Raw genomic sequence first — 57,621 nt, 5'->3', positions numbered from 1 at the left:
TATCCAGAGTCTGGCTTGATTTATACAGTGAAAATGTCACAAACCACAATACCACTACTGATGGCAAGCAAAGTTTTCTCACAAAGTAGTTGCCATTGATGCTCAGTTTTGGCTGGATTTAGGCACCACAATGATTCAGTGGTTTCTCAGTGGAGTTGGTACAGAAAGAAGCTCAGCATGGAAAGAAACTAGTTTTAAAACAAGGGGAATGTGTCTCTAGGCACCTCACTAACTACCCACATCTACTGCATGAAATAAAACTCCACTTTTCCTTTTGTCTTGCAGAATGAAATACGCACAGTATGTTTTCCTGGCTTCGATCTTCTCCACTGTTGAGCATAGCCTAGCTCAGACCTGTGCAGTGGAGTCTTTCTCTGTGAAAGACAATTTTGATCCAAAAAGGGTAATTATGGTTACTTCAATAGTATATGTGAAGAAGCTTCGTACATGATCTGTTTTTCCAGGTTATGGGTTGGGTTAGTCTAAAGGGGGTCCTCAACAAAAGTTAACTTCTTCTGCATGCTGTCTCTTAGACACTGTTCCTGTAGTTTTCTTCTCTCACTGCTGTTTAACCTTCTGAGTGTTATGGTAAAACTGGCCTTGAAAGTCGGGAATGTTATTCTTTTAGACATCATCTTCTGTTAGCTTGAAGCTCGATACAGATCGCGGGTTTGAGCCGTCCCATGAATGAAACAGTTTAGATCCCCATCAGAGAGAAAGTCCAAACATGTGCCTTGGGGGGCTTCCAACCACCACCAGCCATTCTCAGGAGTCACAGCAAACTGAAAATGTATCTAGTTGGGTATCCTGAACACAGACTGAATCTTGTTTAAACACAGCATTTAATCTTCTTGCATCTGAGGAGGAAATCAGGCCTAACTTCGTGTTGGAAAAGTCCAGACACGTGTCCCAGTACCTATTTTGACTGTCCTTCAACCAACATCTCTCCCAGCTGCAGCTGGGGTCAGGACACTACTTCCTCTACGTAAGATTGACTTTGATGGAAACAAACCCATGTCTGGGGAGAGCATCGGGAATATCCCAGTTTTAAAAAGTCAAAGTTTTATCAGGCTCATGTATTTGGGAATTAAGGACTCTGTTTCAGGCTTAAGTGTGTAACTTGTCAAACAGATCTCATTAGCTCCACTGAAAAATCAAATTTAACACAGCTAAATTCTGCTTTCCTCAATATTTCTATTAATAATGTTAACTTCTGAGGGTTTTTCTGTCTGTCAGTCACCTGTTTAGATTTTGTTTTCATTTTATTGCTTGTACGTTTTCAGGGACGCATTTTTTCCAAGCAGTTTTCTTCCCCCTGACCTCATTTCATTTTCCCCTGCTGCTAGTCTTCCCAGCACATCCTTTTGTCCTCATAGCACACAGAGTCATTGCTTTCTGCCCCATTGGGTAGACCCTTTCCACCACCAGAGACCAACTGTGGCCCCTGGCAGCCATGAGAGTGTCTCCAGCCAGATTGCTGAGGTCTTTGTGGCTGCAATTTGGTGTCGTTGACAGCATCTTCCACAGAAAAGCAGGGACCTGAGCAGGAACAGGGAAGAACCAGTCTAACTTGGAGCAGGGATCTTGGGATGGGAGAAGCTTTCAGTGCAGGGTGACTGAGACAGGAACATCTCACATGACAACGAGTACACGCATGCGGAAGTGCAGAGCTGCTACACCCGCTCCTCCTGGCTCAGAGGCAAGGATCCATCCGATGGCATAGCACGACCTGTGTGCTACATACCCACCCAAACTCAGACTTTCCCCATAGGCCAGGCAACAGGTAGTTAGAAGGGTGCTATATTTACAAAAATGCTTTTGTGCTAAGCTAGCCATGGTGATTGATCCAGATATTAACAGTCTTTCATGTTAGTATGCAGGGAAATGGTATGCCCTGGCCAAGAAGGATCCAGAAGGCCTTTTCCTTCAGGACAACATCTCTGCTGAATACACTGTGGAGGAAGATGGCACAATGACAGCATCTTCCAAAGGCCGTGTGAAGCTTTTTGGGTGAGCTATCTTGACTTTTATCTCTAGCTGCTGCCATGAGGTACTTGAGGAGGGGGACATGGATGGTGATCTATCCTGAGCACATAGTACAACCAGGTTTTCTTCATCAAAAAGGGAAGCTCAATCAAGGCAACATATTAGAAGCCAGAGGTTAGACACTTTTAAGTCCTGGGTTACTTCTCAGCCTGGCTCTGGCCTGGGTCCATCACAAAACTACTGATAAAGTCAATTATAAAGTCAAATCTTTAATGATGGAGCAGTTAGGTAAGTGAGTTGCAACCAAGTGAGAGGATCTAGCAAAGGCTGTGTCACCGCAAGGGCAGGACAACTCTTATTTCACTGAGGTGTTCAAGGGAAGGAGAGGAGTGTAAGTGAGCATTACTTTCACAGATCTTTGAACACAGTGTTGGATGGACTTCTGAGGAAAACGTGGTTAACTCTCAGATGCTGTTGCAATGCCTAAATAGACAGATGGAAGGAAGCTTTAAATTTTTGTCTGTTGGTCATGGTTACTACAAGGGATTACAGCATGTGAAGGGATTAAATAGCTTTCTGGGTGTAGAAAAGAAAATCCAGGGCTTCCAGTAGGCTATCACTAATTCTGTTGTGCATTAACTACCAAGAAGTGCCTAACTGCATGAATAATAGAATAGAGCAGGTGGCTATGAACCTTATAAGTCCTGACAGCACAGCACTCCAGGGTATTTGGGGATGGGGCAAATGAAGCTTTGCAGGCATGTCACGCAGTGCAGGTGGGAAAAATCTTGAAAGGACTCTTCAGAGATCAAGTGGGGTCTCAAGGCTGCCAGGAATTTATTTCTGCAATGGCAGAGGAAAGGGGAAATGCCACTTGTGCAAGGAAGGGAATGAACACACTTCCACCCTTTCACACATCCAGGTAACGCTTGACAAACTGCCAAGATGTAGGTGGCATTCAAAGTAAACAGATGCCAACTAGAGAAGGGCATTAGAAGAAATAAATGATGAAGACAGGCTGTTTGGGCAGCTACAGGATTCCCATAGCCTGCATGAAAGCTTTTAATGAGCTTTGACAGCGGAGTGGCTGTAATTATTTCCATGCTTGTAACAGATGTCCCTGTGCCAGTAGAGCCAGGAGGGGTTAGAGAGAGGAGAGCCAGCTCCCCCCCTCCGCTGGTGGACACGGTGAATGAGCCCAAATGCAGGTCAGCTCACCCTGCAAACTGCTAGCAGGGAGCCAAGAAACAGCATCCATCATTTTGCTTGGTGGCTGTCCGTTTGTACGGAAACAGGTGGTAAGAAGCCAGCTGAGCTGAAGGAAGGCCAGGGCACCGCCCCAGCCGCAGTGTAGTCGCGCAGCAGAGGGGGAACCAGATAGCAGCAGGGCACTGTCGGTCACAGGGGTGGTGTCACAGATTTGCATTACTTAATGACAAACACTGACTTTGCACTAAGAAAGGCCATGCCCATGCCTGGGGTAGCTGTGCTGAACTGTAGCCTGGCTCTTGCCCGAGTCCTGAGTGAGGGACACCCATTTGAAGCTCACGTGCCACAGGGTTTTACCTTCAGTCTCATGGATCTCATTGCAGGTTTTGGGTGATCTGTGCTGACATGGCTGCTCAGTATACAGTCCCTGACCCAACCACTCCAGCAAAAATGTACATGACCTACCAGGGCCTGGCCAGCTACCTCTCCAGCGGTGGTGAGTGAACTTCTCCAGCCCCCTGGCGCTGGTCAATAGCTTACAGCTGCTCAGATTTGTGTGTTTCAGTATATGAGCGAGAAAAACAGTTGAGCTCAGATTGCTCCAAGTGGAGACAAAGCATCCTCTTTTGGGGCGACGCTTTATCCAAACAGTGCTTTTTATCTCCATAGAAGGGACAGGATCCAGAGACTCCCCAGAGACCCTACCTATACACCACATATATTAACAACGAGGCTGCAGATTAGAGGCAATGGGCCACACATACCGAGTTTGTACATCCAAGTGGGGTGCTGACCATAGGGAAGCAATACTTCCTGGGTCCCACAGTGGGCATTATAAAGGTGTCAGTCGTCCTTGTACTCCTCATAGCTAATGGGAGGCGACATGTGGACCCACTTCTGCAGCAAGGCGCAGTTCTCCTCAGACAGACACAGCCGGACGTAACAACATGGACCTGCTAGCTGCAGTCCCCCTTGCAGAAGGTGCTTGTGCTGAACACCAGCTATGCGCCCTGCACACCCCATACTTTGTGCCTGAGTCTCCCATAGCTGTGGGACTCCAGCTGGGGAACTTGGGCAGGAGTTGGCCTGCTAATGCGTAAGAAAGAAGTACGTGAACTTAGTACTCGCAGATAAGACATGCTAAAATACACTTATTTGAGCAAGGCTGGAAACAGGAGGCATGTTTTGCTGAGGCTTCTTGTACAGGAAATGTAATCTGTATGGCCAAAATTTAATCTATATGCCTCCTCCCCCCGTGCTTGAGTGAGAAACATAAAATCCTTTTTTGTCATTGAAAACCTGGGAAGTCCTAATCCTCCTAATACTTACAGCACAAGAAACCAAAGGCAAAAATGCACTGAGCATCATGGGGAACAACATGGTCCCAAGATGCCCTGTGCTTGTCCCAGTTCTTCACTTCATGGTGTGGAGATAAGCTGGATGCAGGACGTGACTTTAGATCCTTTGGGAAGTTATCCCTGCCATATGCTGAAGCGAGGCATCTCCCTGCAGGATGACTAGGTCCATCTCTGCTCTGTTTTGCCCACTGTGGCAAACAAACGTGTTCTGATGTTTCAGGGGACAACTACTGGGTGATTGACACCGACTATGATAACTATGCCATTACCTATGCCTGCCGCAGTCTAAAGGAGGACGGCTCCTGTGATGATGGCTACTCCCTGATCTTCTCACGCAACCCCCGTGGCCTCCCTCCAGCTATCCAGCGCATTGTGCGTCAGAAGCAGGAAGAAATCTGCATGTCTGGCCAGTTCCAGCCTGTGCTTCAGTCAGGTACTTTGGGCTAATTAGCAAGCTCACTGAAATGGCTGCACCGGCAGCTTGTAGAGTAGGTGATAGCATTTACTGTAAATGTGCCAAAAGCATAACAAACTAAATTGTACTCTTTTAGCAACTTTTGTTTTCAAATGTTATATCTAATAAGAAAATAGCTGCAAAGGGAAGTCCATGCAAGGGAGAGTGCCTGCAGCTTAAGTCTTGCCCTTATAGGAATCCTGTGTGCTGAAACTGCACACCACCAAAGGAAGATCCGCTTTGTTACTCTAATAGACAGGATAGGGATGGGCCTAACAACCTGGTGTTTCTGCACTTGGAAATGCTTGTCTTGGCCACCTGCATAACAGCACCTTAGGTCTGTGCACTGTCCTCCAGGAAAGGAGGAGAAGCTGCCTACAGGAAGGAGCACCCTCACTCTTCTTAGCTCCACCATGATTTGTGTCCTGGGTGGTCTGAGTAGCAGAGACAAGGGGCTCTGAGCAGCAGCTTTCACTGTGTCTGTTGGCAGTGGGAGTCAGCAGTTCCTCCACATACATGTGAACGCAGCATGCCCAAAGCCCATTTTGAGAGAACTTTTTTTCTGGAGGCATGGGAGCTGAGCTGCTGTCCATGAGATAGGCAGGTAATTTTTTGGGGCTATGCTGGACACAGAAATTCCTCTTTGTTGGCAGAAATTCCTCTTCATTGGCAACTGAGTGCCCACACACTTCACATGCGTGCTGCTTTGCCTGGAGATTGGCCCTTTACTAAGCCAGGCCTGAGGACCTGGACTGGGGGGTTGCCACATATGTTCTGCACTGCTGGTCAAGAAATAGCAGCTAAAACCTTCTGAAGGACACATGGTTGTATGAGCCAGTCCTCCACTACAGAGCAGGTGCTGGCATCATCCAACGCTATGGGACCGGGACGGGCACCCCTGCCCCACGCCCCTCCATACCGCTTGCTGTGGCAGTGGGAGGGTAGTTGGTGTGTGGGCTTATGCCTAGGTTCTCGTGTAAGCCGAAAACTCATGGCTAGCTGGGACTAGCAAAGGCTGCACAAGTGCTATGCCAACAGGCACAGAACCATGCAAACAGCAACTTTTGCATCCTGCCATCCTAATCTTGTACTGTGACTCAGAAGTACCCTGGGAAGGCTGTAGCTTCACTGAAGACTACAAGGCTGTTGAAGCACTTCTTTGCAAATTTACTTACAAGGACTAATGTTTACTTTTCTTTCTTTCCAGGGGCCTGCTAAAAAGTACAAGTACACTTCTGATCCTATCCTTAAGCACAGGAACCAGACCTCTTGGTCTTGAAGTCGCCACTCAGCTAACAAAAAAAAAAAAAAAAAGAAAAACATAGTATGGACTAGTGTGTTTTTCCTGAAAAACACATGAAAATGTTGGGGGTTTTGTAAACTGTGTGCAATACAGTGTTGATGTTTGAATTTTCAAGGGAATACATAATGTGGCATTTGTCAATAAATGTTTTTAGAAAAACTGCTCTGGAACTGCTTTTTGTTACCTGCTGTCCTGTCAGGGAGCAGGAAGGGCAAGGCCGGTCACGGATGGGAGGTGAGATGGCAGCCAAGGTTGGACCCAGGCAGAGGTGGGGCATTGTCCCTCCCCCACACCAGGCCAGGGGAGCAGGACAAGGGTGGTGGCAGGGACAGGTTCCCTGGCAGTGCTGATCATTAGACAAATGCATGGTGACAGTGCGGTTCTGGTGTTCATCTGGCAAGTCCAGAGACTGAGCGAGGGCAGCAGGGCACCCGGCAGGGTACAGGCATGCTTGCGAGGTGGCTGTGGCCAGGAACGGGACTGGAGGGTGGTGCAGTGGCAGAGCTGCCCGCAGCAGGGCTCCCACGGGGGTAGGGGCCTGGGCTGAGCTGAAGAGGGTTTGTGGACCATGGGCAAGGGGTATGCGGGTACAGGTCCCATGTGGGGCTGCACAAAGCAATGAAGGCTTGTGGATGCCCGCAGGGCCTGGGCACACACACCGTACCTCTCCCACCAACATTTCTATTTAAACTCCAAAGCTAAAAAATCCTCTTGAACAGCAACTCTGAGCTGAGGCTGATAGTATGATCCGTGCTGCCTGGTAATACCTTACAGTTATTTCTGGTACCTGTGTACTCAAAAGTCTGCACAGAGTATTTTTAACTAGCCCCTGAATCTCAAATGCAATAAAGCAGATGTTCCTTCCAATAGCACTGGGACACTGCATTAAATGACCTCATTGCACTTCTAATGGCATAAGCAGTAATTTACTCCCCACTGCCTTCATAATCCAGCCCCCAGTATCTGAGAGGTATAGAACTGAAAGACAGAGAACTGACAGGTTTTATGGCCACGAATTTCATAGATAGAGGGAACCAAAAGAATAGTATCTAGACAACTCCATGTAGAAAAAAGGGTAAGTCGAGTCAGCTTTTTTACATATGTTGCTCTTAGTAAAACCACATTCATTTTTAATGTTTCCTATGAATAAAACTACCAATGCAGAACACCCCCAGCACCCTGCCTGAACCCAGCAGTTTGTCAGCAACACAAATTTTAACAGTCGTGATTACCAAGCATACAGGGAAGAGCAAGATGAACAGTCCCCACTCCTGAGGCTTTCAAAAGGTATGTGGCACAAGGTTGGTTGATATTGAGTCAAGACCTTCAGAGCCCTATGCTACAGAACAGCTTCTGGAAGACACTTGTACAACCTCACCTAAGTATCCAATGATCATCTACTGCATCTGTTGGAAAGAGCATAGAAACTACTGACTAACGGCTCTTCTCCAAGGCCAGAGACATCTCAGGGATGGAGGGATGTCTCTCAAGCTTGAATTTCACAGGTTTTCCAGGTGGGACTCCAAAGGCTCTCAGTCAGCATCAAATAAAGATGTTCCTTGCTCTTCTGGTCTAGGAAAGCTACCCTGACGGGGAACAAGATAGTGAACTACCATCTAAAGCTAAGAACTACCATCTAAAGAAACAGGAGAGAAGCAGCACGCAATGCAAACAAAACCCCACATTGATAAGAGACTATTGAGCGTTGAAAATATATCAGCCTTTTGTGCTGGGCTAAGTGCAAGGTCAGTGCATTGATTGTTCACCGCTTGCTTCCTTCTCCCATGAGGAAGCAGTGGGGTGGCGATCTGTGAACTTAGGACTTGTATCACAAGTGATTAGACAATGTTAACCCATAGCTGAAGGAGCCTGGCCTTTGGCCAGGACATACAGACAAATACTACCAGTCCTAGAGAAGTGGGGTTTTTGATGTCTATGGTTATAGTAACTGTATGACCAGACCAACTAGGAGTTCTAGCAAGACGGATCTATATGCAGGACCAAGTGCATCCTTATTGTGTTTGGTATAGCCTGTACAGATGAGTTTGGCACTGAAATCCCTCCTCAGCCACACAAGATGGTGCCTCCAGGTTCATAGGAGCACACCACGGTATTATACATGCCTTGTTCTTAGAGGAACAGGGGAACATGCTCCCATCAGGACCATATGCAGGCCCTCATCATATGATCTGGTGAATTCATACAGATGGGAGTTAGCTCATATCCATTTTTCTCCACTGACTCCAGGAAACGTGGAAGACGACGAGATAGGGTAGGGCTGGTAGCTACGAGTGTATTCTAATCGGATCTCTCTGGTTATTCTGTTGCGTTCAATGTAAAACATCTTGGGTATGTCTAGAGGCAGACACACTTCTGTCTGCTGTTTGAGCTGGCTGATGAGAACCAGTCTATTATTCCTGGTTTTAAGTGCATGCACAGATCCCAAGTCATAATTTCTGTCCCGCACAAACTTTCCACTAACAAGAGAAAAGAAAAAGCTGTTTACAAATGAAAAGGACTGTTGTTTTGTCCTCAGAAGCTCCTTCAGTGCTGGCAGAAAGCCTACGACTGTGCAACAGCAGGAGGAACCCTGCATGGATATTGTCCTTCACATGCCAGTGAACCTCATCCCAGCAAGGACACTGCAAGTCCTGAGATCTGACCCTACGATATCATGTTGAGTTAGGCCAGTTTTCCCTGGGATGTGATAACTGAGGCAATCTATGCATTTAAGTTCCTACTCCATCCTTGAAATTTCTTATGGTCACACTCCCTTCACACTTCATTGTTATGTAATGTTGGACCTTGCACCAAACAAGCTATCTTTTATATCTTCAGAACAGACTTTACTTCCCAAGACTAAGTTGTTTACACAAGAGTTTTGAGCAGTTTCCAGAACGCAGTGATCAGATCCTGCTTTTACAGGGTTCATGTGAAAGATTAAAAACTGGTTTTATTGGGTAGCACAAAAGATGGTAACAAATCCAGTATATACATAATTATATACACAAAACACTCCTTTGAAAGGTTTTCCCCTAGGATTCATTTTAACAAACAGCTGAAAAACTGTTTCATAGCCTCAGAAGCTTTTGTCTGAAGAGCACACAAACAATCGCTCTTCGCAGTTGCAGTTAGATTTTCCTACTTGGATTTATGGCCAGCAAGAGACACACCTGAGCGTTCTGCAGTCTTGCTTTGGTTCTTCTGCTGCAGAACTACTAAGCGCCTTCTACTCCCACTTAGTGCTACGCACACCTGGCACTTCTGAAAACTGAAACTGTGAAGGGGGGCTGATCACTGTCCCATAACAGAGGAGATGGTAGAGTTAAACATGCAATTTTGGAAGCCCTATCAGACAGAGTCAGTGAAAGACGGTTACAGAAAACTCAAGTACTAAACAATTTTTCTCTAGACATTAAATTATAAAAAAGACAATGGCAGCCCAAATCTTCTATACTTTGTTGAAAATATCAAGTTCTCATCTCTGCTGCAATTGCTTAGACTTGCTTATTGCTTAAAGGAATAAGTTAGCACCAAAGCAGCAAAGAAGAAAAAAAATCTTGGTGAATATTCAAAACTTGTTTCTGAACAGAAAGTGCACCATTTTTGGTCAGCTCTGCTTTCCACGCATATTTGCCACTGCCAATACCTGAAAAAGCACTGTGCCTGCCACACTTTGGATAATGTTTAATGTAAAAGCCCTAAGAGAGGAACCTAGTGACAGACTTTCAAAGTGGCTGGACTTCACCCTAAGAAAGTGGATTTTAGTTACATCTACAATATGTTAAGCTCTGCCCTTACAAATAAAATTTCTGGTTTTTTTGTGGCTTCAAAAAGCAATACAGTAACGTATGAATTTTTAGCTTGACACTTTAGAGAAAATAGCACTCTTACTTTGCTTTTTAACAAGACAAAAAAAGTAAGCATGAGAATTACAAACCACTTCAAAGAGGCAGCTGCAAGCCTCATGTCTGTCACTGCGGAGAAGCAAAAACTCCCAACCTAAAATCTTCTGAAAGATGATAACTTGCCCTAAAGGAAATCACTTGCCACAGGGACAGATTTCAATACAGTGAAAGAATACGTGAGTCGCCATTCTCTGTTGTGCCAAACATTCCACCGGGACCCATCAGCTCTGCATCATTTGCCTCATATATGCCGTTACTGACCTCACTTGTGTGAGGTATAATTTAAGTTAAATAAAGCAGGGCAGTGATTTTTGATCTATTTTTCATGAGTTGCACACCTATACACTTTCTACTACACCCCTGAACTGTAAAATCAATACTCTTCACAACAGCTATGCTTCATCTATTTCCAAACACCTGTAACTAGTGCTTGGTCCTTGGTTTGATAAAGATCGCTATTTTCTGACTGCCACTGTGGGAAAATTTTAAAGCAGAAGACTAATCAAATAATAGGACATCCTAACAGGGTAAACTGTCCTCTCAAGCTCCTGTATCTTCCCCAGCTTCAGACGCACTAAAATCTCTCAAGGACCTATACTTGAACATTTCTAAAAGTAATTTTTTCTGTAGTTCCTTTTTATACTGGCAAAACAGAATGTCTTAACTGCTAGATGTATTTAATTGCATATTCTGGTTCTTCACTTAGGAGTAGCTATAACAACTTTGAAATGTATTTTTGCTATCTCCATCCAAGTGGAACTTCTCACTAACTTTTTTGAAACTGAGAAAATTATCAATTAAGTAGGTTCCAATGGTGCTTTTCTGTCCTGCACAAGCCTTTATGGGCGAGGAATTGGCTGGTTAGGATATGACAAGCACTCCTTATTCAAACTTAAGTGATGCAAGAAATACTTTGTCTCAATTCTGTGACAAAATGAATCTTTTAAGGCTAACTTTCAGCATAAGCACATGAACAAGTAACCAGAAGGTAAGGAGACAGAATGCTTAATCTCATACATACTGACTTTTTGTATATGTTTCTTTTCTGTGCTGTAAAAGTGGGGCCATTTGAGGTAGTTCAGCTCTCTCCTACTGTGCAAGCTTGTTTTTTTTTGTCTGAGACCTGAATGTTTCATCAAATATGCAGCCTTTGTTGTTATGTTGGTGAGGTGGCTGATGTCAGCAGAGAGAGCAGCAGGGGATTTGTTTGTGTGATAAAGTTGCTCCTCTTATGGAAAACATTCCAGCTGTTTTCACTGGCATTATCCTTTCCTCTATAAGCATTTTAAAGGCATGGTTCAAACTGTGCCAGTTGTGAAAAGGGGAGAGTAAAAAAACACTCCTGCAATTTCAGGGAACTTTTCTGTTACATAAAGTGTTTGGCAGCTGCAAGGACAGCCAGAGGTGTCCCGTAGCCTATCATCTGGGACTATCACACACTTGTGCACACACTTTGCAAAGCACAGGAACTCAAACCGTTCTTGGTTAACTTTCTGTTTGTCACTAGCAGCCCTGTCACATTCAAGAATGTAATACGAATTCTCCTGTAATATGAAAACACATAAGGCTCTAACTAGCATGTCAGCTTTCTCCTGGCTACCCAAAGCCAAGCCTCAGGTCACTTGCAGTCTGAGAGGGGAGTCATGCTGGGGAGAGACGTTAGCTTTAAGGGCTGCAGAAGGCCAGGCTAGGTGACAGCAATGGAGAGAAAGAGGGGCTTTCAGGGTTAGAGCCTCCACCACAAAGAGGCTGATGGCCACAGTGAAAATAGGTGATTTGGACAAAAGCAGAAAGCAGAAATGGCAGGGAAGTCTGAAGGCTAGACCATCTTGTGCCTTCTTCCCCTTTAAGGATGAGCTCCTACACCTTCCTCTGCCCATGTTAGGGAATAGCTCCGGCGTCCAATATAACAGCCACACATGCAGACACAGCTGGTGGAACCCCTCTGTGAGAGGATGAAGAACCTCATACACCTGAAGACACGTTAAGTGCTCTGAAATAACCCACTGGAGCATGTCTGACTAACCAGCAGGGAAGCAGCGATCCTTCACTTCATGCTCTGGACACGTCTGGTTGCTCTGTGCTTTTCCATCACACCATTATGTCAAGACAGCCTAGCAGCTGAGCAGGCAGTTCACTCTCACAGAGGTCCCCCTTATCCTGCCATCCTCACTCATACAGTGAAGCAATGGTCCTGTTCCTGCTGCAGTTTGTAGCCTCTATAAATCTTTGGTTGTCCTAGCCATTAGCTCAGTGTAAAATAGGGAATAATATTTATTCCCTTAAGTCCTAGTTACCAAGGTGAATCTCAGTCCTGCGGCAGCCTCTTACAATCGTACCAGTTGGATTGTCAGTTGTGTCTGTTTGATAACGTTGTCTTTTGAGCTCTGAAGAGTTAATAGGAGCAGTTGCTTCTAACTTGCATTCCTAACTTGCTTCATCAGGTCCTTTCGATACTCCTTCCTCAGCTTGGGAGGAGTTTATTTTTCTGGGGAGTTGTCATTTGCAGGGAGCATACACCACTCAGTCACCCCGCCAGGCACCATTCTTCGGAGTCACTTGAAAGCTTCAACATACTCCACAGGAAGAGAGGACAGGCCTGCCTTCCCCCAGTAGTCAATGGCACGCACTCTGTAAAAGCCGGAGACTGAGCTTCCTGCAAATTAAAAGGTTAGAAATGGTCACTGTGAAAGGCTGACACCTGATGCTTGGAGGATGTGGAGCAGGCACTACTCCTATAAAATGTAGGTTTGTGGAATGGGCTGGGGAAGTGGTGAAATCAGTTCTGCACCCTATGTAAGTGTGCCTGTGCCTGTCTTAACTAAAAATGATTCCTCATGTCCAATTACTCGTTCTTTTTCTTTGTTGGACCAAGGACCTGCTCTCTCCTCATTAGGATTTGCAAGTTCAACTATAGGACTGCTGTCACAGCAGTCCCTTTGGAAGAAGGCTATGACATATTCTGCAACCCACAACTAGAAATTTCCTTTTTTCTGACTTACTTTTCTGCCTCAATTGTGCCTTTGGAACAGGTTATGTGGGGACAGGATCAACAAAGAAGAGAAGAAGCGTGCAGGCTGACTGAAAACCCCCTGCTCAACTCAGGAAGGAGCACCACTTGCTCCAAAGGTATGTGAGCTGATGTTCTGGCTCTGCTGCTTTTCATCCTTTATCCAGTTTGAAGAACACAAGCTTCACTAGTAGACTCTTAAACCTCACAAGCAATATAAATGTTTTTTCTCATCTATTTACTTGATTTTTATGTGTGCTTTAGTATTTTTTTTTCTAATCAAAAAAGAATGTTAGAAATAATGAGTGAGAAAGAAGTACCTAGCAATAAAAGCTGCTGAGATGTGCGATTTTTTCAAGCAGTTCTTTTTTTGGTTTTGATACAAACAAATATGGTAGGTTCCCCAGATATGCACTACTAGATGATAATGAATCCTAATTTCACAAATTTGCCTTACCTGTGATTTACAGTCTTTGCTTATCTGTGTACCCTTTACATTGCAATAATAGCTCTGAATTTTATTATGCACCCACTACTGAGGCTAAGCCTTTCTCAGGCTAAGATGAGCTTGTGTTTCTGGCAAAACCCTCTCTGAATTGGTTTTTAGTAGTATCACTTTGAGGCAAGGTCTGTCTGTGTTTCACACAGCTCTGATCAGTGCTTATTAGTAATACTTGTTGGACAGTCACATTGCAGATTAGACCACATTTGGTTAAAAAAGCCACAAAACTAACAAAAAAAAATACCCAAAGAAAACATCTCTCACTACTTTCTTCCACTGTTTTTTTATCTGGGTATGTTTCTACTGCATCTAGGCTGTGCTTGAGGAGATATGACCAAAGGCTCTGGGAGAAGCTTTGCCTGTTGACAAAGATGAAACTCTCTGCTCTCTAGTATGAAACATCTAAATCTTAGGCAGCTCGTCAGGGCTAAAGAGAAAGTTCTACAAAAAGGCAGAGAGAGGGGTGTCTCCTTGGCTAGGCATCAGACAGTCAGAACAAACTATCCTGCAGGAGGACCTCTCCTGTGCTTACAAGGAAGCACCTCAATAGCTTAAGACTGCCAAGCCGTAAAGGGTATGGGAACAGGGACAGGTGACCCAAAAAGAGCAGAATTGTGAGTTTCCGCCGGGGCAGCTCAGAACACAATAAATGGAAGACAATGAAAGGTGGATGTGATCTCCCACTTACTTGTGTGTTGATGCCACTATCCTTAAGCAGTCTAAAACCTCAAGACTCAGTGGTACAAAACAAGTGTTACCAAGGCAATTTGCTTCTACTGCCCTACCCCAAGAGCATTGTACAAATTTAGGCAAAGGCATGGCAAATACCTGTGGGACTGAGCCCAAGCCTTAGACTTGCCTTGCTGTGAGTCTACTACCAAGAGCACAACACCAAGCTCTGGTCACATGGAGCAATTTTTTTTTTCCTCATTTTTGCATGCTTCCACATCAGCTACAAATAGAGACAAAAGTACTGCTTTGCCTCTCAGAGAGCTTGACAGGCCAGCGGATGTGTGACTGGTTTCTATGACAAGGAACTTACTTATGGCAATACTCCTAATAATGTCTTCATGACTATTTGTCAGTCAGTGGGAATAAGGCTTTCACTGAGAACGTGGTCCTAAAAGAAGGGACATGCTCTTATTTGCGATGGGAGTGTGTGTCACTAACAAGCTATGTACCTTCAGTAGTTACTAAACGATGTTTCATACACTTGTGAGTGGCAGTCTTAACATGACAGATGACATAATATGCATATTCCTGCCTTACCTGGACTGTAGACCCAAAGAGTGAATATTGTGTCTTTGGCATTAATACGCTGGTATGCTTTTCCATCTAGTGAGAACTCCACTTCAAATGTCTTTATACATCTAGAAAAGAAAACCAGACAGCTCAGTAAATACAACTGATAATGTGGTGAGGAATCAAATCCTAATCCCAGGGCATTTCACCACAGAAGGCCAAAAATAGGAAATATTCAACTGACTCATTCCTACCAAGTGTGGGATGGCATGAATTGTCAGCATTAGGAAGAAACATGGCTTCAACAGCCCACAGAACACCCAGACTGAGTTACTATTTTGGGTACTTGCAGAATCACAAACTGTTGAACAACTTTTACTCCCAGATCAGTGTTATCAGGGCTGAAGAGTCTATGGAGACTGGCTTGAAAAGGAGCTAAATCTGTGCTTCCTCAGGGAGTCTGGATGGACACTGTATTAACTCTGACAGTCCACGTACACAGAGCTTCCATTCTGGTACAGCTTGCTGGAGCAAGGAACTGGAGGTTTTCTTTTTCAGCTCACATCCCTTTCAGGGATGGGCAAGATCCCACCTAACCACCTGCTGCTATTATAACTTTTATCATGGATCTTCCTGTCTGCTATGCTGAAGGCAAGTCCCTCAAAAATGCGACTGGGTACTGGTGAGCAATAGGCAGATTCCCTTGCTTGGACTGCAAATTAGTCAGGGTTGTGCTCCGTAAGTACTGAATGTAGGTCCTACAGTATGTTTTGTCACACAAATGCACTGTAGCATCTCTCAGGGAGGAAGCTGTCATTAATTTGTGAACTTGTTTCACTTTGTAGGACTGGTAGCAACTCAGAGAGTCATGTGCTCATAACTCGGTTATATCCACTTTATTTTAAAAGCTACTTACTTTGAATTTACACAGCCATCGTCCCACAACACAATGACCTGCCCTTTTGTGAGAGGGATCAAACGAACACCAGTCACCTGTCCAAAGACACATGTCCATGTAAGAAAAGTGAACAAACCAATCAGGCAGGTCAAACTTCTGCATTTATCATTCATTACTAATTATTTGCTTTAATTCTTTCAATTGAGATGGGAGTAAAAACCAAAATTCCTGGCTCTGTGGCTTTGTAGCCTATGTTTCCAAGCTGTCAGACTTGCAGAGGACCTTAAGCGGCTGTGGGCACCACCATGAATATAGGCAGGACTGAATGAGCAGATACAGATGTCTAATCTACAACAGCCGTGATTCCATTTTATTTTTAGCTACTAATTATTACCTGGAGAGCTGTTGCCAAGCCTGGTAGCATATGATGTGATTTTTAAAAAGATACTGCACTTTCCAGTACTGCTTTACTATTTTCCCATGGGTAAACTTGCATTTATCTCAGTGATGGCTCCTATCACTTGCTGTGAAATGCTTTATCTTCAATTATGCCTTGAGGAGCCTTCTCATGAAAGAAGAATTGCTTATTTACTAAATCTTACATGGTACTTCTAACAAATAATAGGTCCAAATGCTAGTCCAGCTCCTCTTAGTGAGACTTGAAGCAGGAAGAAGTTTCTAATTTGGTGAGTCTGATAGTGGAATACAACACATACTTGATCAGGAACAGATCTGGGTCTTGCACAGATGTGGATAAGAAAGACTGAGGGAACAGGAAAGTCTTGCTTCAGTGTCAGAATGCCACCTTCAGGAAACGGGAATGGGCCTGTTGTCATGGGGTCCTGTGGAGCCGAAAAAAAGCATTGTGAATAATCTTTCATCACAGCACCTAGGGCCAACTGTTACATCAGTGTAAAGTGACTGTGTATTTACTTTGTGACTGTAAATTTCCAATAGGGTTGTTGCTGATAAGTGGCTTACAGCCATCAAAGTTCTTTAAACTGGGAGACTTTTTTATCTTGCCTGTTTTCCAGCTCTTCAGGAAACAGAGGGTTCTTCTACCTCACAAACTGTGTTGATCAGAAATGCCCTTTACACGCAATCTGTCACTTTTAGTAACCTCCCACAAATGCCTTTCAGGCTAGTGGTCTTTACAAACCACACCTCTGTCACTTACCTATAGATTCCTGGTGTGCAGTGAAAGCTATTGCTAGCTTCAATAGCCACTCAGCTGGTCTCCGAGGATGAGGTTTCACCAGATGGCCAAGAGTATCTAAAACCTTGCTGCTGCCCTTGTTAATTTGATGGCTGCTATAATATCTCACAGGCCTCAGCAACAGTGGGTTATGGTACACCAAAGTCAGAAGGCAATTACTGTCTATGGGCCCCTTTATTTTAACCTGTCTGAATGGGTCTGAATGCATAGGGAAACTATGGGGGAGGGAGATAAAGTGACAGGCTGCTCATATAGTCTCACAGTAAGTAATCTGGGCATGGCTTTTCTCAGTAGAGAGGAGAGAAGCCCTCAGAGAGGACTTATATCTCAGTCCCCTCTGGGGTGCATTCAGAACTGGTGAGGATGAGGGGAAACCCGAGGCCTCCCTGTGAGCCCCTGAGCGATGCCAAGTGACATCTGAACTTGCGCTGGGTAGTTTCTACCTAAGGGAGCTGTTTCTGTTATTGAGGGAGGTTCATTTCAATTCTCTAATACAGCAATTTGTCCCTTCTGTAAAATACACAGGGCCATGTGACTTATTTGGGGAGGTAGAACAGAAAGGGTCTCAAAGCTCATTGAAGTTTCAGAGAGAAGGTGGAACTTGCTCTGGAGCAACTCTGCCTCCTTAGTTAACGGTAGGCCACTAGCAAAGAAGCTGGTCATCTACATTTAGCTTCTTGTATAACACAAATGCAAAGCTATCAGTTGTGTATCAGCTACATTTCTCTTCATGACTGTGAGTGCATTTGCATACATATACAAGATGTGCGTGACTGTGGGCTAAGGAAATTTTGACTACCTGGGCTGATTTCTTGTCTCTTGAGCTGTAGTTAACTAATTCACAAGCACTTTACCCATAAAACACTTAAAGAAAACACATGGTCATACCTCAGCATCCCTTATTTGTTGGAACTGTTGTGGGGAAGGAAAATCAGGGCTTCCTAGCTTTTTCCACTTCAGGTAGGGATTGGTTTTGTTGTTATCCAGGTAGTATGTCACATACACCAGCTCTTTAAGAACACAAATGAAAGAGAGTAAACTCTTTACTTGGATTTAAAGACTAAGAAGAATAAATTTAGCAGAAGGTGTCTCAAAGTCACAGAAGTACCATCTCAAAAGTGATTTCAGCACTTTGGAACCTGGCTTCTGCTGGAAAGTCACGAGCCTAGTACTCTTTCAAGGCTCTACAATTTATATTTGACAAGTTTAAATTTCAAGCTAGTACGTCCGTAATCAGAATTGAAACCCTGTTATTTTTTGCACAGGTGCTGCACACATTTGTTGGACAACTGCATCAAATGTGTAATCACGTGGTCATGTTGGCTTTCTTGGAGTCACCCCAGTAAGGGAATCGTTGCCCGGCAATATCCAGCCAAGGACACTGAGATTAATAGCTTTCCAAAAAGGTACCACTTGCAGCTGCCATTAAAGGCAGGGTCAAAGTGCAGGCATTAGGAAAGAACCTTTCCTAGAAGAGCACCATCATATCTCAGAAAATCTGTGAGTGCCCAAAAGATAAGAGAGAAAGTTAGCAAATGAAACTCATTCTTGCAACGAAAGGCAACTCCAGATAAGTGTTACAGCAGATGTTCTATTCTATATATCAATTGTGTGAGCTGTCTACATTATGTTTGTTTACCTCTGAGTTTGGGGAAGTGGGTGGCATTCACTGTGACAGTGCTGATGTTGGATGAAGTCCTGTTATCCTCACTTGAATACATCAGTACAGTAGCTTGCCAACTGTCTGAGCGCTGCATCTCACTTGGGGTGTGCACAGATGCCAGGACACCAATTGTGCTGTTTTGAACGCTTTCGCCTTCACTGCTCTTCACTTCTGCATAAATCTGCTTTTCTCCTTTAAAAAACATGACAACTGTGTAAGCATCCCTGCTAGTCAGTCCTGTATCAGCCTCTGTAGGGTCAAAATGTAGGGTCAAAACATGGGGATCTATAGATTAAGCTATGCTTTAGCTTATTTTACCAGGTACGGCATCCAGTCAAGCTTCTTTTACAACAGCAGAGCATGCACATACTACAACATTTCTTATGCCTAGCAGTTCAGCTAGCAACATCTAAGTATATAACAGTGAATTAGGATCTTCCTTTAGTATGCTGCATGAGTCTTCCAGCTGTGGGTATTTCTTAAAGACGTTTGCAGCCTGATGTGATGGCACAAAAGGGAAGCACCATTCAACAAAAAAACAAAGTAGTTGGCATACAGAGGGTATAAACAACGCAGTAAATTAAATCAAATGGATAACAGACTGTTGGGAACCTCTCTTGAGCTATTAATTTCTCAGAGGAAATGAAGTTTCATTTTCCTAATACAGCTGTCAAACAGAGCATAGGAGAAATCCTGCTTTTATTAGTGTTGAAATGGCTGGAATAATTTCTCTCAGGCATGAAGCTTCTAGGTAGAAGACGTTACTGATGTGCTTTTTAATCAGTGATTACTATACCTAGCAATGCCAGCAAGCCCATGACAGTCAGCACTGGTTTTCGCACCATCTGGACATGGGGTGGCTTTGTATTGTTCATCTGAAAACGTGCTGTCAGAGTCCGCTGTGTGAAGTAATGGGGGTAGTAGCTCAAGAAGGCATTGTCATTACTCAGCAGTGTGTAGTTGATGGTGTTGTTGGCTTTGGAAATGAGCAGGTTTTGATGCTGGGTGATTACCTGCAAAGTCATAGAGAAGACGGAACTTCACCCTGGAGAAAATCCAATGTCTGTATTTTTTTAAAAGTCTTTACCACATGTTGAAAAGAGCTGTCACTCTGCCATTTAGAAAAGCTTGAAGAACTACACTGTTCCTCACAACTCTTGGAGAAATTATTCTTTAAGTGAATATTAGCCACTGCAAAATTTGAAGTATCCATAGTTTTGCCAGTAAAAAGTCTCTGACGTAACTATTACTAGTACTCTGCATAAATTATTAATATATTTCCTGGGCTACTTCACTACCAATGATGGTCCTCTGTCTTGAATATTAAATAATTTGGATTTACCATCTGAATTAAACCTAAATGGTTCTCCAATTCTGGAGTTACTTTGTACCCATTACATGAGTGTCTGGGAGCTGGTCCTGGGTTCTGTTCCTAAATAAGTCATTTTACCCACTTGGTGCTAACAGGCAATTAGTTCTCCCAGTATTTCACTGGTTGCTGTGCTGCTTCTCTGCAAAACATCAGCGCTTCCAAGCTCTCTGTTTACCAGATTATCCCCAGGTATCAGAATCAAACAGAACTTCAGAAGGCTCACAACTGAAAAGGTCTCATAATCGTGTTCCTGAAGGAATGCAGGGCTTCAGCTCCTATCCGCCCAAGTATTAATTTTCCATTGGATGTGTCTTTTTTTACCTCTCCATATCACCATGTCATTATAGACACTGCTGTTTGTTCTCACAAACTCCCTGCAATGCAGTGACTGGTTGCTTTGGAGAAGACTGCTTCTGTATGTATGTAGCTTCAAGGAGCTGAGAGGCTTTGTCTCCACAGGAGCAGCTGATAAGACCTAATCTCGTTTCCGGGTGACATACATGCTTCCAGGTTTGGGAATTACTACTTTGCACAGGAGCACTTGGACTCTGGATGCTATATAAGGCAGTAGCTCACAAAGCAACAGGCCTGCAGTGGGAACTATTGCTATGCAGGGGCATAGGCTGAGTTTGCTCTGGGGCCAACAATTCATGTAGGGTCAGGAATACTGAGCATTCTCTTCTCCTTATGCTTTTCTGATCAACAGCAGCAATTACTAGAAGTAATTAATAAGAACACGTGTACAGTCATTATCCAAAACCAAAGGACAGGCTTATGATGAGAACTCAAGGGACTTCTTTATTATACTTGGTGTCTCTTGATGAGATAAACTTATGAAGGAGCTGTGAAATAATGTCTTACATAAGTGAGGTGATAGCTAGCAGTAGTGAGACGACAGCAATCTTATTGCATGGAGAGAGGATGTGTGAGTATAGTCTTCTCAGGTGGATCTGACTCAGGGACTGCATAAAATATCTGACACATTCTCCAACACATGGAAGGGTAGTTCTCAGTTGTTGATTTTTTTTTTCAGGGAAGATGAAGAAGACTAATACAAACTAAATAAAGCTACTGAAAACAGACTATTCAGGGAAACTCCAGCTGTATCAATACGGAGCTCTCCTTTTTTTATATCTATTATTCTAAGTAGCTGCTTAAAAACTGAGTGTAAGTCTACTTTTGCAACTACATTAATGCATCAGGAGACCCTACTGTCACAAGATCGTCAATGAAATGAGTTACCTTTACAACCATAGCTGCATAGGTCACATCAGCTCGCCACAGCTGTGGAACAGACCATCCAACCATTGGATCTGCTTCATCGTTGTATATGGGAACAGAAGCAAAATTTGGAAACAGCTTCTGAATTTGTCCAACTGCTTCTACTTCTTGTTGCAAGATGTAGAGAGAACTGCCACCTCCCTGCAACAGTATTTCATATCTGCTTACTGAAAGTGAGCAAACAGTTGTAAACACACAGATGTAACATACAGACATAAACACATTCTGAAAACTTGTTTCTGGAGTCCCTGAGAAGCTGTGGGCCAGGTAGTATTAGTAGTTTTCCCTAATCCATTACAGCATATGCTGTTTCCATGAACTCCTCCTAGAATATAAATGGAAAAGAGGTAGAGGAGTTGTTTCCCCCTGGGAATTAGGGAAAGAAAAATTTGCTTTGAGTTGAAGTCTTGCAACTGAACTTCTTCAAAGTTTTGTTAGAACAGGTTGCCATGCTTCCTGCTATAGGTTGGACACTCATCTGGAAATTAACTTCATAAATCAGAATAAAATGTAACTCAGATAGGACTGATTAAAAAAATAGCCTGAAACGGAAATCTTGGACTGACCTTCTTATGGAGGGAGATGTAATCCAGCCTTACACCAGTCTCTCCTGTGAAGAAGTTGGTTCCATTGTAGCAATGACTCAGCAGACTCCAGCATATGGGTGACTTGGGTAAAGGGTGGAAGGAATCCCCAGGCCCTCCAAATTTTAGTAGAGGACTGGCTGCTCTTAATCCTTCTGAGCAAGCATCATAATAGTTGAGAAACCCTGAAGTCCAAGCAGATGCATATATCAAAGATGATAAAACAGAATCTTCATCTCAAACCGCAGGGAGATGTTCCAATTCTATTATTGCATTCACTGGCAGGACCTCACAAACTGGGGCTACTCTTTCCTATGCACTAACAACAGGAGAAGACATCAAAACCTCAGCTGCATTGACAAGGTTCTTCCAAAGGTCTTGTGAGGACAGGTTCCTGAAGCATGCATCTGTCAATGAACAGTTTTCTTCTTACTCCACCCTTCAGCCCCTTACCCTCAGTAACCCATCCTTACTTTATATCCAAATAACAAACTGTGTCTTCCTAGCATAACTCCTGTTCTGTTTTCCCTGTTCTACTGTCCCTGTATTTATACTGATGTTCAAGGAGGGAACAAGATGTAGCCAGTTACATGACCTTAGAAAAAGAGACTAGGTATACTTTTCAAATTCCTTATCTCTCCTACCTACCTTATTTCTTTGGCAGCATCCTTCTTTATCACTGTCACTCCTCCACCCATCCCACAACCTGTTTCACTTCAGTACGCTGGCAAGTGCTCCAAAACATGCTTACCTTTCACTGTCATAGACACGTTGTCAAAGTTGTGGTGGTCTGGTTCATTCCACGTTTCAAAATTCCATTTAGCAACATGCTGCAATCCGTACCTATCTGTAGGAGAGGCCTCATTTATCAGTGAGCGGCATATTCAGACAACCCTATCAATTAGTCACTGATCCAGACAATCCTATCAATTAGGGCTGCAGGTGAGGTTCAGCATCCAGAGGTACAACAGAGTACAAATATTGCCTATTTTCAATAATGAGGGAAATGTGATTCTGGTAGTTTCAAAATGATCTCCCATTTTCAATGAAATGCAGCAATATTTGAAAAAGATGAAAGGTGAAAGGGACGTAATGTAAATTACAGCCTTAATTCAGGTTGGACTTCTGTCTCAGCACAGGTATTTGAAGCTGGCATGCGGGAATTATTCAGGTTATCATGTCCCAGTGCAAGCTGGTGGTTTACAACCACAACAGCACAATGAAGTTGAAAGTCAGTCCTCAGAGGCAGGCCAAATATGCCATCCAGAACACACTACTCATTCAGGATATTGGTCACAGATCAGCAAAAAAAGAGCCTATTATCCCATTGTCTGTTCTGGCAGGGTTTTTTTTCCTATTCTGTGATGAAATTCAGGGTCTTGAAATTGATCACAATACACAGAACTTTTTGAGGTAGTTAGAAGGGATTACAACAGAATAAATAACAGGGTTTTTTTCATCTTTTTTGGGTTTTTTTTGTAACTTACCTATGTATCTGCTGGCCAGAAGTTTAATTAAGTTTCTCCATCTTACTACCTGTTCTTTATTTTCAAAATCTAAAAAATATCCTGATGGATTCCCCATCAATTCAAATCCTAGAAAAAACACAAAAGATTGGTCTCCTTTTTTTGTGAATGCTGTGTCCTTTTGATTAACAAAGGGGTTATTGCATTATCTGAAACTAACTTGTTAATGAAGAAGCATCATTAAATGGGCTTTCCTTCCTGTTCCTACATGTCCCCACCACGAATATTTTAGATTTGGGGTTGTTCACACTCGTTACTTGTCAATGACTATAGTAGTTGATACTAATACTTAGCATCATAAATACAGGGCTCAGAGGGAACTTTAAACAGTGCATGCTTGCAGAAATTCAGGGGAAGCTATACCTTGAGTATCTGCTTCTCTGGCCCTTTTAGGTACATGCTAATGGGTAAAAAGCATTCTCCTGTTCAAGAGATCCGATTTCCGAATTCATACATCTCAAACTGCTGTTGAAAGCAGCGTAAAATCATTTGTGTTGTCTTAATTTCCCTAATAGTGTTTTGCTCACATTGTTTATATTTACATAGACATGGGGTAAAGGCAAGTAGGAAAAGAATGAATTTTCATCAAAATCAGCTTTGGCAAAGCTCTCTAAGAATGATCACACGATATGGGCAAACAGATGTAGGAAGTTGTGGAGGCAGGGAGCTGCCCTTACCTGGGATTAGCTTATTTTCCCACAGGCGATCCATAAGGTTATCCAAGGCAGTAAAATTGTAGCGAAGTTTCCCATTCATCACTCTGAAGAATATATGTAATAAAAAAAGTACAAATGTAAATATTATAGCAAAGCTGGCACTTGGTTGCAGATGAAAGGTCAGATGGCTGCCTTCTTTTGGCTATCAACATTCACATATAACTAGGGTTCTTGGACTGGTACACAAACTCCCTTCCTCTACAGTAACAGCTATTCGCCATAAGCAAGTCATGTTTCTCGTCCAATCCATACCCTTTTCCTATTCCAGCAGCAGTAATAGAAGCAATATAATGAACTTGCCTGCTGGATTTTGAGTTTTTAACAGAATATTAAGATTTCTAAATCTTTGCTGAAGTGAAATTTACCTAGACTTTTTTTTTGCTAAGCTGTTTTTTCATTTCTATTTGATTACCTACTGCTAGGCCAGCTGGCTTACACCTTATCTCATATGCAGTCTTTTTTAATGTTCTCTTAATTTGCTTCCTTAGTAGTGCTTCTTATGGGTTTAGGTCCAGCTGAGAAATAACTTTGTATCTTTCAAAGAATGCTGAACTTATGCACACAATGTCTTTAATTTTTACTGCATTGTTAGCATTTGCTTACTATTTCTCCCGTACTCCCAGGATCTCAGGCGGCAATCCTTTTAACCAGCTTTGAATGCATGTGTTCAAAGACTTAGGATTAGCACCATGATGCACCCCTTGATGCAAGTGAATCTTGCAGGAGCACAGGTAGTAAAATTTGGGCATGCACCTGCACTGGAACATGGGAGTTCTTTTACCCAAGGGAAGAAAACTGGTATTTGCAATCTATCTACGATACATTTGAAGATATGTTTTAAATTCCTGAAAGGCTTTTCTCGCCTGGTATCCAGTGAAAATAAATATAATGTAATATCTGGGTTGGTTATTTCCCGTAACTTCTGAACTTGTGGCCTGATTTAACTGAAATCTGACAGGAGGGAGAATTTTTGCCAGTATTAAATGCCAAATAGGAATTGAACTTCTGTTGACAATATTTCGGTACTGTGACTTACTGTTATTTGTCCCAAGCCACAGCCTTGGCCTGGTGCCCAAATTCTGACCTCAGTACACACTCAGCGAAAGGACTTGTAAGCACCCTTGAGCTAAGTCCACACTTTGTCAAATAGGACAGCTGATGGGGGTTTTGCCAGCGCCTCTCAAAACTGATTTCTCCAGCCTTGCCAGAGCACTACACGTAATTTCTCTAGGACAGTGCAGCCTGAGCACTGCCGTCTTGCCTACTCTTTCCTAGGCACCCTGCCTCTGCTTGGGTAGACAGCTGTACAAGTGAACTGCAGATGTCCCAGGTATGATGGAAGGGGGAGGGACAATGACTTACAGTTCCTGTAACCGATCAGTGCTAGCAAGGTATGCTGGTCACACAGGATAAAAAGCAAGAATGGGGCAGTGAGCAGACCTCTTAAATCAATGCTGGGCTCTGCGCTGAGATTCACAAATTGTTTCAGTGAAGAACCTGCAATAGCAATCCCAAAGTCCTCAGAGAATTAAGAAGGGCTAGTTTTTGACAGAATTGCCTAGTGAATAACGAAAAGAACTGTGCAACCTGAAGAGGACAGAGTGACATCAGCGTCTCTGACTATGACCTAGAACAGGAAAACAGGACAGGCAAAACAAATGTAACATAAGCCATATCCACTGTACCAGCTCCACCTGTGATGTAACCAAACACACAATCTTAGTCCCAGCATGGTCACACTCTTTAACCAAAGACCTGAAGCTGGCTTGTCTCTTTTAAACTATGTCCTACCACTTGACAGAAATTGTCATGTCTGCAGCCACTGATGGGCTCGACGTTCCCGCCAAAGTTAAATGTTGCAACTGTGAAAGAAGCAAATAGCAGAAAGATATTTATTTACTTTAGTATCCATAAGTACATTTTAGAAGTTGAAGTTGAAGAAGAAGCTGAACTCAAGAATGGCCATTTGGATCTAGGGGGTTTCTTTGGCTTACATAGAGATTAAAAAAAAGTCTGACAGTCCTATTCCAAAGTTCAAAGACAAATACTTTGTTGCAAAAGGTAGCTCTGCTCCCTCAGATCCATTAACTATTTCCAGTTGTACCTTGTGTTCTATTGAAATATTTGCTTACATGCACGCTTACAGTCAGTGAGTATAAGAATGATTAACTCTACTGTCTTGTAAAAACTTAGTAATACCATTTAGATAATAGTAAAGGAACTAGTGTCTTCCTGAGTACAGTCCAAGGTCTACACAGTACTATGTGAAAACATAGGGGTAAACGAGGCATTCTATCATCTGGTGCATGTACACTTAAGATCCCAGCACATCTACATTTTTCCTCCCGTATCAATGAAGTAAAACATTTAAAACAGAATACCGTTGCCAGCCATGACTGAAGTGACGGTACTGAGTGTTATCTGTGTAGGTGTAGAGAGGCACTTCTTATGTCCTTTGGCTGATCTGGCACTTTATGAGACTCTTTTCTTGCTCACGAATGAACTGGGCAGTATGCTCCTATTAATAAAACAATTACTTGACTGATAGGGTAGCCGCTTTCTCAGATCTTGATCTTATCCTTACCCATGCTACTTTTCTGATGTAAAATTGATGCTTTTTTTAATAACCTATACAGGATCAATAGAATTTGGTTTGCATGGTTGCATGCCATGTGGTGTCTGGAACCCACGCTCAATGCCACATGTGAGGCACAGCAAGCTAGTATTACTTACAAACATTCTGCATGGGGAAGACTGGCTCAACTGTCAGACTGAGTGCTATAAACATAGGAATTTTAGGAGACTGAAGACCAGATCAACTGTTACAGGCATGTGACAAGGTAAATTCCTGACCCAGGATAAACGCACTTGGCATTGTCAAAGTTGTTCAAAACAGCTTTGTACATCTGACCTAGGACCTGCTGGTGCAGCATTGTGTACCTATGGTTGGGCCCTTTGTAGCAAGCTCACAGACTTTTACAGTCTTCTACCTTTATTTCGCTTGTTCTTCTTCTGATCTCTCTGCCCTTTAGTCATGGTTTCTAGACACCAATGTCTTATTTATGAACATGCAGAAGGCTGTGTCCTTGTCATTTCATTTGAGTGCTTGCCAGACTTGGATTGTTCATTGTTTGCTGTTGGGCATTTCTGATGTGGAGTGGCAATCACTGTCCTGTCTATGCCTGGCTTTCAAATGTTCCTCAACTGGGCTTTTTCTGGGAGACTTGCCATATAAGGCCTTCCTCATAATGAGCAACTACAGCTTCCTTTCTGGGCCCAGCATCTGCTGCTTCCCTTCTGCCCTAGGTTGATTCTGTCCAGGAATATGGTTGCATGCCCTGGAAAGCAAGTGCACACACAGACATTGGACCAAATATCTTATCTACAGAGAAGAGAGAAAAAACACAAACAAAAAACCAAAAAAAAACAGGCAGGGAGTGTTTCCCTTCCAGGCAATCTTCAGTCTAGTATTGAATCTCTGATAACATGTCAAGCTAACTTTATCAAACTGTATTGCAATATACTGAACAAAACTTCCTGGGCTTGGAAGCCTTGTGGCTAAGTAGGTCACAGCTTGTTTAGAGACTCAAAGGTAACATGTAGGGTAACCATCAACAGAGCTATTCTATTGAAGAGAGCTTTGTCTGGCCTAGGATTGATATGACTGGGAAATATCAATGTACTGGAGTAGTACCTTTCTCATCCTGACTTTCTCATTCACCGGGTGTGACCTCCCTTTGCATTTCTGGTGGACACAGTTATCACGCGTACCCAAAGCTACCATAACCTAGCTTGCTTTCACCAATGTCAGAACAGTCTCTCTTCTGGTAGATTGGCCACAGTAGCTGGCTAACACCACTCCTAAGGCAGCAGAGCCTGCTTACATCCTCACTGGGAGTTTCCACTAGGAAAGACTGCTCACCTAGTGGGCAAAATAGGAAATAGGAGCACAAGGTGCTGGCAGAGGAGAGGTGCAAATGACACCTTAAGAGCAAATAAAATTTTTCAGCAGGGTATTGGCTGACCTCAGACTTGAAAGGCGCACTCCACATGCGAGCCACCTAAAAAAGACCCTGCTCCATGGGTGGGTTTCTGTTATGGTTTTAGAAAGAAGTGAAAGTGCAGTCTAAGATACTACCCTACTATGGTGTCTGCTGTGATGATGATATTACATATTACTCTTCATTTGATAGAGATGCTTAGCTCTGTGCTAAACCACCTTTGTCCGGCCTTGTAAGCCAGTTCCTGCAAACACACATTCCCTTGGCCATGGTGCCAGGATGTGGACTGATAGTAACACAGTCACTGTTGTTCTGATGAGTGTAAGTATGCATGATGATTAATTTCCCCCTCTCAAGAGTAAATCAAGAGTAAGCAGTTGTTGCAATAGGTGACTACTATCAGGAGCATCCTTAGATACAATGTCCCAAGGAATTGCTTACTCCCTTTCTAGAGTACATGATGCCATTTTAGGGATCATAAAACTCCAGAAGAGATATAATGCCCATTGAACCTGGAGAGGAGCTTAGTGTTCACTGGAAAGATGCAGGAACAAACATTGATAACCTATGCCAGTTCAAAATCTTGCTGCTAGCAGGTTCTCCAGAAGGAACTGTCTGCAGAAGCAACTATCTTATTTCTTTAGCCAGGAGAGCAGGCTGGTGAAGTGCTAGTGAAGCACGTACGCTGTGAGCACAGCATCAAGATGGAGGTCAAAAGCTCTGAAAAAGAAATGTCAGCAAGTTTATCTTTTCCAAGAGGGCAACTTGTTGCCCTCCAAGTCCCTCTTACAACACAAAAGGATCCTGCCTCCTTGTTTTTTACTTACTCTTGCAGCTACGAGGAAAGAAATTAAGCCAGTTTAAAGTTCAGGCTGTTACAAAGACCTTGTTTGCTCCAAACCCACGAATTTTCTCCATAAGTTTCTTGTTCTGCTGAGTACTTCAGAAATCTCCAGACCTTGAAAGCAGGTCCTAAGGGACTGTAAGCACTATGGAAATGATACCTCAGAACATATGAAGGGCAGAATAGCCCTCATTAGCATTCACTTTTACAGGGTCTGCCTTCTCAGCAGTTATTGCTCCAGGTTTCCTCAATGTCAACCAAAAAAAACCTACTAGATTGATACTGCAGGTTTAAGCACAAGATCATTAATGAATAACTATGAAATCAGCAGGCTCCTGGGTTATTAACGAATAACACTTCCCCCTTCTGAAACCAATGGAAGCTGACAATACAGTCCTCACACCAGAGCTGCTTCTACCATGTTCTTGCTCCGCTCGCTCTAGCTTCCTGTGACCATTACAGGTATGGTAAATCAGCTCCCTTTCATGAAATCCCTGTATCCCAAAATAACCACTATCACTTGACCTTTTGCAGGTTCAGGAACATTGATTCGTCCTCCTCAGCAGCCCCCAGGCCAAACACCAGCCTGTGCTTTTCACACACGCTCTGCAGATCAAAAACCTCATTCAGAGGCCTTTTCAAAGTTGCAAGGCCAAAGATTACTCCACCCACACTAAAGAACTAGCATATTTTATCACTTCTGGGTTTATTTATTAGCATTACTACTTCTCTGCATTTACTTCTCAGCTATATCATTTGTGTAAGTGGGGACTGAAAATCTGTTTGCTTTACAATTACGGCATAGATTCTGCACAGAGAAAACTTCAGTCCATGCTGGGCCCATACTACGCATAATTCACCCACCCTATATCGTGAATGAGTCAGCCCAGCAACAATGGAAGGATGCATTACAAAACCACACAGCCAGGCGGCATCCAGCCCTTGCTGATGTCACAGCTTGTCACAGTTAATCCATCCACACAACCAACCAGCATGATACATGCGCAAAAAGAAGGATGAGGATGAATCTCTGTGGTTTAGGAACAAACTGGCTCCAAAAATGCAAAATACAACATCTGTTATTTATTGGAAATCACTGCCTCTGCTACAAACCAGCCAGGAGGCTGCGCATTCAGCTGAACCTTTTTATTTTTTAGAATATATAAAAATAGAATTGACTTTGATTTATAGAGCATCTTAATTAGCTTCTTTCCTCTTTGAAATCAGCGTTATTTGATCTTTACCTTGCAAAGCAACTCACAAAATCCTTGTTGTGATCTGGCTAAAACTGACATGCAGAGAAGTGCAAGCAAACAATGAATGCTTTCAAGCTGATGCTAATCACGGCCTATGATTTTCCGTTTCTTACTCAGCCTGCTTTTGTGAGCACAGTCTCAGTCCTTCTTTCAGCAATGAGCGTGCTGTGTGTGGGGGGAAGAGAGAGAAAGGCAGACAAAGCATCAACAGCTTCCTGTGCCGAGGTGAGTTAGTTTGCTAGGAAAATACTGTTAGACTGTTGTGTCTTTTACCCTTCCACTTCCCCCCTTTTAAAACAAATTCAAGATGTAAAAGGGGAAACAGGCTATGAAAGCATAGCAATTTAGGCAAAGGCATGAGGTATTTTAGTATCTATCTGGCCTCTCCAGACATGCAAACATATCCAATCAGATCATCTAGGCACGGATAATTTAGACTGTTGTGAGATCTTGTTGTGATCCCTTGTTGATCTCTGTTTTGGCTACATTCATTTATGAAGGGAAGTAATCAAATAATGATCAGGCGACTCCAGTAGCAGCAAATGCTTTTTGACTGATCCTGCACTACAAATTTAAAGGTTCAGTCAGTGTCTAAAAGGTAAGCTCAGTCACGATATGTGAGCTGAGGTGCTAGAGGACACCTTTCCTTCTAATTGAGTGTCATGTATGGAAGTGATTTTCTCCTGCATAGCACATGGCTACAAGTAAAATGTTCATTGTGGTTTTATGCTATCCTTGATGATGGAACTCCAAATAATGTAATCTATAAGCAAAAGCAAAAAAAAGCAAAAAAAAGAGGGGATAGGGAGACTAAATCCATAATGAAGATTAAAGAGTGGCTTTTTAGATGCACAAGGAAGAGGAATGTTGAACCAAGTACTAAAACTAGCTTGCTTCAGGCATGTAACTCCTTTTGGCATTGCCTAGGAAAGCTGTTACTGAACCTTTCTTTCCAAGCAGCAGCAGAGCTCTCCTCTGTATATATCCAGCGTTCTAACTCAAGCACCCTGCCAAATACTGCACCTTCAGTAATGAGTCTCTATGGTACATATGTGACTTAGTGGTTTCATTTCATAGTATTGTTATTGTTACTCCTTCATTTTCTGTTTATGCTCCTTCTATTCTTCTGCTTGTTAGCTCTATGTGGAAATACAGTTCAAAAGTATGCGAATCCAACTATAGCACAGGACATGGCTTATTTACTCTTTGGTAATATCACAACAAGGAGTTGGAATGATTGCCCTCCCTGCTGCCAAATATGTAAAAAGAACCAAATTCAACAATGCTCTGTTTAGTCTGCTCTGCACATCTTGCAAGCTCATAGGTTAGACTATGAGTTAGGGTTGCTGTAACTGGACCCGAAATTTTGCACTAATGCACAGTGTGCTATTTTTATTGGGTTTCTAACTTTCTCCATCTTATGGTTATCAAAATTTGTTTCCACTTGTTGAGATCTGTATTGAGGAGCACATAATGGGACAACTGATGAACAGTCTAAGGAAAGGAAAACATGGAGCTAAATACTGAAGGTGTGAAGGTTTGCAGGTAGACCTCTCAGCTGACGTACTTAGCTCTAATGCCTGAAGTACAGATAGCACATGGTGTCTGACAAAGTCCAGCTGCTCCTGGATCTATTTGCGTGGTAGATGTACTTTCAGGTGTATCTTTCTATACCAGTCCTTGCCTGCCCATAGGCAACTGTATGTCTAACTTCAATATACCACTTATTTGCAAAACAAAAAATAGAAGAGGTCTTCACTACATCACACTAAGTTCATTTCCTAATTTACTGATGTTTAATAACGTACGATGGTGAAAAGGCACAATGAAGATGTCATCCACTGTCTTGCTCTCAATATTGCGAATATTTGTGATGAGTGGTTTCTGAATACTTCAGAACTGACAAATGAACACTATAACCCAATCTGGAAAGAGCAGCACTTTAAATGGCAACCCAGTGTCTGCTCTTGGCTCTTGAATGTAAAATATAGCAAAACCTCTTACAATTAAGGAGGTAAAACTAACCAATTGCATTTATAGACAGTTTTCAATGAGATGCAAACCTATACGTCTCTCCAAACTGAGATCTGATAATCCTATTCTGAAGCCGGCTTTGGCAAAACAGTTTAGGCTATTGATGTATTATTAAATACGGCAGTGATAGGTCTTCCACTCCATGGTCTTGATGTTCATATATAAGCCTTTTTTCTTCTTTCTTCCCCCATCCCAAACGACTGCCACTAATACGAAAAGTACCTCCCTTTTTGGTTAAAAGTGCACTATATTCTGTCCTTATGAAACATGAAAATTTACCTAACTATGCAGAAAGACATCCTTTGTTTTCTTCACACACAGAAATGGGTTTTGAATATCCAGTTAAGATTACATGTGAATGCAAGGAACGGGTGAAGAAACTTCAGTATTCCTGAGAGACTACCCTTGCTACAGTAAATTTGCCTCTAAGATTTACAAATATCAGTAGTAACGTTCATCCTAAACCAATCAGTAAGCAGGCTTTGTTTCCACAGTTCTGGCTGTTTAGGGATGAAACAACAGGCAGTTTTGTTTACGAAGCAGACAGGCTCAGACATTTCACACTCAATGGCAGCTGCAGGTATGTAAAGACTTCTCAGACATAAAGGTTTTTAGCCAACCCCCCTCCATGATGTATTTTAATGAAAATCCTTTTTCAAAGGACACAACTCCATTAATGACCACTGACAGATCAACACTGTGTGTAAGGACAGTTCCACACACCGCCTTCTGTAATGCCATTTAACACATTATTTTTTTGTCTAACTGAAGGAAGTATACAAAACCCCTGAAAATGTTACAGCTAAGTCAGGACTGCACTCTATTTGATCTCCACATACTGCAACTAGCTCTACTAAAACAGAATAGCAGGGATGAGTAAGAAGGCAAAGATTACCAGCCCCTGTAATGTAATGGTTTTAAGCTTATCTTCCACCTGCGATTACACCCTACAGGACAAAGATTTTTTCCAGTGCTACTATTTATTTATGTTATCTCACTGTAAACACCGTTGGAGTAATATCATTGGATAGACCCAAACTATATCCTGACAGAATTTCTATCCCACTCTTGTAGAAAGCCGTGCTCCTGAGGAACTGTGCTACTGTGTGCTGATAAGAAATCTGTGGTGGTATTACTGCAGCTACTTTGTGCTTTTGGTAAGTTCTAATCAATTTGCTCTATGTTTGTAGTGGGAAACAGAAGGAGGAATCCACAGTAAAGGATGGTCTTACTCAGAATATATACGTTTGCACTGAACCTCGCAGATCTCAAGAGTTTCCCCTGCAGCAGGGACTAAGGAAGATTTTTTTGCCACAGCCAGAGAAGGAATGTTTTAGGTGTAGTACATAGGGGCTTTCAAAAGAGTGGATGCTTATTTTTAGTGCTCCCATCTTTCCTATTAAATAGCAACCAAATGCATGCTTTTTAGGCACATCATCCATCCGCTACGGTTTAAAGGTAAACTGTAGACTAATTGAGGCTTGAGAGCATTTTAAATAATGCATATTAGGCTAAAGTGTTTTTTATAATTCACTGAATTTATGAACTTCAGACACTTGCACAGAAGGAAGAACAACGCTATTACATTTGCACTATGTACTTTGAAGATTTCATGTTATTGATTGTAGCTCAGTAAGCAAACACTTTTAACCTTCCCTGTATGACTAATTTAGCACTATTTTTTTAAATATATAATGAGGTTACCAGATATGAATTGTATGTAGCAATGCTGTGAATTGTTCTGAAATCTCCCGAAATCCTCAAGTAAATGTGTCAATGAAGCAAAATGTATTTTATCTTGTTACAGCACTTATTTCACAAATACCCTCAGATAGATTTTGCTTTCAACCTTTTGCTGTTCTTGATCCAGTTAATATTAGGCATCTGTTCATAAGGATAAACAGTAAGTCACACAAAGGAAAATCATCTGTAAACTCTCAATTACTGGTCAATGGTAATTTTTTCTTTTTTTTATTGCAGTTTCTATTCTTAAGGATAGTGTTTCATTGTAGCATGTCTTTCAGTCATGTTGGCCAATTACAATTGTTTCTTAAACACACAATTGAGCATTTGACATGGAAAGGCAGTCCTTTTAGAACTTAGTCTTGCTTTGTTAGCGTCAGTGGAACTCAACCAGAATGACCACTCAGAAATTATTGTTGGACTGAAGCCTTGATGAACAGCTTCATGCTGCGGAGTGTGAACTAGCACCTCCACAATTAAAGCACTGATGAACCTTCTGCTGTCAGTACTTCTGTATGTTAAGTAAAGCTTGTTCATCATAAAATGCAGTTTCTTCAAAACTAGATTATTTTCACAACTTCCAAAGACAGAATAATAGACTACTTCACTTTGTTACTTTTTTCCCCCTGTGGAAATGTCCTCTTCAGAGATATTTAGCCTCACTTGAATGGTGCTGTGCCTAAATAGTGTTCACATATTTCAAAATTATAATTTGAAAAGCCTTTCTTTTTAAAAATTCAGAAAGTGTTATTTTTAGTCTAGCTTGATGCAAAACAAATTTACGATGAACTCCATGTGGTAGGGGTCAGGTGATAACCTGAACATCCTGTAGTACTCTTAGGAGCCTGATATTGGCTCCTAAGAGAAATGGAGAGAGATTGTTGGAGAGAAATGCAGAGAAGTCTCTTCCAAAAAAATGTTAAGTGGGGCAAAACCTGATTATTCTGCAAATTCCAGGATTGAAAACACCAGAAGTTGCAGAGTTTCCAAATATTGGAAACGTGTTGTAAAGGAGAACAGAGTAGGCAAGTTTACTTTGGTCCTGAAGCAGACAGCATGCACATTTTAAGAAATCGTTACAGAAGATGATTCCTGGTTCTGAGAATTATGTAGTAAAATGGATGACAGGACAAATTTGAGACTGAGTTTAAGTCACTTTATCTTCAAGAAAGAAATACCACAGGCCTGAAAGTAAATTAACAGAAGCGATAAAGCCATTTTCTGTTCTGTGGTGCACCAGAGCAAAGAGACACACTATTTTACTGCCACCAGTGTGCAAAATTCATTACACAGATTAAGTGCACTACTGCTTCCCTTTTATTCTAAGAGCTACCTTGGGAACGGCAAAGGGACAGAAATGCTTGACCAGACTTTCTACAGGAAAGGGGCAAGAAAGAGGATTTTATTAAGACTTAAATGACCTTTAGCTTTTGGGATTAGAATGTCACAACTACTGTCACCAGGTTTGAATTCTTGGTAACAGCCAGTAGTTTTAAAAATACATGACTAGTTTTGCATCACAGAAGTGAGATATGCTTCCCTTTCTGTTCCACCCTCATGTTGGTGTTTTGACTTCTCATTTCCATAATTTTCATGTTTTCTTTTTATTTTCAAAGAGCAGCAAACAACTTTTTGCGCTGGGATAAAAGACGATGTTGGAACCTGGCCCTCTGTAGACATGCTTGTGCACTACACCCCGGTCCAAGCACTCCTGCTGGCGGGGAAGGAGGAACCATCTTTATCTATCCAGCAACACAACCTTTTTCAGGCCTCGCTCCTCCCATCTCAAATTCTTATTGCATGCATGTTCGTGTTCTTCCTTGGCTGAGAAACATACACAACTGAATGCAGTTCCTGTGAGCCCTGGCCTTGTGCCCAATCTGTTAATCTGCACTGCTTAGTAACCATTAAACATTATCTATCACCTTTGTGGAAAGGAGGAGATGGATGATTATTTGTCATTTGGATAGGTCTGCACCTGTCCAAAGAGCTAAGGTAACAGAAAAGGGACTCGGTCATTTAAATACCTCACAAAGAATGAACAGAAAGTCAGTCTTTGTCCTGCTGATCTGCCTACATTTTACAGTCTTCAGTTTACACAGAAGCAACAGAGATCTTGTGATCTGAATGCGCTGACGTGTAGGAATGGAACTCTGACCTCCAGCAGTCCCATCCTATGCACTGAGCAGAACAGTACTTATTCCAGCCTGCAAAATGGACAAATCTCAGGCAAGACTGCAGTTCTATTCTTACACCTTGAATATGTAAAATCAAAAACTAAAGCTATATGAGGATGCATAAATGAGATCAAATCTCAGATGAGAAGCAGCTTCAAAGGTCAGAGATGTGCTAGACTGAAATCAGCATAATTTTTGGATCAGTGTTAGTTAATTAATAATCTTACACATTATTTAAACTCAAATCCTCAGCAAGTGCTGCTTATATATCCAAGTTTTCAGAGCAGTACAAGTGACAACACACTACCAAGCAGCAAGCTTAAGATTCCATTCTTCCCTAGAGGAATATTTAGCTAATAATTATCCTTTATGCAAATAGAGCAATGCCTGAGTGAAGACTTTCATTCATTCCAACGTGCAAAAACAGAGCTGAACACTCCTGTCAAAAAGCTACCCAGGTAAGAGATTTGTCTCCCCTCCCACACCTCTGAACTCAGGTTTTATTTGCTCTTTGCCTGTTTTAAAAGGTGCAAAACTGCCTCTTTTCAGTTATTTACACACTGGTGTTGCTTTTTATGTTTTGTGATTATACTGTTCTTCTTATATATTGCTTGTAAGGTAGATACTGGACAAAGGTTTGTAAAACATGTAGTCAGCTGCAACTGGTATGGAAGTAATCTTTCCTGAAAACTGGTCTAAGAGTTCAAGACCAGCCATTTGGCTAGTTTTCATTTGTATTTAAGAAAAGCAGCTTACATGAAGCTTATCTAGTTCTCAAAGTATTCAATTATTATTAAAATTGAACATTTTCTTAGTGATTAAATATGAAAGAGGGTTTCCAAAGTATTGTCCTTCTTGCATGTAGTAAACCCAAGATACCGGGGAAGGCAAGAGGAAAAAACATGAGAATGGGGTATCAATTTGGTTTTCTCTACAACCGCTTCATGTGATTAAACAAAGTCCAGCAAAACCACAGGGCAGAACAGAGCTTAGTGTTTAGTTTTGTGACTGATGACTAAAGCCTCGGAAACCTTTCCAAGGTCTCATCATTCCCAAGGATGATCTGATGGGCCAGCCTTTACAACAGCTGCTGGCTGACTATGTGAGTTCTACTGTAGCCTGCTCATCACTTCTGGGATTGTTACATGTCAGTGGCTGTCATCTTACTCGCTGGGACACTGGACTAAGAATCCTTGGGAAAACATGAATTGAATCACAACTGCTGGTGAATGCAGGCATTTGAAAAAGAGCCTAACTTGCCTTGGAAATTCTAATTGGAAGTAGAAGTTGCGAACTGCAAATTTAAATTAGAAATACAGAAATCTAAAAGATTGCTTGACTCTCAGAATAACTGCATAGTATAGCACTGTTAATTTGCAGAGGACTTAGATGAATGTTCTGGCTTTCCTGACTCGTAGAGACCAATAAGCTGTATTATTTTTCCCTCTTTCATCTTTAGATTAGCATAATGTTGAAAACTCATCAGGAAAATGTTTTGAAGTCACGATATTTTGTTCACATATAGGAAAAAATGAGCCCATCAAATGTCACATGATTTTCCTAAAAAGCACTGTGATTTTCTTTGCCTATAGCCCAAAAGCTTGCTAGGTCAGTGTTTAAGTAAATGGTTTTGGTTGCTGGCACCTTGCTTAAGTTTGCTTCCAAGAACATCTAGGTCCTGGTACTCTAAAGCTAAAAATACAACAGCTTATGCAAGACAGAGAGAAATATCTTTTCACTTGTTCTGTTTTGTCACTTGATCCCTCCTAAAACTCATAGGTTATGTCAACATTTCTAAGTAATTCTGCACAATAAAAGCAGATTAATAAATCAATGCAGTAGGTGCTGAAGCAGTATTGCATTATATTATATGCATTTCAGGGGATTTTTATTTCAGTCTAGGCAGGTCCTACAGACTAAATGTCCTCACCACATCTGTTCAAATCTTTCCAAAGAACCAATTGCTGGGTCAGGTTTTTATGCCACAATAAATGGTCAGAGTGCACTACGGCAGAGCTTCTGGGAATTTTCCTCTGAAGAAAGTCTGGTTTGCAACCGTAACACACCTCTATACATTGAATCTATGCACTGTAAATTAGGCTAACCAGTGACGTTTTTCAAAACTTTGTTAATGGTCAAAACCAGAACAGTAATGTAGTCATAGCCTTTAGGAACCAAGAGAAGTTTCTTACAGGCAGAAAAGGTTGCTGATACAAAAGATGAGTAACAGTTTAACTCAACACCTACAAGTGCTTTAAATCAAGTGCTTAGCTAAACTGACATCTCTCATGTTTTTCTGTCATTTATGCAACAAAAATACAATGAAACTTCAGACGATAAACAGAAAACCTGCTGCACCCTCATTAGTTTTTTAGCTGAATTTTCACAGTTTGAACATAGAGAAAACTGCAAGCATCACTTGGCTTAAACTATATAAAGGGCTCTATCCTAACTTATACTTACAATCACTATTTCACCAAGAGTGAGAGATTCTGATATAGAGTTGTGATACACTGTCTGACTGCTGTCCGAAACACAGGATTTAAGGATCTCCTTATCATAGAGTCGCAGGCTCACCCTGCCTACTCCCTCTTGAGCTTTCTAGAGATACAGCTTCAGATTTTCTGGTGGACAGTCAGGATGGGGAGACAAAAGAACACATCAGAATAAAGTTTTTTTGTGTTGTGCGGTTGCACAAAGAACAACTCATCCAACCAGAATGCTTATATGTGTATGAGCAGAAACCGCTTGCCAATTAATCTACAAAGAGAAATCCCACTGAACATGTTGTGATGAATGTTCCGTTCCCTGCAGAAAGATTTTTGTCAGGTCAGTGGCATGGTGAAAAGACAGGAAGAAAGATGAGACTAAGGCCGGTTGGAAAGCTTGCAGTTTGTCTGGCTTGAATGGTTCTTTGCTTTGTTTCTCTTTTTCACAAGAAACTGAGTCACTGCATTAAACCTGAACGAATGAGTGGTTCATATAGTGGTTCTGCTCATGCAGAAAAAAACCCCAAACCCAACACTTTTTGCTTTTGCTCATACAGGCAAGGGCAACTTGAAAAAACTTAACTGTGAAGATTCCAAACATCAAAATACAATTAAAAATAACCAAGACTACTTTTCTTTGTAATGATATGGATGATACACGTGTATATGAATGTGCACACAAGTAACTTTCCCTTGTATTAAACAGTTGAGAATGTTCTGATACCTAAGTCAAATGCAATGGATAGACACGTTCTATGCTATATGCTGCTTCATCTGCACATCCCTGCTAAGAACAGCTCTTTCAGCAAGCAATGGGAAGCCTTCACTTGAATAAAATGTAAACTGTATGTTCTGCGAAGCTCTGGGGGATGAGCGAGAGTCGGAAATAGGGGTTGTCCCTTTTCTTACAAACCACTTAGTATGGGCTGAGCTGAAAATGGGTCAGTTTGGCGAGCCAGTAGAGGAATCTATTTACTGATACCCCTAGGGCTCCTCAATATTGCTCGAGTATTACCACTGTGGAAGGATCGTATTGTATCTCAGCACCACAATCAGAAGGATGGAGTCCACTCATGTGCACAGGATCTGCTCTCCACCCTCCTGTCTTTGGAGATGGCAGGAGCATTGGAAGCTCCCAGCTCTCTGCTAGGCTGCACAAATGTACAGGGATAGCATGCAGCCATGGTGGAATCCCCTTTTCTTCAGGTGAAGCAACTAGTTATTACTGAGCTATAGGTATCACAGCCTGAGAATTCCTGGATTACACAACTGAAAACTGTTTTGATGGTAACAACGTCCCTTCCATTATTTGGTACGGTGTTACTATGTTCTAAAAGCAACCATTAAACTCCAAACATTAGAGTTTCCAGAAACCAGTAACATCTCAGTTTAGAGCTGGTTTTAGAGTGTTTTACAGATAGCATGTTCATTTGACATGGATTCTGAAAATATATCTAGCAGAATAAATGGCTATTTGCAGGAAGCAAACCCTTGTTTTCAGGAGAAAAAAGAATTGAAGAAAATGACCTCCTGTCAGCATTTGTCTGTGTTTTAGCTTGAACGTATTTATTCCACCAGGAAGGTTTTTTTGACCTTTGTCAAAAATGCATCAAAACTGCTGAAAAGATACATGCTTTATAATTATAGCATTTTTTTTTTAAATTGGCTTTTACAAAAAGCTACTATTCTGATTATCCAGTAAGGCAGTACAGCTGAGATATATTACTAAATTATCATTCAGGCACAACATCTGTTAACAGATTTCCAGAGAAATTATATTCCAATAATCTTATGTATTAAAAACTATTACCATCACTCAGGAAGCTGCACAAACAATGCATATGTGCAAATCTTAATGTTTTTTTTTGTAAATACAAATTTACTTGCAAGTAAATTATGTGAGTTTAGAGAGAGGCAGACAGCAACTGTACAATTGAATATATGAGCCTGGTGTACAGAAGCTGCTGCAATCTTTTTTATATAGTCTATCAAAAGCACTCATTGGATATTGAACTGCCCACTAGCTTTTAAGTATGTAGAACAAGGGCACCGTATTTGTTTCTTGGCTGTCTGAGTTCACTTGGCTGTAAGAAGTGGGTGGCATTTGAACAGGATTTGCTGTCCTCATCCACAAGCCTCTCATTCTCCAAACTAATTTAGGTAAGACAGGAAGTGTTGGGTTTTTGCATCTTAAAAATTAGTGTCTTTATTACAGTTGCTAGCATTCTGTATTTTATTAACTTTAATCATATGCTCTTTAGTATTTCTCTTGGTGTTGTAACTTCTTTTATCTTTTCTGTCAACTTTGCATTCTAACAAAGACTAGATCCAACGTATTTCCTGTCTAAGCAGATCCTGCCTAGCATAATCACACAGTACGTTGGAGTCTACAGAAATGAGGCATTACTAATAAAAAATAGCCATCAATCTTTCTAAATAATTACATCAAATTGTAATTAGTTTTCCCTTATGATGGAAATAAACTTTACGTACAAACAAAGAAACTTACGCAGTGGGAGCTAAAAACTATTTAAAATAATTGGGATGGATAGAAATCTACTGATTTTTTCAAATAGATTTAGACAACAATATGCAAGTCATTTTCAACTTGGGCAATCAGTCCACACATCTCTAACAAAAATCTCTTTTCTGCCTTTTACCAAATTATGAATTACCTACCTGTAACACTTAAACATCCTGTTTCAAGTTGTAGTTAAACTTTGCATGGCCTTAGAAATCACGCTGTGTCATTTAAAATAATACCTGGGCATTTGTTTAAGACTTTTCACTAGTTACAGATATGCGTCTTCATATTGTTTTCAATTTGTTGGCAAAAGGTATTTGTTAAAATCTTGGAAAAAAAGCTCTAAGCAGGATAGATAGAAGACTTTATAATAAACCACTCTCTATTTGGAGTGCTACAGATTGAAAGCTTACAGGCTGTTGGTAAGCTATTCTTTTGCTTATCAATTATGCTTCCAGTTGGACTCATAAGCCCTTTTTTTTTCTCAGCTTGGAAGCCTATATGTATGTAACTGGGTGTTACCAAACATTAACAAATCAAAATACTCTTCTTAACAAAAAGTAGGGAGTTTACACAGAGAATGATGATTTCTGTCATTAGAGTCTAAACTTACTATTTAAAATCATTAAAATATACCAACAGAATACAGTGCCAGTGAGCATACTTCAAGTTTTAGGAAACTGATGTGTATGGCTTCTGTCTCTAGATACTGAAAGAGGAAAGAAACAGCTTTTACTTGCAAGTGAAGACAAACTTTGGCATTATGTTGCAATGTCACACCTGGCACCAAAATGCAGATATCCTGGCTGTTTATGACACTGGGAGAGGCTGGGCTTGAGAAGTTCTGGCCTTGAGAAGTTCTTCTTCCCTAGAGATTCTGCATACTCTTGTACTAGCACATACTCTCTTCTAGGTTAATATGTGTCATCTCTTAACTCACAGTACTTATATTCAGGCATCCAGACTTTCCACTGCAAACCATAAGACAAGATTTGCCTCTTGTGGCATAGCCTGTTTGACATTTTCCACCTTCCTGCTCCTATTTTTATTTTTAAACTGTTTAAGACAGATCACTTGCACGTTATACTGTTCTGCCCCTCAGACACGTCCCCACCTACTCCCAAACGATTTATGAAGGAACTAAGCTAACTTCAACTTAATCTGACAATTCAGCAAAAATGCAGAGATTGAGTTTGGTGAAAACAGTTGTGTTCATAGAGGCAAGAGACATGAAAAGCACCTCCATCTGGAGAACACAAATTTTCCAAGTCTTTATGTATCAGAAAACTGAAATGCAGGAGACCCATAGGAAACACCACTTTGTTTGTTCTGCAGCCCACAAAATTATTTGTTGCATCTTATTCCTTGGAGAACAAAGCTAGAGTGACTATGGGTTTAAATCTGAAAATACTAACATGTATCACTCTTATGAGATGGCAAGAGATTCCATCTAGCTGCATGGTCCATATGTTGCAAAATGGGTATTTGTGAGGAGATGCTTATTAATTAAGGGAAGCTGCATATCAAAACAATCTACAATTCAACAGGTTAATCTTATGTAGCAGCTTCTGAAAGTCCATCAATAGTTTGTCTGTGAACTTTTACATATGACTAAATTGTTGCTCTCCAGAAAACTCTGCTTTACATCTTCTACGAACAAAATTTTTCTCCTGTTCATTGAGGACAGCTGCAGTGATATATCACTATACCACACGAGTTCCACATCAGTGACTACAAGATGCATTATTAGAAACACCATAGCCTGCCTCACTAGTATATAGTTTATTTCACACCATCAAGTGCTGCCTCTGATCACAGAGACCTCTATGATGGAGCATTAGGAAGAGCTGATGGAAACATCTGTTGTACAAAGAAATGACTGATTCAAGTCCATTTTTCCTTAGTAAAATAAACTGGATTCAATCAAATGTACTCTTAAATGTCTAAAAGAAAGGGCTTAATCTGCAGATTTATTTCTTAGTGTTATGTGTCACTAGAGCCCTGTGATGGTGTTCTTGTTGGGATGATGCTTCCTTAAAGGCACAACTGGGTGACAAACTTCTACGTTAAGCATCTGTGCTCAAAAAAATTTCATGAACTGCAACCTAACAGCTGTTTTCTTCATATTGCAGGAACACACACATCAAGTAAACACTCGGACAATGGAAAGACCACTTGAGGCTATCAGGATGGAAAATAACACTTCTTCCTGCTTTCTCATGGAAAGAAAGACTCGTGCCAAAATTAACAGGAAAGAAGTCATGCTAGCTAAGCTGAGGAAAAGCTGCTCCTGTACCCCAAAGAAGCTGAAGAACTTTGTCATGGACTTCTTTCCTGTTTTACGATGGCTCCCTAAGTACCATTGCAAAGAGTACATCTGGGGGGACGTTATGTCTGGGTTAGTGATTGGGATCATTTTGGTGCCCCAAGCAATTGCTTACTCACTGCTGGCAGGTCTGAAGCCCATTTATAGTCTTTACACATCATTCTTCGCCAACATCATCTATTTCTTAATGGGCACATCCCGTCATGTCTCGGTTGGCATTTTCAGCCTGATAAGCTTAATGGTAGGACAAGTTGTGGACCGAGAACTTCTCTTGGCTGGGTTTGACTTGAATGATGATGCTCCACCAGCCTTGGGTGATGGCTCTCTGCAGAATGACAGTCAGACCAACACAACTGCCTTCAACCTTACAATTGCAGGGATGAATGCTGAGTGTGGGAAAGAATGCTATGCTATTGGCATTGCTACAGCCTTGACATTTGTGGCTGGAGTGTACCAGGTAAGTGGTTGCTGACTTCCAGAGGCATGATATGAAGTTCCTAAAGCTTCTTTGCATGACATAAGCTTTAGTTTGACTCTCTTTCAATGAGAGATACAGCGTCAGTTCACTTGAATGACCTTGGACTGTTTTCTCCAGGAAGCCTAACTGTAGGCAACTCAAAGAAAGCATGAGGTACTTATCTTAGCTACTAGCAAGCACAGGTAAAACAAGTCTTCTGCAAGACTGTTAACATTGTTTAGACACTCTACTGCCTCTTGGCCTTGTGTCTTTCATGGGACAATGAATCTAATACAGATCTTACCATGAGGGAAATTCCCAGGTAGCTGTGCACTTCTACAATGAAGAAATAACTCTGTTTCCCTAGATGCTTTAATAAAGATGCAGACTCACTCACCTAATTCTACACAGGTTCAGAGTGTGCTACTCAGTGTTTATTAATGGGACTGTGTTGTACCAAACTGCTGTTCAAAGATAATCCAGAAGCAGAAAGAACAAGAGGGGAAATAGATTGACTAACCTACTTTTCAGACAATGGCTGTACTAGACTCTTCGAGACTTACCAACATACTGTCCGACACAAGGATATCAAGAGAACACAGAAGGAAGCATGATGAACATACTTACCTATTAATTGTATAAATATATGAAATAAGAAAGAGATAGCTATCTTCCTGTTTACTAAGAAATTTCAGGTCACGTTTACGACCTTGTGAAGCTGTATTTTCCAAAGCCATCAAAGGAAGGATAAGCAACTAGTTAAGGGCAGTATTCTGGGATCTGGGAAAGTTTGTGAGCATTTCTGCCACTTCTGACTTTAGGCATGCCACAAAGGCTGTCTGTGCTCCACTTCCCCTTCTAAAATTAAAAGTTGTTTAATATAAGAGTGCCACTAAAGAAGGGATCTTAGCTGTTGCCATTCAAGTTCTGTTTACAAAGAAATGGCCGTAAGTTTCAACTTTCTTCACTTTAAGACGCAAAAAAAGAAAATTGGTTTTGGTATAACAGAAGCGTTTTTGGATCCATTGCTCTTTTGCACGGGAAATAAGTCAGACAAGCCATTTAAGTGGAGTCACTTCAGACCAATGTTTGATTGACCCTGTGTCAAACTCCTCATTCACCTTTCGGTTTGTAGGATCTCACAACAGTAAAAGAAATCACATGTTTTAAAAGCAGACTGGAAACATAAAAGGATAATTCCTGTTTTAAGATTCAAATAGCCAAATGCTATCTTCTTCCAGCTAGTTCTCTCCCATCTGTACTTGATTATTTGCAGCAACATTTAAGGCTCATCTCTTTTTTCTTTTTTTTTTTTTCTGTGTCTCCTCAGGTTCTAATGGGAATCTTTCGTCTGGGTTTCGTATCTATGTACCTATCTGAGTCTGTACTAGATGGCTTTGCAACTGGTGCTTCCTTAACCATTTTAACAGCTCAAGTGAAGTATCTGATTGGAATAAAAATCCCACGTAGCCAAGGGCATGGGATGCTTGTTATTACCTGGATTAACATTTTCCGGAACATTTCTCAGGCTAACCTTTGTGATGTCATCACAAGTGCCATTTGTATCGTGGTGCTGGTCACTGCTAAGGAACTGGGAGATCGGTATAAGCATAAGTTGAAATTTCCTCTTCCCACAGAGCTGGTAGTTATTGTTGTGGCAACACTGGTTTCACACTATGGGAAGTTAAATGAAGTGTATGCATCCAGTGTTTCTGGAGCTATTCCAACAGGATTTATTCCCCCCAAGGTACCACATTTCAACTTAATGCTCCGAGTTGCTGTAGATGCTTTGCCTCTTGCCATAGTCAGCTTTGTCTTTACTGTATCCCTTTCTGAAATGTGTGCAAAGAAATACGCTTACACCATCCGAGCCAATCAGGAAATGTTTGCTGTGGGGTTCTGCAACATCATTCCATCTTTCTTCCACTCTTTTGCAACCAGTGCAGCTCTAGCAAAAACACTCGTCAAAACATCTACAGGCTGCCAGACTCAAGTCTCTGGAGTAATTAGTGCAATGGTGGTTTTGCTGGTGCTGCTCTTCTTGGCACCTCTCTTCTACTCCTTGCAGAAGTGTGTCCTGGCTTGTATCATCATTGTCAGCCTCCGAGGAGCCCTGAGGAAGTTCCGAGATGTGCCAGCACGGTACCACGTGAATAAGGTGGACACACTTGTTTGGGTCGTTACCATGTCTGCCTCTGCCTTGATCAGCACAGAAATAGGGCTGTTGGTTGGCATTGTTTTCTCCATGTTATGCATCATAGTTCGGACACAGCGGCCACGGACAGCCCTGCTCGGTCAGATCCAAAACACCAGCTTTTATGAGGACGACTTAGAATATGAAAATCTCTTGTCAGTTCCAAAGGTCAAAATATTCCGTTTTGAGGCCCCACTTTACTATGCAAATAGAAACTATTTCCTGAAGTCTCTGTACAGGTTGACTAACTTGGATCCTAACCTAGAAGCTGCTAGACGGAAGAAATATGAGAAGAAGGAGAAGCAGCATCTGAAAAAGGGAGATCACACAACTGCTAATGGACTGGGTGTTGGAGAAACTACTCTGCAGCTAGTTCCTAAGCAAATTGATTTCCAAGCCCTTGTTGTAGATTGCTCTTCCATCTCATTTTTGGACACCACTGGAGTTAATACTCTAAAGGAAATCCTGAAAGACTACAAGGACTTAAATATTTCTGTTCTCCTGGCTTGCTGCAATCCCTCAGTGATAGACTCTCTGAAAAGAGGAGGTTACTTTGGGAAAGATTTTGGGAGTATACAGGAAATGCTGTTCTACAGCATACACAACGCTGTGCAGTTTGCAAAAGACCAAAAGCTTTCAGCAGATTGCTCAATTTAATCTTGTGTCTTCTGGACAATTCATTACAAAAGTGGCAGATGGGGAGGGGCAGTTTGCAATAATTAAATTATCAGACACACTGTTGGCTGTGTACAGCAATGGGCCTACAAGCCATTCTCCCTTTAAGAGCTCTGCTGTTTGTCAAATGCCTCATAGAACAGCCCAGCCACTGGGGATGCAGTCCAGGACCCGGATGGAACAGGTTGGATTATTACCCAAACCTTCACTTTAAAATGCAGGTGATGTGCAATAGGGCAGTTCAGGATTGACTTCCTACCTTGTGCCATGATCACGTGTGACCAACATACATCATGGTACTGTCGTGCTGGAAGGTCTGCCCAATGTCAGCTGACTCTCCCACTGGTTTAATTGCTAGTTTGTTTTAAGATGGCTAAGCCATCTCCATGAAAATGCAATCAATCTAGCATCTTGGATAAATAATGGTTTAAATACTGGCTTTCAAGGCCCTCTCCCTTTCATCATTCTAGGTGTGCTTCTGAACAACTAGAAGCCCACTATTTCCATACTAATAAAATGTATAAAATATTATTGAATGTGGCATGTCTCTCCACCTTGATTACACAGGCCGGAGTCACCTATGTTATTAGCTTCAATCTGTGGTAATTAGTTACTGATGGTTGTGATACCCTTAGCGACACTGAAAAAAATACAACTCTGATGCACAATTTTGTCAACTAGTAAAAGGATCAACAGGATTAAGAAAAATGAATGGCTTTAACTGTCAGTCAAACAGTTACCCAGGCAGTTGCACCATCCAATAAAAATAAGTTGCCTCTGGTGGGCAGACGCAACTCCAATTCAGGAACATATAAGGACCACCAAACGTAAAATCTCAGAACTGTGATGCAGCACAGTATGTTCTTCCTATAAGTGCCTGCCTGGGTGCAAAAAAAAAATGTGAGAAAGGAGGGTAGGGTGGGAAGGTAAATCTGTGACCTGCCTAGAAGGGGAGTGATGGGTCAGTCAGAACTGTCTGGCTGGTCTTCTCTGACGCCATCAATGCTAATGAAACTTTACAGTAGCACAGCTGGGCCAAGTAAAGGAAGCAACGCTTTGTAAGTTGTGTATCCCTATATGCTTTAAAAATTCCACCACTATTTGTACATACTACAGATGTTTGGTGTTTTTGTGTTGTTTTTGTTGGTTTTTTTTTAACTCCTATCATGTTATTCTTTGATTTAAGGTCCACTAAACTATGTTTTCCAGGTCTGGGTTACTTTCTATAAGAATTTGCATTAACTGCTGTTCATTCTGCTTTATGTCAAATGATACCACCAGAGTCAGTTTTGTTGTTATATATGCATGTTTCCTCTTTACAAATAAGCATAGATTTAGATTTTGATTGTAACAGTTAGTATCCATGGCATTGGCAGAATATCCTCTCATATTCCAGCTTATAATTACCTGCATGAAAGGTAGGACAGTTGCACTATCTTTCTCTCCTTATTCATGATTGGTTCACACATAGCACCAAGCATGGAAGGAAATTCTATCACACCTGTGCCTCTTACAACTAGCGGACTCTAGAAATAGGCTTCATGTATGCAGAAGCCATTTCTCTGCTGTGCCGTTTAAAAAAGTAAACATCAGGTCAACACATCATATGACTTGCTTATTTCAACTTTTCAGGTCACTGAATGAAAGAACACTCAAACTGAGGTTCTCCAGGTGTCCCAGAGCCTGTCTGGCTCTCAAGAACAAATATTTTGTTAAAGGAAAAGCAGTGCACTCTCAAAAGATAAAATAAAAAAAAAAGTCTTCACAGGGATTGAGAATAACACAATATTAGGCAAGTGATTCAATGCTGACATTTTCATGCACTCATTATAAAAAAGCATATCAGCTGCGCAGTTAGTACTGCTAGAGCAGTAAAACCTGACACAAATGTCTGTCGAGATTAAAGGATTGACCATTGGCAGCATTTTTCTGCCATAAACAATTTAATCACATTATTCTTTAAATTGCTGGGTTGGTATGCCTACCTTCTTTCTGTCATAAAAGCAAATGGGCAGACCCCAACGACAAACTATTGCTTTGTGTCTGCTTTTGTTTCTAACGATTCTTTGATCCGGGGATATCTCTTTGAAGGTCCTGCCAGGGCCTAGCATGAGGAAGCGCGTTTACAAGAGTTACTGCCAGACAGTATCAATATAGACACTCTTAGGCTGTTGCGCCAAAGCAAGCTGTCATTGGAAGTCAAATAGAATTGTTTCAGTACAAAACAACACACATCCCAGCAATCTAGACTTCTTTTATCTTTATGGGTCAAGCTACCAGCCTAGAACACAAAGGAAAAAATGTAAAAATACCCTTAACTCTAGATGAATCTCACCTTAAGACAGAAATTAAAAGAGAGATTCCAGCGGAAGGGGTATCCTTGCAACAGTTTCTGGAGAAAAATTAAGAGAGGCTGCGCTTCTCTTATCCAGCAGGCTGAGAAATTAAGTCAGAAGTCTCTTTTTCATCGTATTTATTGTAAGAACGGCACTAAAGTTTCAGCAAAGAAACTTGGCTTGCATAAGAGTGGGGTAAGCTTTAAGAATTTTATTGGAAAGAAACTATTGACCAGAATAAATCAGAAGAACAATCTTCTGTTGGCAGAGCTGGCTCACAATCAAGTTGTTGTGTTGGACAATGTCAAACACAGCAGGGAAACAGCTTTCAGTGCTATCATGTGGGAGTGATGATGCTGGGAGACTGTAAATTATTTTTAAGCAGTATGTAAAAGGTAACTAAAAAAAGCAAGCCTTTTTATGTCACGTTTATGTTTGCTATACTGCATTATGCCAAGATCAAAGGTATGAAGATTGAAAATGTTGAAAACTGCTGATTTTCTTCTATTCTACCAGGAATTAGGTACTGTGACTTGGAGAAGAGATGGGGATAGGATTGCAATTCCAAGTAGGTTAATACTAATGTTGAAATAAAGTATTATATGCGTTTTAGGAAATGTTATATCTAACAAGTAGATTGACTATATTTTTGTTCACTGTGGTGCCTTGTATAAATCATGTATCCAACAACCTTTAGAACTGCTACATAAGAATAGGAAAGGGTTCTTAACTTGCAGACGGTGTGGGTCCCATGGAGCTGGACAAAGAGTTGGGAATCTTTACCTCAAACTCTCCTGTTAACCAGTGCACCATGGCCAGAATGTGTGGTCTAGGTGTCAAAATTGCTGTATTTATTGGCACTGGTAACTAACAACCAGGGAACTGTCCAGTCCATGAAAGACACCTTGGGTTCCCCCATAAGCATTAATATTCCTGTGTCACATGACATAGAGACCAATGTGTGCTTTTGGTTGGAAAATAAAACCACCAGTTCTTTCAAAAGAGTTTGCCTCGTGGTATCCTTTCACGGGTGGTGAAATTACAGGATAACTTGGAATACAGAAAAAGATAAGAGGTGGGTTTGCTGTCCTAGAAAAGGGTTAAAATATGGGGATGCACTTGGCATTGGGGGCTTAGAAGACATAATGAGAAAGACCATTACAGAAGCGAGAAGGGGAAGGTGTCAGTCTTTTATTTGAGCACATCTGCTTCTTCAGAGGAACATTCATGGCACGTTTTTACAGATGGCACAACTGTAAGGAAAAGCAATGCCTGTATCTGTTAGCCTTCCGCAAGTGGTGGTGTCTCCTAGTCCTGTTTTCTCCAAGTGCTCTGCTTCAGTCAAGTACCTACGATCACCTTCCAAGAAGTCTTCTCTACTCACCAAACCCAGGACACAACATAATTTTGGTGTTACAGGGTTCTCACTCAAAACCACTTTATATTCTTCTGGAAATCGCTGGTTCAGGAAGAGAATTGCACACGCACAGAATTTAGCATCAGCATGGAACTCCTCCTGTTCGGACTTTCATTCTTGCCCCTGTTGCTTCTTTCAATCCCAATGTTTGTCTGCAGGCTCGATGCTCTCTCTCTTTCCAAACCATTGCTGCCACTCAGTCCGCTGGTTGTCCTTTCACAACTTAAATGTCTTCTTGTCTTTGACAAATGCACGTTTTTGCAAAATGAGCAGTTTTAGCTTGGTTCTAAACCATAGCGAAGTTGCTAATTTCTACATGTCAAAGCTGGGCTAAATATTGACCCTAGTGGGTTAGAATCCTACCCTTGAGGCACTACAGCATTTCTGGGGCTTCTTGCTTGACTGCAAAGTTTCCATGCTCCTAGAATTTTGATTGTGTCAGGACTGTGTCCCACTTTGAAGGACTCCGTGCCTCACTCCCTGCACGGGCTGAGCAGAAACCATGACGGACACATTCCTTTCTCTCAATCATTTGTCAAGCCTGATCCAACACGTGGCACAGCTGAGACAGGCTGCTAGGAGGGATTTTGGCCACTGACTGTAGATGCGGCTACCTTCTTTTCTAAGGTACTCATGATTCTTCTAAGTCATTTGGTTGCAGAAACCTGAAAGACCCAACCTGTCTCCCAGGAGAAACCTCTGAGATCTCAGACAGGGACTCCAGTGACAGTTGTCCTTGCCCCTGCTGAAGTTGGGTCCTGCAAGAGTGAGTATAAAACCCACAGCCCGGTTAAGAGAGGGAAGCACAGCACAGGAAAGGGTGTTTGCTGGTAAACTTCCACAGCAAAAGATGGCAAGGAGGAGCTGTGTCATCTGCTATATTCACAGATGGACTAACATACAGAGGCAGCTCTGGGGTACAGATGCAATACTAAGCTGAGTGCAGGACCTCCAAACACCTTCCCAAACTAACCTACATACACAAGCTCACCCTAATACCTAGGAAGAAAATTTCTCCTGTTCCTTGTGTACACTCTGAAACCCACTACTCCTCTGCTCACGTCCCATTTCCAGAATCTGAGCTCTCCTCCTTATTGCTTCCTCAAACTCACAACTGGTAAATTACCATCCTCCTGTGTCTGGGACAGCAGATGCAGTAATGATGTGGATTGTAAATATGCTCACCGCAGCAACAGCCTAAGCCAGGCAGAACTTTAAGAGCTATGGGGTTTTTATGGTTCGTTTTTCCTCACAGACCAATCACTCCTGTTCTAGGAATTTGTATTTGGTTCTTACCAGCAGGCATATTGGTACGAGTGTGTTTAAGCCGAGTTAAATGGGACTTGAAAATCAAGGAATTCCAACGTTGTCCTCCTAAAAGTCTGACATGTATTTCCCTAGAACTAGAAATGCTATTATGTATATGAATCCTTTTGAAAGAGGCTATTCTAAAGTCACCTTGTTTTAGTTGTCACTACCTGTCACTCACTTGATGCAGTGCACAGGTGGGTTCAGGATGCAAAAAAACCCTCCCAAGTTAAGTGGAAAGAAGATAGAAGTAGTAATAAAATAGTGGCAGCTTTCATTTGGACCTCTCATTAAGTCAGACCTGTTTTCATCTCATTAATCAGAGGGGTTTTTTGCTGTACCATATCTCCTAAATTAAAGGACGGAAAAGTCAGGTATCTTTCTCGTCCCTCAGCACTGTCCTTAGAAGGGCTAATGGCTAGCAAAGCACACAACAGGATGGGTGAGAAGTCTTCTTTGGGACAGGATTGCCACCTGAAATGGTTTGGTAAGGAATGGACTGAATTTATGCCTATCACCCTATTTCAACCAAAGACCCATCTAACCTAGAAAGGGAGCATAACACTGTGACCTGAATATTAAAAGTAGGCCTATGGCCAGGAGGACCCCTAGGTACACGTGCAAACAGCTAGGATGTGGACAGGAACCAAAGTCTCAAAGTCTGGTTTTTGCCAGCAGCTCTTCTCAGTACTGAGTAGTTGCTGGTGTTACTGCACTAAGATCAAACTCTGCTGGACTCGAAGGAACAGCAGCAATGAGTGTGAGAGTGAACATCAGTGTGAGTCTTGAAAACCGCTGGAATGACCATTGCCTGGAATCCAGCCATAGAGCTCCCTCTGTAACATTGGTCATAGATTCCCTGACTGCAAAGCAGAACTCTTCCTTGCTTAGGGAACCACTGAGAGACTCCTCTAGAGCTCTCTTTTCAAGACTGTGCCAAGCAGTATTTTAGAAAGGATGCACCCAGTTAAAAAAAGCTGCACTAGAACCTTGTACACGCAATGGTCCATGAAACCAATTTCTGCTAGCCTGAGGCCTCTCTAGAGGTCGTGGTACAACTGGGAATCAAGATGCTGAGGCGTAGACATGGCAGCAAGGGAGATGTGGAATGACTGTAGCATATGACCTGAGATGGCCTCGGTAAAACTTGACCAGCACACCCACAAGATTCTTCAGACAAAAGGAAACCTTAAACTGATCCTTAATCTGTTGTTAGGGCACAATGCATACAGGTTAGCCCCATCTTTCTCAACACAAACTCTCTCTTTTTTAATCTTATACACCCCCAAATTGATTATCCTCCATTGGCACTTACCTGACTTACAAGGAAGCAAAGACATGCCCAGGTTGCAATTATACTAAAAATATATCAAAGTGAGCAGCTGTTGGGCACTTTAATGCGTCACATTTTTCCGGATTTTGACTTGAGGTGTTTGCTTACCTGAGAGCAACTAATTCCAGTAACCAGTGAATTCGAACTTGTTCAATGCCACCATGCGGAACAGAAGAAACGTAGGCAAGGTTCATCTCTTGGTCTTTGCTCAGGTCAAATAAGTCAGCACGGCTGTGAGGTAAAGGAGGGCTTCAGGATAGGAGGGACAGAAAAGAAACACATTTCAACATTAACTGGCAGCTCCACTGGGTATCCAAACACCCCTATCCCCATACCACCTCCAAGATGCTCTCTGGCATGACAAGCACTGTCTAACATGAGATGAAACCAATATGGAGTTGCAGGTTATTTGGGGCTAACTGGCTACGCATGTAGTCTGCCAAAGCAGAACACAACTTGGGTGCATCTCATTGCAATGCTCAAAGGAAAGGATTACACACAGTCATTGCTGCACAGATAGCAACGCCAGGCAGCACTAGCCTGAAGAAGCCATACATTGGCAGTCACCTTGTCTCTGAGTAACTAATCACAAGGGAACTCAGTGTCTTTTAGGCTTTGGAGTGGAAGTCAGACTTGCTGAGGCCTGCAGTAAGACAGATATGGGCTTCCTACTGATGTCCATGCAATGACACCAACTCTTGCTTTGCTGTGGAAGCTACATTCTTAGAAGCAGAATTAGACCCTCAGGGCCTCCACATTCTTCCGCCATGCTCACCTCACTCCTAAGCATAAGGAAGCACAGCAATATGTGGCTTGAGGTTTGGTTTCTATGTTTGATACTCTAAGCAGTTTAACCTGCTCACGGCTATACAGAAATGATCATGACTTTCATGTCTACTTATTCTACTGAAATTAACATAACACTGCAGCAAATTTCTTCTGCCTCTATCTCCACAGATAAATGGAGGAAGATATCACCCCTACCCTCCACAAGTCAGAAATTTAGAACACTGTCCAGTTCACTGAGTTTGGGCATCCTTATAGGTTCTCATTAAGCTTTCTGATAATGTGCAAATCCTGAGTGTTAAAGCATTTGTATTACAAGAAAGATAAACCAACATTGTCCCCAAGGTTTGGTAAAATATTTCCACGTGTCTTCATGTTGCATAGACAGGTGACTTGTGCTCTAACTACAGACTGTATAGTAATTGCATAAGTGAAAAACTAACATTGTTTATGCTTTGCCTACTGTGATTTGTCTTCTCTGATGGGTGGATCAGCTCTGTACGGACTGTAACTATGCTGGGAAGAGTCAGACTGTCATCCTCTCCGGCTCTGTAGCCCTCCAAATATTCAACCCACCTCCAAGGACCAAACCGAATGAACCTGCTTCTGTGTTACCACCTGTGCGCAAAAGGGGAACAGCTTTACCCCACCTGGACAAGAACTTGATGCAACTTTTGTCTTAGATAAGATGCTGCCTATCTACTACCCCATCTCCTGCATCCTTATCTGAAAGTGCACATCTTGACACAGATTACATCCTCGTAGCGCTTCATACAAATCACCCAGCACGTGTGAGCCCCTCTGTGCAACTTCACCAGTATATAAGGCACTTAAAAACCATCTCCCTGAGATGCCTTCAAGTCACACAAGTGAGATTGAGAAGTTACCAACTCCACTCTTTCTAAAAATGTACCAGTCATTTGGGTCTTTTTAATTGTTCCAGTGGATAATGTCATTTTTTTATACATACACATATACGTATACATATAATGTATATGTTTTTTGAAGGAGTGCTTTACTACCACTCTTGAGATTGAAACCTCCTTCAGTTCAAGCAGAGGCAAAGACAGAAATCAAGGCATAAAGCATTCACTTATTTTTACTTAGTCCATGCTGAATAAATACTCCAAAATTCATGTTCTGCTAGAGAGAAATCTAGCAGAAATCATGATGAGATAAAGAAAAAAGTGGGAAAAACAGTGGGTTTTGTTAGTGGTAGTATCAGTATCTGTCTGTTCCTGTTCTGTGGGGAAAGTGCCCACCCAAGAGAACATCAAGCCTTGCAGTCCCCCCGGCTTTATCAACTGCCGATCCACAGCTATGTATTTGCCCAACTGTTTGAAACTCTGATGTAGAAAAGAAGCTTTAATAACTGGAATCCAGTTCCGTCACAGTGTGAGCTTTCAGGGGAGCTGGGATCCTACAGCTTGCGAAACACCAGTGTTGGCCAGATGTTATAACCGAATAGCTGCTGACCCATGGAGAGCCTCTGCTTCTGCAGCTGCTCCTCTGCCTTCCCCCACATGCTTTTCATGTTTGCAGCTTTCCAAAGTTTGTTTCGTACAATTAAAATCATGTGTGTTTCTTGGGCTGTAGTTTAAATGGGCAAAACACACTGTTTTTTAAGGCAGTTTCTCATTAATGTTTCCTAACACTGCAAGCAAAAATCAAAACAAAAAAATGAAACAGCAAAAGAAAAATAAAATTATAGAAAGCCCAAACGTTTCTCTTTATTAGAATGTATTTTAGGTCCCATTCCATTTTCCCACCAACATGGAAAAGTACTGGAAAATTTTTCAAGTTTTGTCTTAGGCTACCTTTAAGCACTACACAAAAAAATGCACAAATTCCTTTTTGTCTGTCCAAAGCACACGCTGATGATTCCATCCCTCTTGCAACTTTTTTTCCTACAACTGTTATTTAACCCACTGTATGCCTGAATGAAGGAGCTCATAATCACCTTAGAGTAAGATACCAACACGACTGAGGAATATACCGTCTCTTGCTTTTGATCCTGCTAGAAGCCTTCACATACCTCACCAAACTTGAAGGCTGTTCAACCCCAGCTAGCTCAGCAAGCCTGGGATTTCTCTGAGAAGCGAAGCACTACCAGGATACAAAGCGGTGGAGCTGGGATATACGCATGCTCCCACCCATCCCCCTGACTTAGATCCACCAGCCTCTCTGGCCACATCAGGAAGATGGTGCATGTTGAAAGTGTTCTGCAAGAAGAACAAACTCCTAGAACTAACAGGCAGGGAAGCCTGGCCTAGGCCCATTTAGGGACCGTGGCAAAGGAAACACTGAAAAGGAAAGGCAAAGAGCTCCGAGTATCAACATTCGTGCTGCGCTGGGGATAAGGAAGGACTTCATGTGTTCGAAGACCCTGGAGGCAAGGGAGCAAGTCAGAGAGGGGATGCGGACCAGCCCTATCTTGTCACCCAGCCCTCTGTTGTGACCCACTTTGTTCACGTTAACTGGCCACGTCCCACTGCCAGCTCCACGCAGGTGACACACGACAGGCTCCGCAGCAAAGGGCGCAAGGTGTCGCGCCCTCTGATCCCACAGCAGCAGGCCCGGAAAAGCCCACGTTCCTCCAGAAAGGCCGCGTCCTCACACCCTGGGGATCCTCTCCTTGAGGAGGGCCAGAGGAGGCCGGCTCTCACCCCGGCCGCTCCCCGCCGGCGCTGCGCGGCCTGCCGCCGGCACTGCGCGCTTACCAGAAGCCGGTGCTCCTCCAAAAGTGCTGCAGGGGCCGCTCCGCTCGCCCCACGTCTACGTCCACCAGGCAGGCCGCGCACCCCGCGCCCAGCTGCAGGGCCAGCCACAGCAGCGGGGCCATGGCGGCGTGGGGAGCCGGGCCGGGCCCAGCCACACCGGCGCCCGTTACCGACGCGCCACAGAAGCGACGCCAGGGGCCCGCCCCCAAGGGCTGCCGGCGGCCGGCCCTGTGGTGAGCTCGTTTAATTCGCTTCAGGAAGCGCAACTGAGGTGGCTGGTCGCCCAGTTGCTGCTGCTGCAGTTCTCGTACGTTCCGCATGAGGGAAACGTACCCCTACGCTGTTGCTGCGCCCCGGTGACCTGAGCTGACAAACCCGGAGGAGGGGGCACTAGCAGTATGTGGCGGTCAGAACAGCCCTTTCCGTAAGAACGTACTGGCAGAATTGAAACCACGTCCGGTTGTTCGGTCTAAAGGTGTTTATTGATGTCAGTGTGGCAAGAAAGCTTTAAATGCACTTTATAGCAGAAAGGCTGTAAATTGACTCTCTAGATGTTTATTTCTTATAGCGTGTATCAGGACTGCGTTTTCCATGGATGTGGGACTCTCTTCCTTAGGATCCCTCTCTTTTACATCTTGTACTACCTTCATGAATCTCATCAAGCCTTGCCAACTAGAAGAAAAATGCGGGGAACTGTGCCTCCCTTACACATCCCCAGATAACTCTGGTAGCATCTCGTTTTGTGTTCATTCTTTCTGATTAAGTGTGTGGAT

The 57,621-nt window shown here is 42.2% G+C and overlaps 3 protein-coding genes across 5 annotated transcripts; 2 read left to right on the top strand and 1 right to left on the bottom strand.

The window, feature by feature from the left end:
• The first annotated feature begins 286 nt into the window (after positions 1–286).
• On the top strand, positions 287–5,000 carry LOC128903103 (purpurin). Its single transcript, XM_054187016.1, has 4 exons — positions 287–403; positions 1,874–2,010; positions 3,579–3,691; positions 4,774–5,000. Exons 1-4 carry the CDS (start codon positions 287–289, stop codon positions 4,998–5,000), a joined length of 594 nt encoding a protein of 197 aa, XP_054042991.1.
• A 1,730-nt stretch (positions 5,001–6,730) lies between these two features.
• On the bottom strand, positions 6,731–57,087 carry IDUA (alpha-L-iduronidase). 3 transcript variants are annotated; one of them, XM_054185704.1, is made up of 14 exons: positions 56,849–57,087; positions 53,451–53,591; positions 24,190–24,272; positions 23,474–23,581; positions 22,738–22,833; positions 21,969–22,171; positions 21,364–21,543; positions 19,546–19,762; positions 18,726–18,941; positions 17,975–18,096; positions 16,587–16,712; positions 15,889–15,965; positions 15,000–15,100; positions 6,736–12,874 (listed from the first exon to the last, which is right to left on the bottom strand). In XM_054185704.1, the coding sequence occupies exons 1-14, from the start codon at positions 56,968–56,970 to the stop codon at positions 12,774–12,776; spliced, it is 1,893 nt and encodes a 630-aa protein (XP_054041679.1). In that variant the 5' UTR covers positions 56,971–57,087; the 3' UTR covers positions 6,736–12,773. The 3 variants fall into 3 exon arrangements, 2 of the variants coding, with proteins under 2 accessions (XP_054041679.1, XP_054041680.1); XM_054185705.1 differs by having other exon boundaries at positions 53,451–53,573; XR_008463822.1 differs by lacking the exon at positions 15,889–15,965 and having other exon boundaries at positions 6,731–12,874.
• SLC26A1 (solute carrier family 26 member 1) lies at positions 16,181–50,263 on the top strand. The gene is made up of 5 exons (XM_054185706.1): positions 16,181–16,199; positions 30,447–30,554; positions 33,438–33,520; positions 43,429–44,079; positions 45,410–50,263. The coding sequence occupies exons 1-5, from the start codon at positions 16,196–16,198 to the stop codon at positions 46,928–46,930; spliced, it is 2,367 nt and encodes a 788-aa protein (XP_054041681.1). The 5' UTR covers positions 16,181–16,195; the 3' UTR covers positions 46,931–50,263.
• Positions 57,088–57,621: the final 534 nt, after the last annotated feature.

This window comes from Rissa tridactyla, chromosome Z (genome assembly GCF_028500815.1).
Source record: "Rissa tridactyla isolate bRisTri1 chromosome Z, bRisTri1.patW.cur.20221130, whole genome shotgun sequence".
Classification (NCBI taxonomy): Eukaryota; Metazoa; Chordata; class Aves; order Charadriiformes; family Laridae; genus Rissa; species Rissa tridactyla.
This window is presented reverse-complemented; position numbering and strand designations above follow the sequence as displayed.

Bases quoted from the DNA above. Each gene is read 5' to 3' on its own strand.
- LOC128903103 (XM_054187016.1), top strand. From the start codon at position 287: ATGAAATACGCACAGTATGTTTTCCTGGCTTCGATCTTCTCCACTGTT. The intron at 404-1,873 runs GTAATTATGGTT...CTTTCATGTTAG, and splicing joins ACAATTTTGATCCAAAAAGG to TATGCAGGGAAATGGTATGC. The intron at 3,692-4,773 runs GTGAGTGAACTT...CTGATGTTTCAG, and splicing joins CAGCTACCTCTCCAGCGGTG to GGGACAACTACTGGGTGATT.
- SLC26A1 (XM_054185706.1), top strand. The intron at 33,521-43,428 runs GTAAGTTCTAAT...TTCATATTGCAG, and splicing joins GCAGCTACTTTGTGCTTTTG to GAACACACACATCAAGTAAA. The intron at 44,080-45,409 runs GTAAGTGGTTGC...GTGTCTCCTCAG, and splicing joins TTGTGGCTGGAGTGTACCAG to GTTCTAATGGGAATCTTTCG.
- IDUA (XM_054185704.1), bottom strand. From the start codon at position 56,970: ATGGCCCCGCTGCTGTGGCTGGCCCTGCAGCTGGGCGCGGGGTGCGCG. The intron at 19,763-21,363 runs GTAACTCATTTC...ATGACTTTGCAG, and splicing joins ATGCAGCTATGGTTGTAAAG to GTAATCACCCAGCATCAAAA. The intron at 15,101-15,888 runs GTAAGTAGCTTT...TTTCTTTTCTAG, and splicing joins GATGGCTGTGTAAATTCAAA to ATGTATAAAGACATTTGAAG.